General features: G+C 37.7%; 4 protein-coding genes and 1 non-coding gene across 7 annotated transcripts; 2 read left to right on the top strand and 3 right to left on the bottom strand.

Annotated features, from left to right (window-relative positions):
• Positions 1-9539: 9539 nt before the first annotated feature.
• Positions 9540-9612, bottom strand: trnak-cuu (transfer RNA lysine (anticodon CUU)). The gene has a single exon. It is a non-coding gene; the product is annotated as a tRNA-Lys (tRNA).
• Positions 9613-17467: 7855 nt separating this feature from the next.
• Positions 17468-51117, bottom strand: LOC132155014 (F-box/LRR-repeat protein 7). The gene is made up of 4 exons (XM_059563779.1): positions 50668-51117; positions 47616-47705; positions 24436-25041; positions 17468-18531 (listed from the first exon to the last, which is right to left on the bottom strand). Exons 1-4 carry the CDS (start codon positions 50702-50704, stop codon positions 17795-17797), a joined length of 1470 nt encoding a protein of 489 aa, XP_059419762.1. The 5' UTR covers positions 50705-51117; the 3' UTR covers positions 17468-17794.
• A 1070-nt stretch (positions 51118-52187) lies between these two features.
• LOC132155013 (UPF0415 protein C7orf25 homolog) lies at positions 52188-57586 on the top strand. Its single transcript, XM_059563778.1, has 2 exons — positions 52188-52267; positions 55842-57586. The coding sequence occupies exon 2, from the start codon at positions 55860-55862 to the stop codon at positions 57171-57173; it is 1314 nt and encodes a 437-aa protein (XP_059419761.1). The 5' UTR covers positions 52188-52267; positions 55842-55859; the 3' UTR covers positions 57174-57586.
• Positions 57587-58520: 934 nt separating this feature from the next.
• On the top strand, positions 58521-64079 carry LOC132155012 (ras-related protein Ral-A-like). Of its 2 annotated transcripts, none has more exons than XM_059563777.1 (5): positions 58521-58630; positions 61079-61182; positions 61266-61474; positions 61609-61783; positions 63235-64079. In XM_059563777.1, exons 2-5 carry the CDS (start codon positions 61081-61083, stop codon positions 63355-63357), a joined length of 609 nt encoding a protein of 202 aa, XP_059419760.1. In that variant the 5' UTR covers positions 58521-58630; positions 61079-61080; the 3' UTR covers positions 63358-64079. The 2 variants fall into 2 exon arrangements, with proteins under 2 accessions (XP_059419760.1, XP_059419759.1); XM_059563776.1 differs by having other exon boundaries at positions 60991-61182.
• A 1603-nt stretch (positions 64080-65682) lies between these two features.
• On the bottom strand, positions 65683-67769 carry mplkip (M-phase specific PLK1 interacting protein). Of its 2 annotated transcripts, none has more exons than XM_059563774.1 (3): positions 67292-67769; positions 66866-67075; positions 65683-66833 (listed from the first exon to the last, which is right to left on the bottom strand). In XM_059563774.1, exons 1-2 carry the CDS (start codon positions 67625-67627, stop codon positions 66878-66880), a joined length of 534 nt encoding a protein of 177 aa, XP_059419757.1. In that variant the 5' UTR covers positions 67628-67769; the 3' UTR covers positions 65683-66833; positions 66866-66877. The 2 variants fall into 2 exon arrangements, with proteins under 2 accessions (XP_059419757.1, XP_059419758.1); XM_059563775.1 differs by having other exon boundaries at positions 65683-66837; positions 66870-67075.
• Positions 67770-72089: the final 4320 nt, after the last annotated feature.

Raw genomic sequence — 72089 nt, 5'->3', positions numbered from 1 at the left:
GACATGGAGAGACACAGAGGAGACCATTGACAAAGTAATTATTGAATAAAGTCGTTATTTTTGTTTTCTACGCTTACAAAAAGTGTTCCTGTCGCTTCACATAACCCAGATTGCACGTCTGATGGCAGATAGAATATTCCGACCATTTATGGACCTTGACAGTGTTATTTACTTGGCCGTCTAAGGGACAGTCTCCAGCCTCCAGGTTTTCATCCAAAATATCTTAAATTGTGTTCTGAAAATGAAGTGAGCTTTTACGGGTTTGGAACGACATGGGGGTAAGTGATTAATGACAATTTTCATTTTAGGGTGGAAAGCAAGTCTGTTCACTCAGAGGCCATATATATGCAACTATTTTTTTTATTATTTCTAGTCATGTACAGCACCTAACTAGAAAGGGGAAAGACCAAAATCTACTTGTTCACTAAAACTGAAATATTAGACAGAGAGATATTTAGATACTTTATTAGGATGCCAAAAGTCAGAGGAAAATGACCAGACTGGTTTGAGCTGATAGAAAGGCAACAGGCAGACATCTTTTTATGGCTATTTCCAGCAGGATACCATACCTTTTATTTTTAACAAACTAGTTTCTTGAACTAGATGTCAATGAGTTCATTATAATTAAACTGCAGATCTCAATCCAACAGAGCACCTTTGGAATGTGGAAGAATGGGAGATTTGCATCATGAATCTTTTTTAACTGCTTTAATCTTTTTGTCTGCTCTTATGGTAAAAATAAGATGGATATTTTTTATTTTAGAATTTTTTTTAGGCTACAAACAATTGATTGGCTCTTTTTACAGTAAGGGGGGACTTAAGTGTTGCATTGGCCTCGAATGGCTTATCTTCAAAAACGTTCCAACCAAGGGCGTAAATTTCATCTAATAGTTGTAAGGGGACAATGAACACAAAATTTCAATTTTTGAAGACGTCACAAATAATAAAGCTCAAATTGTACTTGTAAAGATATATATACACGAGGGAAGCCAAACTACTATTAGTGCAGGACAACTTGAGGCTGTTGTGGTCGCGCCACCACAGCCCTCGTGTCTGTTGTAGACATTACTAACTAACCATCACAGTGTTGCCAAGTCTGCGGTTTTCCGTTGAATTTGGGCTACTGCATTACTGCTGTTTCTCATGTCCGCGGGTTGAAGTGACCCCAATAATGTGATTGTTAAGCCCCTGGAATGCGATTTTTACTAGGGGACCCCTTGAAACGTGGTTAGTTTGGGCTAGTTTTGAGGAGAAATTGGGCGGGTTTTGTTGTGTGAAACCTGGCAACCCTTTCCTCAAGCAGGGTAACATTATGATTGCTAACATAGCAGACTTATTAAAATACATTGGCATCATCTTTTGATGTTAAAGGGGTCATATGATGCTTTTATTAAAGATCATTATTTTGTGTATTTGAGGTAAAAGAATATATTGACAAGCTTTAATGTTCAAAAAACACATTTTTCAAATACTGTACATTATTGTAGGTCCTCTATGCCCCTCCTCTCTCAAACGTGTAGTTTTCTACAGAGTCCCTCCTTCCGACAAGTGCAGTCTGCTCTGATTGGGCAACTGACCCACTGCATTGTGATTGGCCGAACACCCCAAGCACTCTTCAGAAATGTAATGCCCCTTTCCATAATCGCGAGCTTCATCTTTCAAAATAAATGTAAGGCAGTTAATAATGTCCTTAGTTATCCATCAGTTCAAGCATGAAAGGGGAACCGAGTCGCGTGACAGACACAGTGATGAAGCTCGTATGTGTTTGCAGCTGACTCCACTGTGTGACCCTGTCTATCTCTCTCTCGCTCTCACACACGTGCGACACACAAAACTCCACATTTGAACATTCAATAGCAAATACTTAAACTAATAACAAAACATACTTACAGTAGCTGAATCAGAAATTCAGAATGACCTCCTCTCATAGGTTCACGAAACGGTCGTCCATAAAATGCGTCGCTGTTCTAAGTAATCTTACAGATTCCTAAATGCATCTACTTTCAGAAGGCCAAATAAAGCGCTTTTGCTTTCGCCTAGAAACACACAGCATCTTCCTGACATGGCTGCTTCAACACTAACTGCGGTTACGGAAACCACGCTTTCTTTCTTTGCGTGAACATTTGGGCGGCATTTGAACGATGTTTGAATGAGCAGATTTACGGGGCGTGGCAGTCTTAACTTTGATAAAGAATATCTCTTTGGATTTGAGACTTTAGTTGCAACTTCAAAGATCTTCTTTATGCACCAAGAGCTTGTTACACTCCAAAGAGAAAGGAAAAATTGAAATCGCATCATATGACCCCTTTAAATGACTAAAATGGTCTTGGCAGCCTTACTTAGAAGAGTTCCACAAGTATTAACTTTTTCTCACTGGACTTGTGTGTGTGTGTATAGAGCCCCTTTCACACTGCCATTCCGGCAAATACATGGGTAAAGTGTTCCGGCAATTGTTCCCGGGTCGCTAGATTTTGCACGTTCACACTGCCAGTGATTACCCGGGATATGTGCGTGCTTTAACACACAACCCGTAAAGATCCCGTAATGACACGTGACATCAGGGCGTGACGTGTAATGTACAAGTCGAAAACGTTAGGCACGTTATACTTTCACTCAAACTAGTAAACATCTCGGCATCAGCGCGGAAAGTGAGGAACTAACTGATCTCTGCTTCATTACAGTTTGCACATATTTTTTTGTCGCGAACGTTGATCTTCCTTCAAAACAGCCGGTAAAAGTGATAACGTGCGTCATCACTACGACACAGCATTAGATCTGGCTTTTGTTCACAAAGCGCTCGTCCCGGGTTGAACACCGGCAATGTTACTAGGTCCCCGACCCGGGTTCAATGCCGGAATCAATCCCGGGACGTGTTTGCTTTTACACAGAAGGCGACCCGGCAATATTCTGGCAATATGCCGTGTCCGACGTGCAGTGTGAAAGGGGCTTAGGTGATGTAAAAGAGGAAAGCAGGCATTTGGACCAAATCACTTGTGAGGCAAGGGAGGGGGAGACTCAAAATGTTTCTAAACTTAAAATGCATTTTTGTCCCGTCTACATTGCTTTACTACTTACACAGTTATTTAAAGTATAAAGCATTGTCATTGACAATACGCAGTGTTTTTAATCATATTGGGACAACCCCCAAACAGGGGGGTCCTGCCGGGATTTCTGCCTATGGTTCCAACACACAACAGAAGATTTATCACATTTTTAACAGTATATTAATGTTCCATTGATTCAGGGACGCAGGTACAGACAGTCTCTCGGAAGAAATGACCCGAGGCATCGAGGTGCGACTAATCGAAATTATTATTACATAATCAGCTAATTGGTAGACGCTCCTTTAATGAGAGCCGCTCATTAGCTGTTGTGACAGGTCTGTCTCTGAAGCCTGGGGCTCTTCACACATTTAAATCTAGCAGCAGAGGTCCTGGATCTGTTAATACGTTTACTATACGCTCCGTTCAGCTGCTGAACTGATTTGATATTCAACGGAGAGCCTTCGAGGATTTAGTCATGCACGGGAATGTGAGCCCGATGACCTGCAGTCTCCTCTTACACGATTCCAGGGGACGTGTCACAAAAAGCAGGAGTTATACAGCGTCTAAACCACCCAGCCAACTAGCCTAAAAACTTCTGTATACTTCAAATATCAGGCTCTGGCCAGCTGATCCTTATCCTGAGCCAATAAACATGTCATTTCCAGCTGGAGCTGACCAGGCTCTGCAGCTCTCCGATAAAGAGCGATCTGCGGTGGCCTTGATGACCCAGTGCCTCACCGTCCAGGTTAGGTGATTGATCTCAGTCTCCCGCCGGTGATTCGGGGGGGGCTTTCCACGGCTGAGGGGATTTAAAACTGTCACAGGCACTCACACCTCCTGTTTCCCTCGGAGACGGATGTGTCGTGCGTGACACTGAGGGCGAGAGGCAGAGCATCAATCGTCTGGCCTGTTTCTCAAGCTGCTCGCGCACATACACACACACACACTTGTGCACGGCGCTTTCACTCAGTACTGCAAACAGATGTCATCGTGACTTAAAACTACCGACAGCATCTTGAGGAAAAGAGCGACGGTATAAAAATAGAAATATGCTTGCTTATATTTTAAAGAAATAGTGCTCTCCGAAAATCATGGTATTTACTCAACCTCATATCGTTACAAACCGGGGCGGCGCTAGAGCCTTTTTAATGGCACACGAGCTCCAGAAATACTTCTGTGCCTCAGTGAAATCATCATAATATTTCAGCAAAGTTTTCGATGAGCTGTTTGGAATCAGAACTAAATATCAGAATTGTAAATATTTAAAATAGGTCTGAAAATGGAAGCCATTCATTCAGACACACTGGTTTATTTTGTCTTAAGACAATGAATAAATAAAATTTCAATAAAAGCACTGGATGAGGTGGATCTTTCCCAAAAATCTGTTACAGGAAACAAACTTGGAAATGTCTTCCATCCTTTGTCAGTGATGAAGTTTCTCTTTATTGCACATATGGTTTGTGAATTACTCTGTACGGTAAACACAATTTATAGCCTATCCATAAAAGTATCAAAAAAGAGTCTTCCAAACCCTTTTTTATTTCTTTCTTTCTGGAATCACTAAACAAGCAAATCTGTATAATGTCCACGCTGCTCTATTCCAAACAACAAAAGTTAATTGTGAGCTGTCAAGCTTTGAAAATGACTAAAAGCATCATAAAAAAAGGGCAACTTAAACACAATATTCTAAGTCATCTGAAAGTCACATCATATCTTTTTGTGAAAAAAAGTTTTGTGTGAATTTTAAATTCTTATTGAGAATATGTTATTGATTCTTGTTCTATGTCATTTACTTTATTTGTATGAAAAACAGCAGCATGAACATTTTGTCATCTCATTTTGTATTTAATGTAAGAAAGGAGTCTGCATTTCCAGGTTTGGAAAGACATGAGGTTGAGTAAATGTTAGCATAATTCTCTTTTCTGGAAATTTAAAAAAAAGTTAAAAAAAAAAAATAATATATATATATATATATATATATACACACACACACACACACACATATATACATGTATATATATATATATATATATATATATATATATATATATATATATATGACACTGATGGTCACAAAATATTTTCCACCTGTGCATATGCAGAAAGGACGATCCCAATCTTTATCGGAGGACTCTTGATCCTGCTAGCTGGTCTGTGCTTACACACAGATGAGATGAAGACTGAATATTTAGCACAGGTATGATTCATCAGAAACTGTGTTGCCCAAACTCAGTGCCTGTGAGCTGTGTGGCCCCAGAGATGGCCCGTATTTCACTGTGAAATGAAACGCTCCTGCACTACACAAACACTCTCATTATACCCTGATCGCCCAGAAGATTTGCGGCAGAATGTTTTGCTCAACTTCTGCTGAAATAGAGGTGGAGGAGAGGAATGCATAACTTAACACATGACAGTTTCTCGTCTCTGAGAGAAATTTATGTTAAATCCTCAAGTCTCTGTGATAAATTGTCCTGTAATTAGAAAGTGTAAACAAGACCTGTGGCTCTGGAAGGTTTACTGTTCTAATACGGTTGTTGACAGAAACAATGCTAAATGCTAATAATAAAATGAAGCTAACCCTATAACAATGAATAGTAAGGATATAAACACAAATAGAGTAAATGTTTGAAATGTCCATATCTTCAGTGTTCAAGTTTGTTATTATATAGAATATGTTGGTGCAAATTAATTTGTCATTTAGTAAAAGCTCAAATTAAACAGATGCCAATATGTAAAGGTAGTTTACAAGCCCTTGTCCGTATGATAATGATTTCATTAACAAAAAATGAAATTTGATCATATAAAGTAGTTGTGCCTCTTCAGAACACTCGGATCAAACTGCTCAATACGTATGATTTCTTTTATGATCTCTGTATGAACTTTTTGTAGCATCAAAGTTTTGAGTGAATGTGCTTGGAGAAAAGAAATAAATAAAGAAAAGTTTTTCTGAAGTGAACAAATGAGTTTGGAACTACCTAATGATGTGTTTTGTAAAGGTGAATTATTGAGTACAGAGAGCATGAAATTCAATCTTGAATCAAAATTCAAATATCGGAATACACTTCTTAGAATAAAACATCTTGTTTTTTACTGCTTTGCATTTGACCCCATTCATCTGTTCCTGTGTTCTGGCATCTTCTGCCGTTGTCTTTGACCAAGTGAGGCTGGTTCCCCCCCAGCTGCCTCTCTTATCAGCATGAAACACAAACCCAGCCGCGAGTCTGGACTGCGTCTGAGTTCTGTCTGTTGCCTGCACATAGACGCTCTACTGAGACGGTTAAGAATCAACATCCAAACACTAACCAGTGCGCTCAACAATGCCACATCAAGTTTCCTTTTAACCTTTTACTGCACTCTTCAGAACAACCACGGCAGTAAATACCTTTCTAAATCACAAAGGAAGTTCTTCGAGGGTGTCTGCTGCGAGAGCTTTGTGGTTTGATGGCCTAGCGGCTCTTCGAGGACTGGAACAGCAGCTGTCTCTTGCTGTGATGCCACGCTGAGCAGTAAAGGTCACTTTTGATGGAGCTGGGTGCAAAAATATTGCATATACTCTTCGCAGTCACGCATAGAAGTCTAAAGATAGAAGCGCAGGTCACAGGGTTCCAATACATATAATTGGCTGAATCCTAATCTTAAACCAAACGTTCCCATCTCCTATTCTGGTGAAGGACACATTCATTTGCATGTGTTACATACTTTACCTGCACCAAACTCTAGATTACCATGACAAGAGAGGAGCTCCAGCCCCCTTGCAAGAGATTAGACACTTAACTCGGTGGGTCCTCCAGCAGTCAATTGGCCTGTGAGGGAGGACAATGCAGGAGGTGGTGGGGCTGTAATGTGTGGCACTGTGTCCTGCTGTTCTCCTTTTTTCCATGCTGACTAATGACCTTCCCTCCTCCTCCTCCTCCTTCCACCCCTCCCCCGTGCCCTCTCACGTAATCCCCCATCCTCCCCACTCCTGTCAGGGGTGGAGTCCAGCGGCCTGTGCCGCCAGAGAGGCGTCCATCACAGGTCTTTAGATTAGCCATAACCCCGCTCAGGACAAAAGAGCTCCTCCCCCCACACCGGCCACCTCCTACTCCCCCCGTCCTGATGGCTAATGGAGGAGGGGAGGCGTCATGGACACGGGGAACAAGATCATGGCTCTGCACTGATGCCACAGTCCTCCTTAGCGGATCTCTGTTTCTGGAATGACAAGCTGTGAAGCCTGACAAGATAAAAGAAGGCATAAAAGTGAGATTAAAAAAGCACAGGAATTACTTCGGCGAAAGCTTAATGTAGGCTCCCATAATATGTTGATATAAATGCAAATGTCAAGAGTGAGTCTGTAATCTCATTTCTTCTAGGGCCACTTTGAGAGAATTCATTCATGCAATTATATTTGGGCAAAGAGACTATTTCTCATCATTTGATCCCCTCTAAATTCAGGCGGAGTGTTTTGTGAATTCATTTCACCGTTACTGTATGTGTTGAGTGGGAAAATAAGCCACAGGCTGCTTTCAGAAAGTGTTGACGGTAGATCACACAGAAAGTCAGGCTCACATGATAAAAATCACATGTAGCTATGAAAACTGATCTATCACACATTTATACTTGTTAACAAGTGTCAACATCAGACTTGTAGGCCTGCGCGGAGTTAATATGTATTTTTTGCATGCTTACATGTATCTTTGCTTAAATATTTGTTGGTTTTCCTTACTAGCAAATCTGATCGGAGCCAGACTGAGGGGTTTCCTCCATGATCAAGAAAAAACGTCTGAAAACACACTTTAGGACAGATGAAAGAGTCGAGCAACAGGAAGCACATGGTCAGTCAGATTTAGAGTCGTTGTTGGAGGGACCTCTGCTGGAAATTAAATGTAGTGCATACATGTATTGGACCAAATGTTCAAGTTTTATACAGGACATTTCTTTGTTTGGATCTCTCTTTTTTTATTATTTTTATTAATTTATTAATTTTTTAATTTAATTAGATAAAAGTAAAACGAGGTGTATGGCATGTGTTGTAAGCACTTTTAATATTTATATTAATCAGATTTGGCGTGGGTAAAAAAAAACACCTCTACGATAATTAGATTTTTTTTTTAATAGCAGTGTAAAAATTCGTCCAATTTATTTGATGGATTTTTATAACAATATAATTTAGTACATTAAACTAATTACTTGAAAACTGTTTTATTTAACTTACTCACCCTCATGTCGTTCAAACTTGTATCACATCCTCTCTTCTGAAGAACAAAAGGGGCCTTATTTTCAAGTTTCTTTCTTCCATGGAATGCTTAAATTTGTGCTTCATTTGATTTATTTGGGATTTATATCAGTGCCTTTGTTATTATTATTATTATTACTATGAATTATTTCATATTTTATGATACCTGCCTGATCTCCAGTCCATCCTGAGTTCATAAGAGCTGTGTGCTGCATACTTTTTCACTGACAATGATTTGGCTAGGCATGCATAACTGAAAGTTTAACAGCATTTAGTTAAACATATGTGGCCTACTTTTCCATGTGATTGGCTTAATTATCTTTGTCTTCGTTTTATTTTTTAAATTATGTAGAGCAAAACCCATGGACTGGAATGGCAGGTATCTGTTGCTAAACCCAAACCTAGACTCTCCCTCAAAACACTGTGTCTCATACACAGCCAGTAAGAGTCCCGGTAACATCCTCACAAACACATGTTCCTGCTCATACAGATTTCCATCATTTACTTACCACCTTTCATGAACAATGTGTCAATGTTGTCAATAACAGTAAAACAGATCTCATCAGAGACATCAAAGGTGTCTACAACACCCTTTTTGACAGGAAGGAGGAACTTATTTCACAAATAGTATATATATATATATATATATATAATTTTACAAAGCTATAGCCACATTTCTTATTAGTAAACAGTACTAGTAAACAGAATAAATAAATAAATGTATGCAATGACTCTTGAATTTCACCCAGAAAAAGGAAGAATGAAAATGAAACAGTATATTACAGAAAAAAAAAACGAAAAAAAAAACTTTGAACTGAAAAGCAAAGTATAGTATAGAACTTCCTGCATGCTCTCCCACAATTTCTGAACGCTCCACATACCTTTTTAAAAACATCTGAAACGTTTTCAGTCCAAAATCTGCCATTAAAGAGAAAACTAAAGCCTGACCATATGTGCATGCTTACCACAGCTGCCCCCTGTTGGATAAACAAGGTTAATACAGCTACACTTGTTGTCCTGTTTTAAAACTATAAAGTTCATAATGTTCCAACTTTTTTCCTAATATTATCTGATGATATCAAATTTCTACTAGACTAGGTTTTCTGGACCAGGACATGCTGGAGGGATGCAAGAAGTCCTAGCCCGGTAAGTGTAACTAGGTCTGATCATATTTAATAAATATGTGTCTATTAGTTAAGCTGTTGAATTAGAATTAATGGGGAGAAAATGGATATCTGTTGTAACCATGTTGAAACCCTCTGTGAGGTGGAAAAGACTTGCGCCCAACGTGGGGCTCGAACCCACGACCCTGAGATTAAGAGTCTCATGCTCTACCGACTGAGCTAGCCGGGCTGATAACTTCCACTTGTAAAATACATCACAAAAACTAGTGACACGCAACAAAAATACTTTCATATTTTTTTATGTAAATGACTCAAACAATATTAAATATGCATACAATTGTCCACTCTATTTGTGTACTTAATATATACATTTCTTCCGCCAGCTTTTCCGTGAATTTAACATGACAAGACAGCAGGTGGAGCCCAAACCTCACACCATACGTGACATTAAATGTCTCGTGTCATTTGTCTAGTCTAGTATGACTTATCGACTTTTGTCATGTAATTTTGGTTTCTCTTTTATATATGTGTAGTTGGCTGGACGCCTAATCTGCATTGTATTATCGTTTGTCTTGTAATAAATTCAGACTGCAACAGATGTCAACTGAACTGATGTGCTTTTTTCACTATCCCTTCACGTGTCTCCGTCGTACTTCCCTCGAACGGCTTACCTCATGACGTACAGCTTACGTCATCACGTATGACACATGTAGAATACATTTCATCCCCCTTTTTTTTTCATGGAACTTTAACAACTATCTCAATACTCAATATGGAATTCACCAACAAGCATTATTACTCTGTTGCGTAATTAAACATTTACTCAGATGTCTCAAGTTAGTGCATTTTATAGTCTCTAAATCTTGAAGGAATTTTAACCTCCCTTCCTGATCTTGTGATGATGTTTGGTTTGATTTGTCCTTCAGTTGAACAATCTTGATGTGTGTCTGGATTTATTTCTCTCTCCAGTGTTGCACTTGCGTTTGACTCTGTGTCAAAGTCATCTTGATCATTTGTTGATGGAAATTCTTGTTCTTTTGTCTTGAACAGATGCTTTCTGTTTCTTTTGTAGATCTTTCGATCTGATGTGCGAAGAACATACGATCTTGGCAAGTCATGTTTCCTCAAAACGGTTGCAGGATTCCAGATTTGTCCTTGCTGAACTCTCACTTTTTCTCCTGGTGATATCTCAGGCAACTGTTTGGTGTTTTTGTCATTGTACAGTTTTTGCTTTAACTGCCTCTTTTTAAGTTGTTCTTTAACTTTCTTACTTCCTTTTGGAGTCAACAATTTGCTTGAAGTCGGCAGTTTGGTTTTCAATCTTCTTCCCATTAGAAGTTGTGCCGGTGACAGACCAATGCCATCTAGTGGAGTATTGCGGTATTCCAGCAATGCAATATATGGATCTCCATTCTCACTTTGTGACTTTGTGAGCATTCTCTTGATGGTTTGGATCATTCTTTCTGCTTGTCCATTAGATTGAGCATATCTCGGACTAGACGTCTTGTGCTCGAACTCCCAGTTTTCTGCAAAACGCTCGAATTCTTGACTGGCATATTGTGGACCATTGTCTGATATTACCACATCCGGTATACCGTGTCTTGAAAACAGTGATTTCAGTGCTAGGATTACACTTTTGCTGGTAGTGTCATTCAGCTTTGCGATCTCTGGAAATTTGGAGTAGTAGTCCACACACATCAAATATTCAGAACCATTGTGCTGAAACAAGTCAGTGCCAACTTTTGCCCATGGTCTTTCTGGCAGTGCATGAGGTATTAGCGGTTCTTTTGCGTGACTATTTCGATGAGTGTTGCATGTGGCACATTGAGATATCATTTTTTCAATTTCAACAGACATTCCGGGCCAATAAATGATGTCTCTCACTCTTTCCTTGGATTTCACCATGCCCAGATGCGACTCATGAATTTTGTCCAACATTTCTTTTCTCATTCTACTTGTATATGGATGAGTTTTGCTTCAAGACCAGAGACCTGTAGCATATGGATCAAGAGCGCTCACGGATTGCCAACGCCGATATGCACAAATCGAAAAGGAACTCCTTGCCATTGTATATGGATGTGAAAAGTTCCACCAATATGTATATGGCAGAGAAGTCCAAGTAGAAAGTGACCGCAAGCCGCTTGAGAGCATCTTCAAAAAACGTATTCTACATGTGTAATACGTGATGACGTAAGCTGTACGTCATCACGTATTACACATGTAGAATACATTACATGCATATCCATAAAAAGGCATGTGTCATCGTTTGATACCTATGTCTTTTCATGTGTAAGGAACAGACTTCAGCAGACAATAGAAAACTATTAAGTGATATGTGTAATGGTGTTGACTAAAATAACTATTTACCAATACTGAACAGATACCACGGCAAAAGGTTACTGAATAATAGAGGACATAACTTAAAAATCTTTGTTTTTATTTATTAATCCATACAAAGTTGCTATTTAAGCTAGTGTTAGTGTGAACGTTGCTTTTGCATATAAAAATATTGCAACAAAATGAAAAATTTCAATTGTCAGAAAATAAAGACATGGTCATGAGCATAATATAGGTCAATTATTATCAATTATGATTATTATCAATCACATTAAGTTTGTTGTTGTGAGCGATATAATCATAATTTCACAATATGAGTACTTTTTTCACTATAACAACATATCAGTTTTTTTCAATAGTTTTTTATGTTAATTATTATATTACAGAGAAGTTAGTTCTGCAGAACTACAGACGGCAGTTTCAGACTGGAGTTAGTCCTGCCCCAGGATGTCCCCAAAATGTTCCCGTTTTACAGCACATTTAAAACACCTCACAAAATCACAACCTATATATATAGGTATTCATCCAGTTTTTGTACTTATATCGCTGTTGTGGGTAAGATTATTTCTTCCGCATCTTATCAAATGCCTCTTTGGTTAGTTCCAAAACGTTATTTTAAAGCTGGTAACGGAGGCTTGAGCCGTTGATAGCACTCTAATGCAGTTATTAAGTTATTAGAAAGAGAGCGAGAGAGACAGAGACACACACACACACACACAGAGAAAGAGAGAAAGAAAAAGAGAGAGAGAAAGAGAGCTTGTGTGAATTAGGCTAACGTTACCTGTTTGCGTCTCTAAACAGCGCTGTCTCCTCGCTAGTGAGAAATGCAGGGGCGGAAAGGCCATCGGGAGCATCGGGACATTTCCCGGTGGCCTGACGGTCATTCTGGCCTGCCGGCTACAGCTGAAGATCTTTGCCCGAACCCGACGGGTTCGGGTTTAATTTATATCATCTTAGGTAAACGAGCGGTCATGTGATGTGTTTCGATTAGCGCGAGAAAGATGTGAAAATGGATGCTGAGTAGGTGTAACGGAGGCTTGCCTCTGACGATTACGTTTTGGTTGCACTAGCAACTAAAGCAAAGTCTGAGGTGTGGAAAAGTTTTGACCATGTTTATAATGAGAATAATGAGTGAATAACGCACCATCAGTGAGCGCAGGAACGAGCTGAAGACATCTACAGTGGATTCAATCATTTTCCTCCATCAGTAAAAACATGTAGGCCTAGCTTTATCTCTGTGAGTAAAGGTTTTTTAAATAATAACTAAATATTCATTGACCCTTAAATGCATATTGTGGACAGAGTATTTACGCTAATGTTGGCATTATTCTTTTATTAAATATCATCTACTAGTGGCGAAGCAAATCCGACAGAGCCTTTATCTTAATTTCGTTATTGCCAAATACCCATCTTAATTTAAAATTTTTCTTAATTTGATTTGTTAAAAAAGACTCGTTTTTATTGGTGCGTTGGTCAGGCTAAATGAGCCTAGCTATTTCTATTTAGAGTGCTGAGATGTTACGATGTCACTTATTTTATTTCTTTATTCCAACCTCCAAGTGGTCTAGTCTACGTTAGTTATGAATAAATTGTTAAAACATGTATAAATTACTCATTCTTGACACAAGGAAAAGAGCGTGTGTGTGCGCACATTTGAATAATGTCGGGCTGTAAACGGGTTCGGGCTTTTAAAAAGCTGTCAATCAAAATGTACTTGTCGGGTTCGGGCTGAAACCTGTCGGGCTTTTTAAGGCCCGATTACAGCTTTACACTGCCGACTGACACTGACTGTGCAGTTGATCAGGCTGACGTGCAATAGGCTGGTATGCAACTGCGAATTAATTGACGGACTTATGAATCTACGAATCAGGTGATTGCTGAGTGAAAATGACACCACCACATGACCAAACATCAGCGAAGCACTGCCTAATTGGCAATACCCAGAGGCAGGCTTTATCTTAGAAAATCGCGCAAAAAATGGAGCGTAAACGCAAAGGAGAAGCAGAGAGGGAAAGTATAAAAAGGAGAAAAGCCCTGGCCACAGACGCAGCAAATTTCTGTAAAATCCCAGCCATGTTCGCCAGTAAGGGACCAGGTCGGTCAGAATTACATTTATATTTACTATGGTTCACTGAAAAAACTGAACCGTTCAGTTCACCACACACGGTTCGGCACGCGCTGGGACCGCTGTTCAACTTAAATCTGACAAAGCATCTGTAATATGGTTTACTATAAATAACACGTAAAACAAACAGGGTTCAGTTAATATATGTTTCTGCTTATGGAAGCGCATTCTGGATTCCCAGACATTACAACAGCGATGAAAAAAAAAAAAGTACAAATCATTCACTCTTGTTCAATACTAATACGAACACTGGATCAGTGCATTCTCTTAAAGTGACAGTCTTTATATTAACCGAACAGCAACAACAAAGAAATCACTCACTGCTCTTGATTAAAAAGCTTTTTTTACTTTAATAAAGAATAATCTTTAATTTATAGTCCAAAATGCAATGTTTTACATTTGATTACTTTATTAAATTTCTGTACCTAAAAACAGTGGCGGATCTAGAAAATTTTGCATGGGGGGGCAAAGGGGTGGCAAGAGGTCTTGGCAGGGTGGCAGGGGTACATGGAATCCCTATATATGAATTGCTTTAAAAAAAAAACACAAAAACACTTTTAAACTACAGTAGTTATTGTTTAATCATGCCCTTACACACTACAACGTTTTTTAATTCACAACACACACACCAGTTATGTTTAGACTACTTAATTCTATTGTATTTGTTATTTCCCCAGTTGTAACCTGGTTTCATTGCTGTGATATCTGAGAGGAATTGGATTTAATAGGACTGCTTAGGCTTAGCTAATCAAATGATCGATCTCCTAACTGGCACTGTATTGTGTGTTGTAACATAACAGCCCAAACTAAAATTGGGTATTTTTATTTAAAGTAATTAATTAATTATTAAAGCGATTTAAGGGAATAAAGAAAAAGAAAGGCTTGTTGTATTAGTGAAATAATTGTAACTATTTGCAACTAATATTTTATTTGTAATTTACATAAATGAATCAAGGAAATTATAGCATATTTTCAATTCAAAAAGGCAAAATTTAATAAATAAATAAAAAAAGTTGAACTTTTCTATTGTAAAACAGTCAAATATTAAATTATCTACTTACATTTTACCAGGCATTTGTTAACTTATTTAATAATTTTGACATTGATGAGCTAGACCGCTGAACTTTTAGTCTTCCTAACAAACAGAGCGTTGCGTAATGTAGTGCATCAGAGCAGCATCAATAATAATATCAAGTGAATCTCTTATCTGCATCTTAAGTTTATTGCCAATAATAATGACAGGTTTTTGAACGTGAACTCGGTGAACTCGCGCAAAACACATCTTCAGCACAGCGACTCATTTAAACGCCTCTGATTGGCCGATGTGATCAACAGACATGTCTGTGATTGGCTACAATGCTCAACGTTGCAAAAGCACGTCAAAAGTACCTTTAATGCAAAGGGGAAAATATAAATAAAAATGTAATATGCACTGTTCATGATTAGTTAATCGCGGCCGCTGTAATCTTATTCACATTTGTTTTTCTGATGAATTGTTTTGCTCTGTGAGAAAGACAATTTAACAAAATATTCGGGGCTTTACTAAAAAACTTTCGGGGCTTAAGCCCCATTAGCCCAGCCCTAGCGCTGCCCCTCAATATTTTATATTTTTTATTAAGCTGTTCTTGTCTTTACTAAAATCAAAATCAGGCTAATCAAAGAGAAGAGTGCTCTTACAAATCACGAGGGAGCGATTTGACCGCTGATTTTGCCTAACGCAATAGACTCGATGTTTTTGCTGATGCTGAATCGTCTTTAGCATACAATACATTCATTACAAATGTAACTTTAAGTTAAACGTGTGTTTAAACTACACCTGGGGAAACTCACTTCACCTTCAGAGGATCTGTCCGGGGCAGTTCAGTCTCTGGTTGCAGGGCCACCGCACCGAAGCAGACTCGCTGTGTGTATGAGCCAGACTGAGCGAACGCCGCTCTGCACGTTTGAATCAGGGACGTAACTAAGTATTTGAGGGGCAGGGGGTAAGGGCGAATAATACATTTAAAATTAAAAATTAAATTGTTCACTTTTGGTAAATGTATTGGACATAGTGGTGGGTTGTTTTTGTAAGTACAGTTTTTGGATCATTAAAGTTAGGGGGGCAGCTGGGGGGGCAAGGCTCTAGAGTGGGGGGGCACCTGCCCCCCCTTGCCCCCCTGTAGATCCGCCCATGCCTAAAAACTAATGCAAGACCTACCTAAAAAAAACCTGAAAGTCAGTTTATTTTATTTGTATCTTTACTCTATTGTATTTATTTGTGCTGTTGCTTGTAGTGAGAATATTCTTAATAATATATATATATATATATATATATATATATATATATATATATATATATATATATATATATATATATATATATGTATATTTTTTGAAAGTATAGTTTTTCCATATACATAGCAAATACAACGGTACCGAAACCGTGACTCTAAAAAAAAAACGAACTGTGAAAATAATATTTACATAATCATTTGGCAGATGGACGCTTTCATTCAAAGCGACTTACAATAGATAAAATCTATTTAAAAAAAATAATAATAATAAATTAACTTTTTGAAAACTAATATTTATGTAATTCTCAAAATTTTTGGCCACGACTGTAAACATGCTGACTATACTCTTAGAAAAATATGTGCTTTTATGATTTATAATGTCATCAGTAGTAGGACTGTGATCATTGGGACATACAATTGATGGCTGCATAATTAATATAGATTATTGAAAGTGATTATTTCATATTGCAGAGAAACTCAATGTGCAGAGTGAGAGAGAGGGGGATTAAAGGAAAGATGATAGAGACAGTGAATGGCTTGATACTTCTTGATACTTCATTTGATTATTTTGCCCGTCCACAGTCTAAGGATTTTTATTTATTTTTTAAGTATAACCCAATTCAAACAACTAAAAGAGCCAAAGAGTTTAGCAGTCTGGTGGACACATGAATTGGGTGGTGGTGACTGCAGCAGCAGAGGTGGCCTGGGGTGGAGTCAAATTCCCGGCCTGATTTACTGTCCCAGTCTGCCACTGTGGACAGTATACCGTACACACAGTTTCAATGGAGGGACTGAGAGCTCTCGGACTAAATCTAAAATGTCTTAAACTGTGTTCCAAAGATAAACAGAGGTCTCACTGGTTTGGAACGACACGAGGGTGAGTTATTAATTTCATAATTTTGATTATTGGGTGAACTATCCCTTTAATGCAAACCTCATAATAATAACTTGTGGTCAGTGGAGGAAAGCCTCATTTTGGCCTCCAGGTGGGCGTTCCTGTGAGGGTATGACGTCACTTGAAAACTATGAATTGCATATTTTGCTCTGTTTTCTCATTCCTGAACCTGGCTAATGCAGGTTAGCTACATAAAAACAGACATCATGATTCAGTTTAATATGGCTTAGACCTCTTTATTCCACTGTGGTCTTCCATTTGTTAAACACCTGAAAAAGCCTTATTGACAATTACAAAGGTGAACGTCACAGCAAAAGGGCACTGTTTGGTATTATTCCTGGGCAATGAAACCAAGGTAGAAACCAAGCAATTACAAGGCTTACATGATGAAACAAATTCATAACAGAGATATCAAATGTAAACAATAAAAAAACTGAAATGTGGGCTGCCGTCCTCCTGAAAAATGTGTCTAGTTTAATTTCTGGATAACGTCACATCATGTAATCCTCTATGCATCAATAATTTGCATTCATGATGAAATTTACATGTTACACGGCATACAATCTGACATAGACAAGATGAGTAATCAAAAATACATAGGTGAATAAAAATATAAATAAATGGGTTAAAAAAAAGTTAAGATTTCTCCCAACCATACAAATTAAATACAGAGGTGCAGCAGTGCAGATCTCTGCTGTGTTGTCTAGCAGAGACGTCACCGGTCCGGGTCAAATGAGATTATAGTCTCAAATCCGTCCACACAATCCAATGAGTGCAGCTCTCAGAAAAAGGCTGGATTGGTGTGTTCAATGACGCAGCGTTTACAATGACGTTTGACAAAGAGCAGCGCCTCCAGTGGCACGTCACAGTCCTGTACATTCAGCAGCTGAAGGTCGAAGCAGTTTGCCGCCACTACCTGCAGCCCACGACCCGTAATGCTCTCGCACGACTTCAGACTCAGTCTCTTCAGATTGAACGAGTTTAGTGCAAGCTGCTCCAGGCCGGCGTCTGACACCAACGGGCACTTCCCAATGTCAAGGGACTTGAGCTTGAGGCAGTTCTTGGCAAGGTGCTCAATGCCGTGGTCTGTCAGTCCCTCGCAGCCACGAGCGTTCAGGTAACGCAGTCTGTTGCAGTATTTAGCTATGTAGCGCATGCCTACATCTGTGATGCGGCCGCAGTGCGCTATGCTGAGGTAGCGCAGACGGCCCTCTAGTTTAGCGATCTCCCGCAGGCCAAAGTCACTGATGAAGCGGCAGTCGCTGACGCTGAGCTCCCGCACGGATGGGCAGTAGATGACTAAGAAGCGCAGGCCCTCGTCAGTCAGGCGCACGCAGCGCCGCAGGTAGAGGTGGGTGAGCTGAGTGCAGTGGGCAGCAATGGTGTGCAGGCCTTCGTCTTCCAAAGCAAAACAGTCAGTCATGTCAAGATAGCGGATAGAGATTTGCTGCCCATGAAGAGGGGAGAGTTTGACGGACACGTCCCGTGTCAAACTGATGCAGGTCACCTTAGAGCACCCTGCAGAGAACAAAAACAGAATTATAGAAGAATATTAACAGAATAAGGTTATGTTTACACGACAATGATGTAGTCAAAAACATTTTCCCTTGCGTTTAAAAAAAGTTTCATGTATACACGACAACGTTTTCAAAACGATCCGTGTTTACACATATCTGCGAAAACTGCCAAAAATGCTGCATTACGTATGCCAAGCCAGTAGTTGGTGCTGTCACCTTGTTAATAAACAGTCCCTTTAGGGAAGTGTCCATTAAATGTTTTATATGATGCATCTCCGTTGTTGGTTGTCATCTTCACACAGATCTTCAACAGATCGCTGGAACTGTGCGAAGTCCCTTCATGCTTCAAACGCTCCACCATTATCCCCATCCCAAAGAAATCCAAAATTACAGGACTAAACGACTACAGGCCTGTGGCTCTAACGTCTATAGTCATGAAGTCATTTGAAAAACTGGTGCTGGCCCACCTGAAAGACATCACTGGACCCTTGCTAGATCCTCTTCAGTTTGCCTACAGAGCAAACAGGTCTGTGGACGATGCAGTAAACATCGGACTGCATTATGTTCTGCAACACCTAGACAGACCGGGGACTTATGTGAGGATCCTGTTTGTGGACTTCAGCTCGGCCTTTAACACGATCCGTGCCCACCTCCATCTGTCAGTGGATCAACAGCTTCCTGACAGACAGGCAGCAGCTAGTGAGGCTGGGAAAATACACATACAGCACCCGTAAAATCAGCCCCGGAGCTCCACAGGGCTGTGTTCTCTCCCCACTGCTCTTCTCCCTGTACACTAACGATTGCACATCTAAACTTCTGTCAAGCTCCTGAAGTTTGCAGATGACACCACACTCATCGGCCTCAATCAGGACGGTGACGAGTCTGCTTACAGGCAGGAGGTTAAAGAGCTGGCTGTCTGGTGCACTCTCAACAACCTGGAGCTTAACGCGCTCAAAACAGTGGAGATGATCGTGGACTTCAGGAGAAATCTCCCTGCACTTCCCCCACTCACCATCATGAACAGCACTGTGACTGCAGTGGAGTCATTCAGGTTCCTGGGCACCACTATCTCTCAGGACCTGAAGTTGGACATTCACATTGACTCCATTGTGAAAAAGGCCCAGCAGAGGTTGTACTTCCTTCGAAGTTTAACCTGCCACAGGTGCTGCTGAAACAGTTCTACTCCACCATCATCGAATCCATCCTCTGCACTTCAGTAACTGTCTGGTTCAGCTCAGCTTCTAAATCTGACCTCAGAAGACTACAGAGGGTAGTCCGGACTGCTGAGCGAATCATCGGTTCAACTCTCCCATCTATTCAAGAACTGTACTTATCCAGAGTGAGCAAAAGGGCTGGCAAAACCACTCTGGACCCCTCACATCCAGCACACTCCCTCTTTGAACTGTTGCCATCTGGTCGACGCTACAGAGCTCTGAACACCAGAACGACCAGACACAGGAACAGTTTCTTCCCTCAGGCAATCCATCTTATGAACAGCTGATAATAACTGTGGAACACACCACGCTATTTATATTTATATACACTACACTTATTTTTCTAACATACATACTTAGCGTACACTTAAATTTTTTGCACATAATATACATGTACATACATAAATGCTCACTGTAATATACCTGCCATACATTGTCAATTTGTATATTGTCATTCCTTACCCACCTATTTGTATTTTTTTTTGTATTTTTTATTCCTATTGTGTTTTTTGTTCTGTCGCTGTTATGTTGCACTGCAGAGCTTCTGTCACGAAAACAAATTCCTTGTATGTGTGAACATACCTGGCAATAAAGCTCATTCTGATTCTGAATATTGGTGAAGTAAATCCAGTTTTTTGAGGAAGCGTTTGCAAACTACATACTACAAAAAAAATAAATAAAATAACACATACACAGTATGTAAAATTCAGAACCTGATTTGAAACATTTAACCAAACCTTTGTATTTAAAGCGTGCAATTTAATGTGCTTCTAGCATTAGAAAATTACAGTGGGTATAAAAAATAATCACCCATTTTTAAAATAATCACATTTTGTTTCATTGCAACCTGAAATGATAACGGACACAGTTTTTGTTTTATCCAGCTATATTTACAAGTGAAAGATATAACACCAACAGACAATAAAAAAAAAACAGAAACACTCGCTGTGTCTCATTTTGAAGGCTGCATCCTCTGGAGTGTCCTCAATCCAGAATTAAACGAGACGGCCTTTGTAGGATGGGTGGAAAAGGAAACAGGAAGTATCATGTTGCTATGCAAGCACATTTGGCTCTACTGGGCATGCGCACATAAATACAGCAAAATCTTTGTCATACTGTACTAGGGCTTGCATAGACTAGTCGAGCGCTGTCGGAAACAATCAACTACTCGAGCATGCATTAACCATAGACCTAATGCATAAAAAGAGTTTGCAAGTACGATGTGAATTTTAGGATTATAATATTGTGTGGAGCTGTTACTGTCTATGACCTTATCTATGTTGCATGTAAAAATAAAATATGTATATTAGGGTTGTGCCTGAAGCTGAATACCTTATTCGGAATGGCTCGGATAATTCTGTCTGAGTACTCGGCTGAAGCTGGCACAGTCCGGTGTTTGCTAGATAACAGTAGAGTCGGGATCAGCGCAATATTATACACAGACCTCTAAAGTCAGGAGTGTGAAGTGAGTGAATGTAAACGAATGAAAAGAGCGCAAATCAAACACTGCATTGCTGTTGCCTCTCTGTGCATCTCTCAGAAATCAGAGCTTTGCAAGGTTAATTTTACCTATAATAATACATCGTACACATTATATTATTTGAATATATTTAAAAGTCAATGATTTAAATCTTACGCTACGGTATGATACGAATGAATGGAATAAGCACAGCGCGCTCACCAATCAAACAGCCGCGTTGCGCGTCTCAGTCTCTCAAAAACCAAATCAGTTCTCTCTCAAGAGTAGGCTAATAATCAGGGTAGATACGGATATATTTTCTACTTGTCCTACATGTTTGCATCTTTACCTTTTGCTGGTAAACACAGTCTGTGCTTGAGGCGTTTTCTTCTTCTTGCTTTACAGTGGATGATAGACTTATATGTGCATTACCACCACCTATCTCTGAAATAGACCATTGACACTATCTACAATCTCAATTAGGAGTGTCAATGGTCCACATTTTTTTTGTCTCTGCATGTTAAGCTGGCATAGGAGAAAGTATTTTAACAAAAATTACACATTTCAGCTTTAAACTACATCTTTGAAGATAAATTATAGGGACAGTTTTGACCATTACGAAAAAGAAAAATTCAAAAACATTTCTTCAGAACCATGTGCATGTGATGATTTTATTCCCAAAAGACTGAAGACATTTTCATGTTGTCAGATGCACATGAAAAGAAACACCAAATGTGTTTTTACAGAAATCACAGAAGAAAGCCTTGATGTAAAACACGCCATCTGAGAAATGTATCCACTCTGCTGTCTGGTCTTCACCTCTGTCATCTGATTTAACTTATGAAACACCATCATCAGACAAACAAAAGGCTTTAAAGTAGAACTAAAGCTGAAGGTTATTTCAGAATATCTAAAGAACATGAAAATGGCAGGCGAGGGTTTGATTTAAACCTTGGAGAGACATCTGAAATGAGTTATATCAGGAGGAGTGGGGGATGGGATCCCCACTTCTCCTTTAGGAGGACATTGAGAATTCAGTGCTCCAGTCAAACAGCAGAGGGACCCCTCCGGACCCCTGCACTCACACATAAAAAACAACGTGCTTGAACAGGAAGTGCAGCACAGGAAGTTGGAAATAAAACACCAGGGAAGAGACTTGAGGACATGAGTAGAATGAGTATTATTTACTGAAAAACTCATTCACTAAATCCTAAATTGTAAACTTCTATATGGTCCTCTGTGAAATATAATGGTTCTAAAAAATACAGATAAAAGTTGCCAGGTAAAGTCATTAAAAACATGAACAGATAAAACTATATAAATATGCTATAATATATATACTGGACAAATGGACAAATATTAATATAAAAGGTACTTTTTTAATACACTTGAAATAGTCTGACTTTATAGCTATTCAATTTATACAAAACACAGTTGATTATTGAATCTCTAAATTGGGGTAGCAGATTTTCCCTAAGCACCTTAAAGTCAGAGGTCCTGGTTCTCATTTTTCGTTGGGGAAGTATAGAGCACAGATAAAATGCCAGACCTATAATACATTTTCCAGCTTTTCCAAGGGGAAGTCCTAGATATTTCAGAATAATCTTTGTGAGAAAAAAAAAAGACCCAACTGTCTCCTGTGCTCGACAACAAAGCAGGTGAAGCACAGGCTGTTTGGCTCAGAGTCAGGAAGTCATTTATACAGCTGAATAAAAATCCTTCTGTGTTTTCAGAGAGTTTGTAGACCAACACAGCTACATTACTGACATGTTTTATTGAGAATGTCAAATTAATTATAACTGTGTTAGTACAGACTCCAGTATGTTATACATTAGTTTATACTAGGCCTGTCGTAATAATCAATATATCGACTTATCACACAATATATGTACATTCAATTTTTGGTGATGCAATATATTGTCCATTATATTTCCATAAAATGAATGTCACAATGTTTTTTGCATTCCACTGGCGCCGTGTCTTTTGCAGCTTCTTGCACATAATGTGGTGTAGTCGGTGCTAGTTCAAATTAAAAAAAATTCTGCAAAAATCTGCAGATATAGCCTTGTTAAGGGATCTGTGCCTTTGTGAATACGAACATCTGACTGATAAGTAGTGAATATGTTTTTCAGCAATACCGGGTACCCTGAATTTACAGAGAATGGAAGGTCAGTGAAAAATCTGTAGATGGAAATATCTTCATGCAAGTTATTTGTGAATTTTATTTTTTTCTACTTGTTACTTTGCCGTTTTTGTTAGAAAATGTTTATTTACTATTTATTCAAGTTTGTTAAGGTATCTAATATTTTGACTTAATTTCCATGATGTAAATATTCTTAAGAATGAAACGTTCATTGTCATTTGAAAGCGTCTAGGCCTTTCTTGCATTATTATGCTGTTATATCATGATCATATATTCAGTGGCAGAAAATTGTCTTAAAATGACAATAATATAATGTATCGCATTGATTTCTGGGGCAATTTATTGCACAACAAAAAGTTGTTATCGTGACAGACCTACTTTATACATTTATTCAATACTTTAAACATTATTTCTTCTCTTCATGCCAGTGTTAAACTAGTGGATCTCAACTGGATCACAGGTCTGTTTTAGCAGTAAACCGCAGGGGCAAATCTGAGATGAATCCAAATACAAAATGCAACTTTCTCATCCTTGAAAACATGAACAAAACTACTCTGAAAAAAAAAGTGAATTAAATGTAAATTAAAAAATATTATTGCAGTACATTTTACGAGGAAATATAATAAAATGAATAATTTTGCATACTCTTGGGCCGGTGTAATTCGTGAAATATTTTATCATATTGATACAACATTTTTTTAAAATACAAAATGTTGATGCTTTGTTGGGATGCCACTTGAGGTCCAATGTAAAATCTGGGTTCTGCAGCAAAACCAGTTGAAACAATCCAGTTAAAATGTATACAAAAAGGTACATTATAAATTATAAGTAAATAAAGTTAGTTAAAACATAGTCAAATGTGACCTATTTTGATGATCTTTCCTTTCTTTCTTTCTATCTTTTTTTTTTTTTGTAGCTGGGTAACCCTGCCCAGTGTGAAATCTCATTGGTCCAAAATCCTACTATACCTGTACATTAAGCATTAAATATCTTCTGATTGACTGAGCTATTGTGTCTAATATGGGCAGCAACTGTTTAGGACAGAAATACTAATAATACAACCGAACATTATCACTCAAGATAAATTACCTGAAACATCTAGGTGTTCCAAGTTGGGGCAGCGGGACACCACCTCAAACACGGCCTCATTGGACACGTTGTAACAGCCGGCCACCTCTAGGTGACGGAGTTCTGGGCAGCACTGTGCCACCGTGTACAGTCCTCGATCGGTCAACCTCCGACAACCACTGACCACCACCGTCTCCAGGGTCAGACACACATTGGGGGTGTCCTGGCACAGTCTGCGAGTGAGAACCCGAAGCGCGCGGTCCACATGTAGCACATCTCCCATCAGACGAATAGTCCTCCATAAGCGAGGGTCCCATGCCAAGTTGTACCAGCGACGGCAAACACGGGCGCACCGACACAGCTGGTTGGTGGGCAGGTGTGTAAAGATCTGTAGGAAAGCATGGTCAGGAAGGATGTCGATGGGCGCCCCCTGCTGATCCCTCGGCTGCCGCAGGCTCCTTTGAGGATGGGTAAGGGAAGTAGGTGGCGTGTGGACCATGGCGATGGTTTCCGTGCCGAACGTGGAGGAAGACGTGGAGGAGCCATTAAGCATGCCTGGAGATGAACGAGGCGGCAAAATCAGAGCTGGACTTGGCGTACTCACTGTTCGCATGCTAAGGTCCGAGTCTGGGAAGAGGGGAAATAGAAAGACAGACAGGAAGGAATAGAGAGAAAGACAAGAACACACTATGATATTGCACTCAAACCACTCTGAGAACATCATTATGTAACACAGACAAGTTGTTGAAATAATGTAAACAAATCGCAGTCTTTCATTTCCAAGTCATTTCCTCAGTTAATGCATTGTCTTTCTGCACAAGCGATGCACTTGGCTCCATCCCGCAATGATGACTGAGGTAGAAAGTGTTTCATAGCTTTTAGAAAAATGACTTTGGCAGTCTTGTTGAAATGTAGCATGTACACACTGCCTGCAAAAACCACATTCACATACTAATCTCCCGTGAAGTTCTTCCGCTGCAGGCAGGGGCGTAGCACCAAATTTTGGGCCCTGGGTACAAACCATCTTGCTGGGCCCCCAATACCATAGTGATACCAATGGGTAAGGTATTGCATTTTTATCATAAAAACACTTAAAATGTAAACAAAATAGGCCACACTCTGATTAATATATTTTTGTTTTATTGTCGAAAGTACTACTTACTGAGATGACAAAAGGTCTAGCAGGTCCAAACCTGGACTAAATCAAATATACTGTAAAGCAGTTCTGAAAATGACCATACCAAATGAGAAAAACTTTGGTCTGAAACACAAACTAAATAATGTCAGTTTTTACTAAATGCCCATTGACGGGTCTTTGCATGCGCAAATTTGCTGATCAGGTCTTTAAAGTCCAGTTTTTTGCTAGCATTTGAACAATAGTTTTCCTGTGCTTATCAGTAAGAGTTGTTGGCCATAATCCTGGGTCCTCTGACAATCCCTCTCCAGTATCCCTAAGTCTCTCATTCTCTTCTCTTTCCTCTTCAGCTCTGTCCTCCTGCTCCTGACTACCTTCATCACATTCTTCACTTTCCCTCTGATCACTTATATGAATATCAACCTCATCTTCTATTTCTGCCTCTGCTACAAGAGGAAATAAGCAAAATGGGTACATTGTTATTGTACACATTTAAACTTTAAACTGTAAACTTTAAACTGTAATTAGTAATTACACTTTAAAGTTTAAATGTGTACAATAACAATGTACTAATTTTGCTTATTTCCTCTTAACACTTAATTACTAATTACTAAGTGTTAAAAAGCTCACCTTGTCTCACTGTCACACTCACATCCACCTCACTGTCACTGCTTTCACCTAGCCATGATGAGGGGCCTGCTGCTGCAGGGTCTGACTCTGAAACTGAAATATATGGCTTCAAATGGTTGCTAAAATATCCTTTATTGTCACAATACCTTTTTTTTAAAGTGCAGGCTAAGTACAAGATAATTGATGATTATTTGTCTGTTTAAAATAAATGCAGACTAGACTATAGAATCACAGGGTAAACTAACCGCCAAACTAGACATTCAGTCTTTGAATTATGTTTTAAAATAAGTCATTTTTCAATCATTAAGATGTGCATTATTATACCGAGAACAATCCTGTACTTAATGTAAGAGCGTGTGCGAGCTAATTTGCATAACAATGCGGTAAAATAGGCGCTAACGATCTGTGTTTTCGCGGGTGTTAGATTTTGACAATGGAGGGAAATATACAGTGTTTTCATGTAAACTTCTGACTCTGAGAGTGGGGAGAACTGCAGCAGAAGAGGAGACAAGCGTTTAGGCAGCTGCCTGGAGTGGCAGTGTGTTGAGCTCCGTCTGCTTCTCACTCCCTGTTATTTACGTAAGGGATAATGTATAACGTTAGATTACATTATCCTCCGCTTCGTGTCGGGGTCCTGTTCAGCCTGTCGGGGTTGTTATTCGCTAAAACGACCGCCTCTCTATACATTATCCCGCTTATTACATGGCTACCCACAAAATAAATAAATAATTTGCCACGAATTATTGATTTAAAAAGGAGTTTATTGATTTAAAAACGATTGTATTGCTTCCGCCAAAGAAAATAGTCCGTTCCGCGTCCATAGCAACGCGCTGTTTTTCATGGCAACGGTCTGTTATACTTCGCAGCGGTCTGTTATCAAGAAATAACAGACCGCATTCTACATTGGAATTCAGCCAAGCCATGTAATAATCAGAAACATCGTTTGCTCGCTATGAAGGGTGTGATACTATAAAGTATTGGTATATTATTCATAAATGCAAACATAAATGTATGCTATTCTACCGGGAGTAGATATTTATGTTAAAACAATGTCAATGCTTGATGATGCATTTGGAGCTCACCTCTCTTTTTAAAAAAATTTGTGAGCAACTGCTTGCCCTCATTTGCCCTTCTCTCTTTATTTTGCTTCTCTTTTCGTTTTTGAGCCCCTGATTTTCCTTTCTTAAGGAGAGACATGACTCTTCACGGCTCACTCTAGCTCCTGTCTCATCAACTGATTCAATCACCGCGGGTCCGCAGCAGAAGCACCTGACCTGCGGGTCGTACCATTTGCATTGATTCGAGAGGGGTGTGGGGCCCTGCACAGCATGAAAATGACTTTTTTATACCAAACCAGCGCCTAACTACAAGTTTAGTTTTGCACAGGAACTTTTTTAGTTGTACATAAATGCTATACAAATGTTAGTGCATGTATATGTATGTATAGAAAACTGACTTCTAAGGGCCCCCCCCCTGCCTCGGGCCCTGGGTACTCGGTACCCTTTACCCCCCCAGTCCGACGCCCCTGGCTGCAGGATCTGTCGCGATCCATGCCTAATAACACTGAACCCACACATTTAATGCATCAGGCCTGATTTAGTCCTTCCCGAACCATCATTTGATAAAACTGTGAGCTGCTTAACCGCAATATGTATTGTTCAGCAGAACTCAAGCCATAAGTCTGTTATTTCCATTAATTTATGGGCATGATAACCCCATTGTTCCCTTTGACAGATGTTTCAGTCTCCTACAGTTTCACAGTGTGCTGTGTTGAGTAATGGGAAACAGCAGAATGTGTTCATATGGCATATATGAGGAATATGCTTCCATTGATGCGAATATGAAAGCCAGAATGCTGGCACACTGATGTCCCTGACTGTTAAGGAAACATTCCATTTTATAACTTTGCAAACATTATGGAAATGTTACTTATTAATGTTTTCTAAATGAACAACATAAAATAATGATTTTGTTCTAACATTTTAAGAACATTACTGAAGACAAGATCCCTTAACATGAACATTCTACTAACATTACTGGAATAATGTTTCTTCATAATTTTGAGAGAACCTTGCCAGAACGTTAGCCACATTTCTCATAATGTTCCCTGTTCGCTGGGAACCAGTTAGTCTCACAGTTAGTTCTAAGCTGTGTTTGATTCATTATAAAGATGCAACTCATTAGAATCATTCGTTCAGGATCCAGACTTTTCCGCTGTATGTTTTTCATTTCCTAAAAAGAACTGCAATTTAATTCGTTCTGGAATTGCACTACTCTGACAGTGTTGAACGTTTGTGATTCATTCAAAAGGCTTGTAAAAATGTCATTTATTGGGGAATCTATCAGACTACACTGGTCACGCTCTCTATTTAGCAGTGTTTTAGTATTTCAGCAAATCAGTATTATCAGCGGAAGAATGCATGACATTATTTTTATTTTTTTTTTTTTATAAATAGATTTTCTATAGGTCTGGTTATTTTCTAACTTTAATAGAACAGTAAATAAAAAATGCTATAAGAAATAAGAAAGCAGTAAGGACAAAACCACCACACAGCTAAAAGTGCCAGAAGGGAATATAGTGAGTGAGACATTTAACTTTGAATGCGTACAGCCACCACATTCACAAACTTAGTCCTCCTTAGAGCAGACAAAGTCCCATAATGTTACGGAGAGCCCCTACAGTTGGCACTAGAAGCAGAAGCAGAAGCCAATTATGTTTTAATGCCACCACTAGAGACAAAGAATTAGAAATGGCCTTGCAGGCTGGCACTGAGCCCTGACTCACACGCTAGATTATTACCCTCACTACCAGCTGAATTACACTGCCATGAGGAGATGCTATTTCCTTACATAGCTAATGCAAACCATTAGCTCCTAATTGAACAAACAGTAGGATGAGTTTCTGCTGGTCATTTTCAAAGCTATAATATCAACCCTGCTAGAAAAACCAGTATAGATGACGTGCTTTAATTTATGACCATTGGCTTGTCCAAACTGGATGATGAGCCAAATTATCAGATGGCTGAACTGTTTTTGACCTGGACCTTACTGCCGTCTTATAAGAAGACTACAAGTGAACTTGCTTCTATTTTGCATTATTTTTTCCATTACAAATAATATTATCAGCATGGTAATTTGAGTGAAAACAATGAATTTCTGATTTGTTTTCCCTTTGTTTTAATGACAAAGCCAGCTGCTTGAACCCCATGACATGTTTTAAACCTGATGATCATGTTCTCCAGCATTTTGAAAATAATCCAATGAGCATTTGACCATCTGTCCGTCCACATGGTCAGTATTTTGATTGCCATAAATGTGTGAAAAAATACAGTGCATGTCTGAAAGTTGTACATGGGTTTTAACCACCAAGGCATGCCTTGCTCAATTTATCTTGCTAAAAGGTAGAAGTGTAAAGTAGCCTTTTGTCAGAACTCTTAAAGGCTTAAAGAAAATGTCCTGAGTTAACAGTTTATAGACTCGAGTAGACACATAGATTGTTCTCTTTGACAGATTGAATAAACAGTAAACCAGCAACCGTAATCAGGGTGCCAGTGTCTGTTTCACACATTCATAATAATGCATTACTCAAGCACACAATGGGCTTTCAGCGGCTTAAAGCTCTGTGGACTGAGGGCTGGAGTGTGTGTCAGGCTGCTAAGAACAGGATTAAAAATCTACTAATCCTCCATTAGTTTTAAAATCAATGGTTCATCTGTGATACCTTGACAAGAGTGGCTGTGCACCAATCTAATGACCACAAACATATGGAGAAACCTGCTTCTGACATTTAATTTTTAGACAGCTTCTTACGGTCCATCTTACTCCAGTTATTTTCTTCTAAATCCCCCAAAACTTCTGGTTTATAGGAGTAACTTGGCCAAATTTAAGCCAAAACCACAAATAATGCCACAGGAGCCATAATTACATCCAGCCAAGAATTGTATCTCATTACTGCATTTATTTTAAGACTGTTCCATGCCTGTTCTGGTTGCAATCTAATGAAAATGAGGTGAAAACATGAAACTTGAAGCTGAACAAAAACATTATTAATATCAATGTACAACTTAAACGGTTTTTCCTACAGATAATTGGTAGTCGAACCTTGAAAAATGTGAATTACCTTTGTGCCGTTTGTTTGAATTGTTTAGGGGTTGTCTCTTTACTCTTTTCAACAGAGAGATGAAGTCCATCAATGGTGCATAATAGACAGTGGATTGGTATTCCAGGCAGGTGTAATGAGGGCCTCAGACATTAAATTACTCTAGAGACAAGATGCCAACTAGCCTTTTAATCCACTGACAAAAGAAATAAAATGTAGACCAAAACAAAGCCTCCAATGTTTCAAAGCAAAGGCCCTGTTTGAATAGGCATGTTTTAATTCAGCTTTGCAACCCAAGTAACACAGTTTACCTTCCCAGAATTTCTTTCAAATCTCTGATCAAAAATAACAGGGAGATGAGATACGTCTTAAAGGGATAGTTCACCCAAAAATTAAATTTCTGTTATCATTTACTATCCCTTTAAACCTTTGTTTATGAAATGGCACATAAAAATTGCTTAAGTATCTTCTTTTCTGCTCTGCAGATGACAGAACTTTCATTTTGGAGAAAACTATCCCCTAATGGCTAAAAATTGTGTGAATACAATTTCAAAACTCCACTGATAATCATTAAACCCTCCTTTTTTCTATTTAATTTTAATAATAATTAAATAATAATAATAATAATTAAATAAATAATAATTTCTATTTAAGACAGTGTTTATGGGCTTTAATAAAGTTCAGCTGCAACATTCAAATAACATATAATTTCCAAATATAATATAATTTCCAAATATTAAACAAAAACAGCATTTTTGCGACCCATTCAACAAAACTATACCAAAGCTCAACCAAAAAGCATGCAATTAATTTAACCAAAAGATTAAGAGCAAATGTTCAAAATCAGGTTGAGCTGTCTAGTCTTCCCATGTCCTGGGATTGAGATATAGGTGTAGGTAAAGATCTTTAAAAACACAGACCAAACAATGACAGATGAGAATTTGAGGAATGCCATTTTACCCTGTAGCTCACTTTAGCAAAACCTGCTGTGAACTCTCAGACTCATCACTCCTCCAGCTGTTCAGCATCCCGTCACTCACTAACCTCTAAACAACGTCAAGAAGGAATGTGTTTCTGCACACCTCTAAATTACAAGACGACGCTGCTCATGTGGCCCATACAAACATTATTAATTGCACAGCTGTCAGCTCTGGGACTGATTAGTTGTTCCTCTTACAAAAGCTTCCTGCTGTTGAACTTTAAGACCTTTGTTCAGAAATACTTCATAGTCTGCTTCTGAATAATCAAATCTGATCTCAAGGTTACGCTATGCTCACAGAACGAACTCTTTTTGAAAACACCAAGTGGAAAAATGGACAAAAAAAGAAGGGTTTGGAAGGAATCACGCTTACAAAGTTGTGTTTCATCTCAGGAGTGTTCCAGGGGTAATTGCTCGCAAATATGCCTAATGCAGATTGGTGCTTATCTTAAGCTTTTGAAATCTTCTACCTTTTGAAGGATGAAAATGAGATGTTTGGAGTTGGGGCTAGCTTCTATGTTTTGAGCAGACTCCAAAGGGTCTGGACTGGAGTGAGGGTGAACAGGAGGTCAGACCCACTCACTCATGTTGTTTACTTATGCACAGATGACTGCACAGCTATCAGGGGAATCACTGCTAGCCAAAACGAAACATTCAGCACCAGCAGTTGTGTGAAACACGCAGTGCAGATTTCAAAACTGCAAATGCCACATCAATCAACGTTGCAAGTTTGGAATATAATCAATCTTATTCACATTAAATTGAAAAACCCTCAAGATATTTTCTTTCCACCCCACGTCTACCTGATAGCAGAGTATGTGAGGGGAGCAACAGCAATTTCTCCACCCAGTTTAAAGCATCCAGTGACCGGTTCACTCCAAGTTTGCAATTTTATTCTTATTGGTGAGAAAAGCCCCACTCAAAGTATATTTCATAGCAAAAATGTTACGGCTTCACTGTGTGTTTGTGTGTGTGTGTGCGTGTGTAGCTTAAGTGAAATTGTGTTTGCTCAATTTATGTACAGTTGCAAGGAGGAGTGTGTCCTATTGAGAAATCTATTGAGAATGTCTTTTAATGCCCAATTTCTGAATTTGAAGAAGAATTAAATTTAAAGAAAGATTAAAAAAAAAAGTGTAGGTCTTGTAGAGATCATATATTTAATCATATACAGTGGGTATGGAAAGAATTCAGACCCCCTTAAATTTTTTGCTCTGTTATATTGCAGCCATTTGCTAAAATCATTCAGTTAATTTTTTTCCCTCATTAATGTACACACAGCACCCTAGATTGACAGAAAAACAGAGTTGTTGACTTTTTGCACATTCATTAAAAAAAAAAACTTAAATATCACATGGTCCTAAGTATTCAGACCCTTTGCACAGTATTTAGTAGAAGCACCCTTTTGATCTAATACAGCCATGAGTCTTTTTGGAAAAGATGCAACAAGTTTTTCACACTTGGATTTGGGGATCCTCTGCCATTCCTCCTTGCAGATCCTCTCCAGTTCTGTAAGGTTGGATGGTAAACGTTGGTGGACAGACATTTTCAGGTCTCTCCAGAGATGCTCGATTGGGTTTAAGTCAGGGTTCTGGCTGGGCCATTCAAGAACAGTCACAGAGTTGTTGTGAAGCCACTCCTTTATTTTAGCTGTGTGCATAGGGTCATTTTCTTGTTTGAAGGTGAACCTTCGGCCCAGTCTGAGGTCCTGAGAACGCTGGAGAAGGTTTTCGTCCAGGATATCCCAGTCCTTGACCGCATTCATCTTTCCCTCGATTGCAACCAGTCGTCCTGTCCCTGCAACTGAAAAACACCCCCACAGAATGATGCTGCCACCATCATGCTTCACTGTTGGGACTGTATTGGACAGGTGATGAGCAGTGCCTGGTTTTCTCCACACATACCGCTTAGAATTAAGGCCAAAAAGTTCTATCTTGGTCTCATCAGACCAGAGAATCCTTCAGGTGTTTTTTAGTAAACTCCATGGGGGCTTTCACGTTTCTTGCCCTGAGGAGAGGCTTCCGTCAGGCCAATCTGCCATAAAGCCCTGACTGGTGGAGGGCTGCAGTGATGGTTGACTTTCTCCAACTTTCTCCCATCTCCCGACTGCACCTCTGCAGCTCAGCCATAGTGATCTTTGGGTTCTTCTTTACCTCTCTCACCAAGGCTCTTCTCCCCCGATAGCTCAGTTTGGCCAAATAGTCAGCTCTAGGAAGGGTTCTGGTCATCCCAAACGTCTTCCATTTAAGGATTATGGAGGCCACTGTGCTCTTAGGAACCTTAAGTGCAGCAGACATTTTTTTGTAACTTTGGCCAGATCTGTGCCTTGCCACAATTCTGTCTCTGAGCTCTTCAGGCAGTTCCTTTCGTTCCTTTGACCTCATGATTCTCATTTGCTCTGACATGCACTGTGAGCTGTAAGGTCTTATATAGACAGGTGTGTGGCTTTCCTAATCAAGTCCAATCAGTATAATCAAACACAGCTGGACACAAATGAAGGTGTAGAACCATCTCAAGGATGATCAGAAGAAATGGACAACAGCACCCGAGTTAAATATATGTGTCACAGCAAAGGGTCTGAATACTTAGGACCATGTGATATTTCAGTTCAGTCAGAATTCAGTTCAGTTCAGTATTCAGTCAGAATGATTTCTGAAGGATCAAGTGACACTGAAGACTGGAGTAATAGCTGCTGAAAATTCAACTTTTCCAACACAGGAATACATTAAATTAAAATATGTATATACATAATAAAACAGTTTTTATGAGTTTATGTGAGCATAACAGCTTTCTTTCAAAAACATAAAAATACCTCATTCTCTCGCTCTCTTCTCTCTATAAACTTTTCAAAAGCATCCACAACCCATTTTCTTCCCAAATCGTATTTAACTATATAAACTCTCTCTTTCTATCTACACACACACACACACACACACACACACACACACACACACACATATATATATATCTCAGTGCAGTTCACATACTCTGCGTGCAGTTCAGTCTCACAACCTAATCTCCCACTCTTACAATTCAGTGTTTTAGTTAAAAGAAACAAAATGTAATGTCTTCAGATGTGTCTCTGATGTGTCTTTGACACCAAGTGTGACCTCTGGCAGCAGACAGTAATCTGATCTCACATCGCAACCCCAGGAACTTGCAACATTGTGGAGGCAGGGGCCAGAGACCATTGCTGCAGGACTTCGATTCAGCAAAACTTGCTTTCTTAAGTGTCAGAACTATTAAGCTCAACCGTCATGCCAAGAAATGAAATAATCTTAAATGTATAAGTACTAGGGTACATGACAGCAGAGACGAATCTTTCCATATGCAGCGGCAGCATTTGACTCGTTCAGAGGTTGTTGACAGACCTGGCACTCCTTGCGCTTGGCTCATCTGTCAGTCTAACCACAGTTCCTGACAGACGCTGGTCCTGCATATGTCTCAGCTGTGCCCCTTCCAGCTTCCAGAGGGGCATCTTGTTTTGATTAAAATGCCTTTGGAGCTTCTCATGCGAGATTCTGGGGCTCTGCAGCGTTTGTGTGTTTAAGAGTAGCTGTGCTCATGCACTACCAGCAAACACATGGACTAATCACTCACGTTACCCTCTTTATTCTGACCATAAACTGTATATTAATAAGCAATTTATACGTGTTCCGCAGTATCTTTCATGTTAAAAACTAGATAAAAATGGTGGGAGTTAAAATTTTGCACAGTTCAAATGTTGTTCAAAAGTTCACCTTCTTAAGCCGTATCAGGTATCAAAGTGTTAGGTGCAGAAAAACATGTTTCCGGCATGAGCATACAATTTGTGTTTCGTTTGTTTATTTTATTCCGTGCATAACAGTATAATAAGAAGTCAAACCACCGCATCTTTTTGATGTTTTCACTCTCTAATTATCATATTAAAAATAAGTGAAGTAACCGTGTCACTATAAATATTGTTCTAGAAATATTCCTTCTTATGGGTCCAGGACTCATCTTATTTAATCAAAAACATCATAAAGGAAATATTCAAACATCTGGTGTTCAAACCAGGGCTTTGCCACAGTAAAAGAGGCAAAGGAAAGGCATTTCATGTTCCTAACCAGTCTGCCCTGTTCTCATTCGCTCCCCTCCCCGGTTTGGAGAGCCTGGCTGGTGATGCATAAAGCAGAGAGGATCTGGAGAAACAGTCTGAAGCCTGTTCACCCTCGTCCTGGCCTGGGCCCCCTTACACAAATTAACCACATGTACACACTGCCTGCACACAAATTTCTACATTAGCAGATGACGTCCTGAGAAAATTAAATACAAGAAACTGTGTGCACAGCAAAGACAATAAAACATTTTTTGTCAGTCATTTTTTGTGAGTTGTTCCACAAGATCATGGAGATGAAGTTTCTACACAAATACATCTTTAAATGGATCTTTTGGCAGATGATTAACAGATTTAGTCAAATCTAAGAAACTAGTCATACTGAATTGTGATTGGCTAGCCCACTAAGCAACCAAATCTCACAGTGGCTGTCAGATGCCAGGCTGAACGCAAACAATCCCTCTGCCTTATACACGAAAAGCAGCCAAAACATTTGGCCTCAAAGCTCATTATTCACAGATTCTTATTAGTGCTATGCTGATCTAATCTCTAAAACCTAAAAGAGCTAATCTGCAAACTGGGCTGCGCATTTCATGGCTAAATGGAAACATAAATGGAAACATACAGAAAAAGACTGGAGTACTTCTACAGAGTTCCTGTCACAGTCTTGATGAAATATTACAGGTTATCTGTCTTCCACCGACCTGTTCCATACATCCAAAGGAACTTAAAATTGCCCTTACCTAAAATAACAAGTTCATCCAAAAATCAAAATTGTGTCATCATTTACTCAACCTCTATTCCTTCCAAACCTAATGATTTTTTCTTCTGTGAAGCATAAAAGAAGATATTGAGAAATGTTGCAAGGTATTATTTTGGCAACGGTAACTAAAACCATTATTTAAAATATCTTTATTTGTGCTCCACACATGCCAGAAAGTCATACATCGGAACAGGATAAATGATTAGAGAATTTTCTAATTATCTGCTTCCCAAAGGGAAAGTCTCTAACCACACATTTTAATTCAAAAATAAATTTTACTCATATATTTCAATTCTCCAACTAACCAAACAGTCCATTTAAAAGAATTCCAATATTATTTCACATTCATACTGGAGATTATGCTTTTATAAAGCAGCTCCTGGCCTCCTAAAAGGAAGTAATGACCTCACCAGGGTAGTTAGGCCACAATGGAAATAACTGCCTACTGATTTCCTGTTCTCTCTACTGTTTCCCATTACAGGAAACAACCGTGAGTTGAGAGACAAAGGTCTCTGTACTCCAAGAGGAGACATTTTGCATTCCACATATATCAGTTATGCAGAATGACAAATGCTGATGATTCTCCTTTCTGTCATTTTTCCTGGAAATTACAATTACACAAAAGACTTTAGATAAGCCATTATTGAGCACAGTTTTCATGCTACCACACCTACATTGCCATAATGGTAGTTCTGAAGTAAAAGACGGCAGACTGGGTATCTACATAAATGCCACACCAAAGGACCACACCATCAAACTGGTCCAGCGGGGGTCTTGTTTATTCTTTCACCATATACTGTAAGCGAAGCATCCTACTCCTTCACATAACTACATGTCACTAATCAGGGGTGTGCTGTGGTCACTGTAATCATCCTGTCATTTGACATGAACGTTCAAGTCTTTTGAAGAGTTTACAAGAGTTTAAAGCAGCTGGCCCAGAATCATATCTGATTTGAGGCTCTTTATGAGTGGTCAGATCTGCACGCACTTTAAATATTGGCTCATTTGAAAATCTGTCTTTAAATAAAAGAAACAAACAGAAAAAACATAACTAAGCTACTTAATGCAAATTAGTCACATTAATTATGATAAATTAGTACTGTATTGACAGCTGATATTAGATTTTTTTGTTTTCAGTTATCTGCATCAGTCAATATTAGATATTTAATTGTTTATTTGTATGTATAATTTATTTTTTACACCTTTTCCATTATATAATGTTTATTTTAAGATAATCTTTAAAAATACCAATAATTTAATACATAAAGTAATAATAAAATAATTTTAAAAAATGTAAGGATTTAAGGATAGTAAAAACATATGCATAAAAATTGCTGAAATTAAATTGATATTCATTTCATATAACAATATTAAACTATATAATTTGAAATTGAATAAATATGAAAAAAAAAATTAACTTGATTAAAATAAATCTGTAAAATAAAAATGGATATTGCACAGCATGGTTTAAAATCAAGGATTTAAATTTTGTCAATCATGGGTGTCCAGTGACAGAACTTTCCAGTCTGCATCCAATTCCACAAATAATAATTCTATAAGAATTCCACTAATAACCACTAACGATGATAAAATGAAAAGCAAATATCAAAATGATTATCTGTTTTTAATGCAGGACATTATAATGTAAGACCTAAATTCACTAAATTAAATTTTTTACATTTTTATTTACAGTATTTAGACATAATGGTGTATAACTGTGATATAATTTATAGAATTAATATAGAAAAAAATATAGCATTGTTTCAGTAGGCCTAAGTGAAAATAATTATCAATTATAAATATCATACCAGCCTTAATTTTAATATCTGTGTGCATCCCTATTGATTTTGAGTCGATGGCGCTTTAGCCTGCAAGAAATGAGCCTGGTCTTATGAAAATGTATATCAACAGCACGATTTTCTGTTTCTATTTGGTGTGCTATTTTTACGCAGAAATTGACTTCGGTATGCATGTGATATGCACGTGTTTGACTTGCATATAATACGCAGTTTTTGCGTGCATATGATATGCAGTTTGGTGAACATATAATGCGCATCTACCCCACACCCCTAAACCTAACCAATGCGTATCATGAACACCAAAAAACATTTTTGCGTATAACTAGTTAGCCAAACAGAAACAGAAAATTGTGCTACTGAAACGCACTTTCATGAGATCAGCTTAAAGAAATACCATGTGCACATCTGCCTTTATATTATTAATGCACTATATGGGGAAAAACAGCAGTAGGAGAATGACTCAAATATTGAAAACCTGCAGCATTACCAAACCTCTGTCAGACTTGCTAAGGATTAAGCTCTGTGGAAAGAAAAACAATGTGTGGTTGAGTATGGGAATCTTTAAATGCCGATCTCTGCCAAGTCTCTACAGACATCAAATGCATTTCCTCTCTTAAAAGTATACTGTTGAATCTCTGCAGCAGTGAAAACAGGCAGACAAAGAAAATACACCTACAACCTAAAGCCCAAAGCCTGGGATAAATCCGCCCCTGTTCTCCTGCTGCAGGTCCCTCTCTCCTCAGCTGTGGCCGAACTGTCCTCCTTACAGAGCTTTGTCATGACACTCTGGGCTAAACTTCACCTTATACATCCAGAGGTAAAAACAAAACAGCAGTCCAAATCCATATCGTTTTGTTAAACAGGGAAAACTTGTGTTGGGAAGGATTGTAACACAGACACCTGTGAGACATTTCCCTTGAAAAACAATCACTTCCTTTTGCTGCTGAACAGTTTTCAACACCACAGGTACTTCAGAGAAGCCAACTAGTGGGAAAGGTTGCCAAATGGAGAAATACATTTTTCAATAGTCATTCATAGTGTCTGAGATGTTTCAAAACCTAGTGAGCTTCTGCACAAAGTGTATATAGTGATCTCACTTCTATGGCCGAATACTCCAATAAGCATAAATATTCATGACATACACTTTCAGGAAAAATAGTTTGTATTTACTTAAAACTTTTTTGCACTTTTGTTTTGATTGCCAATAAAAGACATTTACAAAGGATTTCGATTTCCAATTAATACTGAACTTTTTAACTTTTTATTCATTAAAGAGTCCTGGAAAATGTATAATAGGTTCCACAAAAATATTAAGCAGCACAACTGTTTTCAACACTGATGATAACAATAAGAAATGTTTCTTGAGCAGCAAATCAGCATATTAGACTGATTTCTGAAAGATCATGTGACACTGAAGACTGCTGAAAATTCAGCTTTGCATCACAGGAATAAATTACATTTGAATTTAAATATATTCAAATAGAAAACAATTATTTTTAATTGTAATAATAAGACTTCTTTGAAAACATATAAAATCTTTCCAACCCCAATGGTAGTGTATGTATGCATTACAATTTTCTAGCTTTGTCCACCGTCTTGGATAATTTTTTTTTACTGCTGAAGTGCAAACTGCCTTCTTAATAAAGGAAACTTTATTGTTTAAATAAAACTCTATTTTATTTATACAAATCTGCATTATAATTATTTTCAGCATAATTTAAGGGCATAATGATGAAGCTCAAATCTATCCTTTAATGCAAGTCGCCCTTTAATGACTTGTGGGGCAGTGCTGAAATAACATGGCCTTTCAGAGATTTTACAACATATTTTTATAGTCTAAACATTTTCCCAAGTTCAGAACTCACAATGGGCTTTGCAGGATAATGAAGTCACAAAAACTTATATAAGCAGCTAAGCAACAACTCTCTCAGATCTTGTTTTATCCATGCCATTAATCCAGTTCTGGACTCGTAAATCTGGCTGGCCTTCTATTGGAAGAGCCGCGGATGAGTTCAAAAGATTTTATCTCTTTCCCACCACAGCTCAAAGCTTAGATGATTATTCGGCATACACTTATGAAGGCCATCTTCCGGGTGGAACCTCACAAATCCTATCGTGTTGCACCGCATACTTCCTTACCAGTGACTTCTCTCCAACACCCACTCTGTGTCATGCCAAAGACAATTTGTCCAGACCAGGCCATCCAGAGCTCAGATAAAAAATGAACTAGAGTCTCGCAGAAGAAGTGCAAACTGAACTACTCTACTAAGTTTAAATCAGGTGCTTTGTACCTCTAGAGCAAAGGCAGGAAATCTAAAGCAAAGCAGGACCTGAACTGACCCAGCAACAGCTGTGAAACTGTTGGCCACAGACTGCGATTTTTCATGTCTGTAATGAAAGATCTGCTTGATCTGACAGTCACACCCAACTTTCATGTTCATTCCATTTTCAGTGTTTCCAATTCTTTTGACCAGTGAATTTCAGTGTATTCTCCATAATCTTTCCATTCATTCATACTAGATAGGGAGTCACTGGACACACTGACTGGACAATGATTTTTAAAATCATTTAACAGAGAATGCATTCATAGAAAATTAATTTTATTTTATTGTACTGCTTTATCTGACAGTCACAACCACTTATTCTGCTCAGGAAAAAAGCATGCAATAATCCATTATATATATATACAGTACAGATCAAAAGTTTGGACACACCTTCTCATTCAAAGAGTTTTCTTTATTTTCATGACTATGAAAATTGTAGAAGGCATCAAGGGCTATTTGACCAAGAAGGAGAGTGATGGGGTGCTGCACCAGATGACCTGGCCTCCACAGTCACCGGACCTGAACCCAATCGAGATGGTTTAGGGGTGAGCTGGACCACAGACTGAAGGCAAAAGGGCCAACAAGTGCTAGGCATCTCTCGGGGAACTCCTTCAAGACTGTTGGAAGACCATTTCAGGTGACTACCTCTTGAAGCTCATCAAGAGAATGCCAAGAGTGTGCAAAGCAGTAATCAAAGCAAAAGGTGGCTACTTTGAAGAACCTAGAATATGACATATTTTCACTTTTTTGTTATGTATATAATTCCAGAGCAATAAAGCTGCCTGGCAATGAATGCAGAAAGAAAACATGTCACTTTATATCGGTTTTATGCCTAATTCAAATTGCATGTCAACTTGCAGATTATTTAAAAATTGTAGTGTAAATCATTTTTCTTTATTAATGGTCAAGGAATGTTAATTTATTTTCTAACAACATTGGATTTGCAAATGGACTCATTAGATATCACTTCACTTACATATTTCCAAAGCAATAGATCTAATGTTGACAAATGGAGACCTACAGAGACCTTTTAATGTCTTATTCAGGTTTTAAAATCCTAACTAGAATCTAACTCTTTCCATAAACTCCCAAGTTTCCAGGTATGGAAAATAAACCACAAATCCACCTTTTTCAAATTTAAATGCACACTTGAGTCTTACTGAAACATTTGATGTAAACCTGGAAAAACAAACCCCTCATATTTATGATAGCGTTGCGTGCATCAACAGTCCTTCATGAAATGAAGATATTATCTGCAGTATCAGTCAGTGTGTACAATGAGTATAGCCAGCAGCCACATAAGCAACCAAATTAAAGAGATGAATATATATACGAGGGTGTGTGTGTGTGTGTGTGTGTGTGTGTGTGTGTGTGTGACCCCGAGACACCTCTTCGACATGGAAAAGTATCTCTCACCATGAACTTCAACTCAACCCTGACTCCTCTCTCCTCAGCACGCTTCAGATGCTGAGATCAGATTTCTGAATGAAAAGAAGACTAAGATGACCCGCACTTTGCACAGCAACAAACCCTTCTATATCAGATCACTTTAGGGTACAAGACATCCTTAATAGTTGTTCCCACGTGTGATAGTTAAACACCACGTGATCTGTTACAGTGACCTTCCCTTCCCTATTACAGGTATACTACCACTTAGGCTGTATTCACACCTAGTATTAAAGGGTTAGTTCACCCAAAAATCAAAATTAGGCTGTGTTTTACTCACCCCAGAGGCATCCTAGATGTATATGACTTTCTTCTATCAGACAAATCCAGTCAGAGTTATATTAAAAACAGTCTTTGATCTTTCAAGCTGTTTAATGCCTCTCAGCGGGTGTTGTATGCATCAGTCCAAAAGAAGTTAAATAAAAAGCACCCATTCATAAAAAAAGTGCCTTACACAACTCGAACAAAGGCCTCCTGTGGCAAATCGATGTGTTTTTGTAAGAAAAATATCCATATTCAAAACTTAATAAGCACTTTTGTACATGGAAGCAGCTCTGGGTGGATGACGTATGAAGGTAGGCTTTTCGCATGCGCCTCTCCGAAGTGACAAAGAGACTCACCGGCACATGCGCAATGCCAACCTCATACATCATCCTCCTGGAGCTGCTTCCGTGTACAAAAGTGAGCTAGTGGATTCGTCAGAAAGAAGAAAGTCATATACACCTGATACAGAGTGAGTAAAACACAGCCTAATTTTCATTTTTAGGTGAACTAACCCTTTAAGATGCATTTTTGATCCAAAGCTTTATACAGTTTAAATGGGGTCTGAAAGGTTTTGAGCTTGTCAGTCACCGGATTGCTTTCGTTGTATAAACGCTCATGTGGTTGAACGCACTCAAACAGCCACTATGACTGCCATTACGGTACATGTTGTTGAAGTGCACTAGTCAGACGGGATTTAAACTTAGCCTGCTGAAATCGTAAGTTTGATTTATAGCTGAAAAACAGGAATGTCCAGTTTCTTATTTCTGATTCAGCGTAGTTTTGAGCAGATATAAAAGCTGCTTCTCTCTGTATCATTTATCGGTGTCCCCTTTTGTATTCTTATGTAAATTGATCATAGACTCAGCCTGCAAAAAAATCAGGAGAAAAGTGGTCAAACGTTGACAGATTAATACACCATGTATAATCGGAAATGTGTCTCCCTTGACTTGTGATCCGATCACCCAAACATATCTTGATAAACAGGATCTTGTTATTGTTGTTACTAACTGCATCATAAAAATTATTTTAATATTAAATAAAATGAAATTAAATGTTATTATTTTGGTTGTCCTGCACCTAATTGCCTAACTGCGCTACAAGTGAAATATCACAAATGATTTACTATATGATTTACTAAATTAGTTTGCAACCATCGAGTCTTCAAGGATCCTGCTTTGTGGCCCCTGCTCAAGAGCTTTCCAAATTGAAGACGCTGCCTAAAAGCAGCATGTGATGAGCCTGATACACACACAATAGGGCATTATTCATGCACAACACAAAGTGTTCCTTCATTTGTTTATATAGACCGTCTGATATATGAATATGAGGCTAATAAAATGTCTACCACTCTCAACTTTCCAACATTGTATTGAACAATTTTCTAATCTAATAAAGACTACTCCTCCTTTGGGAGTGAGTCTGAACTCCCTTCAAACCCACAGTCAAGGAGAGTGAATTCCACTGGCCTGACGTACGTTTTTACTTTCACAGTCTTTCATACATGAATTCAAAACTATTTCGAGCTTAGTAAGAGCCTAAGTGTAATGTCTAGGGAGAAAAGTATTGAAGGGATGGAAATCATAGACTTGGATGAATGTTTCAAACACCAATTTCAAGGTTCGAACTGAAGAATGGAAGATATTTGACGTGATGTATAACATCTGTCATCGCTAATAAGTTAACAAACTGTTACAAAAATAAGGGAAGTCTACGGTGAAAAATTCAGATGTAAGAGAACTACATTCCCATCAGCTCATTTAATTAAAAACAGCTGAACATGCCCTGCTTTGGAATAACCTTGACGTATAATTTAAAACAAACTTCTTCTGATAAATCAGCTTGGTCTTAGCCAAAATCAAAAGTATCATTCAAATGTACTACGAACCGTGCAGTTTCGTGAACAGCTCCTTGGGTCATCTTTAAGAGTTGTAGTTTACAGCTCAGGAATTAAAACAGAGAACATATGTTTCTTAAAGATGTAGCTAGCAAGGGGCTAATGATTACTTCCAGCAGGACTAGCAAAGCCTGCTAGGCTAATTACATCTTATACAGATTTTGTCCATGCTCTCGTCTGGTCTGGCTACATACTTTAAAATAAGAGTTTTGCATGAATAGCTACAGTAGATTTATGACTTCTTTAGAAGATTTATAAGTATTGTGTCAGTATCATTGTACAGCACAAAATTGTACAATTTAGGAATGCTCTGTAATGTTTTTAAAAGAAATATTGTATTCTCACCAAGACTTCATTTATTTGACAGAAAATTCAGTAAAAACTGTAATATTGTGAAATATGTTTAATATATAATGTATAACTGCAATTTGAAATAACTGTTTTTCTATATTAATACATTTTACATTACATTATATATTATATACATTTATACATTTTAATATGCTGATGTGCTGCTCAAGAAACATTTTTTATTATCAATGTTGAAAACAGTTGTGCAGTTTTTGTGAAAACATTTTTCAAGATTCTCTGATGAATAGAAAGTTCAAAGGAACAGCATTTATTTGAAATAAATATTTTTGTAATTATGTAAAGGCCTTTACCGTCACTTTTGATAAATTAAATGAATCCTTGCTGAATAAAAATAAAAATAATTTCTTTAAAAAAAACATTTATTTCAGACTTCTGAATGGTACTGTATCATGAGGTGAGCATTTAAGTATATGGAGGAACCATTAACATGGTACTTTTTCACAACTGATCATTCTTTCAATTGAAAAAAAGCGGTAGGCCTATTCTTCATCCATAGCCAAGATAACTTTAAAAACCAGGGAGGTCTTATAGGGTTAAATGGGCAGCATTCCTAATAGCATTATTCAATAATAGTAATATTAATAATAATCTTTTTTGTTGTTGAAATTATTGTTGTTGTTATTACTGACTATTACTATGCAGCCTAATAATAATAGCAACCCATGAGTGAGTTCAAAAGTTCCTTGTGCTCAGATTGGTTTGAAATGCTGTGCTACATTCCAGTTAAAGTAACTGATCTTTGAAAGTGTAGAACTGAACTGCTCACTGTAACACATTTAATCACAATAAAACACAGCACAGCACAAGCATCAGGACTCAAGCTCCTGTGAGGTTATTAGGGAGGAAGTGCTGGTAGGAAAGGGTGCTCTCTCAGTACAATACTATCTGACAGCTCTGAAGCTGCTCTGCCCACTTCTCCTTAGTCAAACAGCCCCATGACTTACTACTAACAGTGGCAAGTTTAGTGCTCGTTTGATGCACCGTAAGGCTAGATGACTCACTGTGGAGCAAATGAGTGGCTGCGCTTTTCCATCCCAGGAGTGGCAAACAATGAGGAGCCACAGATACACATTAAAATGAAATAACTCAAGACACAAAAACGCCTCGCTAGCACTCCAAACTAAAAAAAGGACTCCCAAGTTTGTCCACAATACATTTCATAAACTACCCTTGTAAAATGCAAACATGTGGAGACTAAATGACCAGCCACAATTCATGTGGGTTTAGTTTCAAGCTTTGAATAAACAGGGTTTGCTAATTTGGTTCTGGTATTTTATTTTAAATTTCCCTATAAGCTCTAAATGTCACGTGTAATATTACTTTGAAAGGAGAACGGTGTCATTTTTGATGTTAAAATACTTTCTCCTATCCAACTTTAATAACTTCAATATGTCCAGTTCAGTAACATTAACTAGGCTTACAAACATTAAAAGGGCTCTTTGAAAGAGATAATTCACCCAAAAATGATGTGGTTCCCATCCTATATGACTTTCTTTCTTCTGCAAAACCATGATATGATATTAGAATGGTATCCATATCACTGGAGTACACTGTTGTTTTGGAACCCACTGACTTTTATTATAAAGATAAACCAGTGAAAACATTCTTCAGAATATCTTTTATTTTCTGCAGAAGAGAGGAAGTCATATATAAGTATCTGAATAATGACAGGGTTTACATTTTTGGGTGAACTATGCCTTTAACACCTTGCAAACTGTAAGCAAAGAGAGAGACAATGAAACTTGGTCTATACAGAGGCTACAGCGTCTGCAATGCTTAAGGCGGAGCTGGTGTAAATCAAAGCCACAGAGGCAGTCATTGGAAGAACCGCTCTGACATTACTGCGGACAGGCTGAGAGACGAGATCTGCTCTCACTGAGGGCTGGATATACTGCAGGCCGCAACCACACACACACACACACCGCAGGTTGGCTCTGAGGATGCCCTGACTGGATAACAACCTTCCACACTGCACACGCTATCCACCCCCTGCATGTCTCCTTCATGTTCCAACCCAAGTCCATGTACAGCACATTTTACAGCCACAGCCACTGAGAATCACAGATTACTGCCTGTTCTTTCTCACATTATTTTATGTACCTTCTGATTTATAGACCCAATGAAATATTTCCCATGTTGATAAAGTGTTTTTCCTTTTGAAATTCTATTTCTGGCTATTGTTTAGGAAGTAGATTTGCTACTTGAGGCATTAGGTGAGGGAGAGAGCATTGTAGAGAGCATCTGATTAGACAATAAAGTTTATATTGCAGAATGAGTCATCAATAATTCTGGTCCACTAGATGTGAGAGACTGCGCATGTTTATATCTGATAATGGTTCATTTGTTCAAATTTAAAAAGTACACTTGCTTACACTGTAATGTTCAAAAGTTTGGATTTGTAAGACTTTTAATGAATTTAAAATAAGTCTTGTATGCTCATCAAGGCAGCATTTTCCCCACTATCAATACTGTAATATTGTGAAATATTATTAAAATTTAAACTGAATGTTTTCTATTTTAATATATTTTAAACTGTAATTTATTCATGTGATGGAAAAGCTGAATTTTCAGCAGCCATTACTTCATTCTTCACATGATCCTTTAGAAATAATTTAATATGCTGATTTGCTGCTTGAGACATTTCTTATTATTATTAATATTCAGCTGTTGTGCTGCTTAATGTTTTTGTGGAAACTGAGATAAAAAAAAAAAATCCCAATATTCTTTGATGAAGAGAATGTTCAATAGAACACCATTTACTTGAAAATATATATTTTTTTATAAAACAACATTTTTGATTTAAAGCATTTTTTAATGATTTAAAGTATTTTTTTATTTTTTTTACTTACTGACCCTAAACTTTGAAACAGTAGTGTATATATGACCTAATAGGCTTGGACTGAAAGCCTCAAAACACAAATTCTGACTTTATGGGGTTTTTAAGTGTTTGTTTGAAATCATCGGTTGTTCATTCTGGGCATGATTTATTAGAGCAAAATCATAACAACGACTGTGTTCTAATAAAACCACACCAGAATAAATAAACAAAGAAAGCCTTACAAGAAAAGGCCTCAAGAGTCAGCCTAACAAGTTCCCCAGCAGCATTTGTCATTTTATTTTCATCCACATTCACACAATTCATTCAAACGCATCCAGTCAGATTCTTCTCCCCAAGGCAAACTCAAAACACCACCATGGATTCAGATCAGATATGGAGACTAGATAATAATAATAATAATAATAATAATAATAATAATAATAATAAACATGTTCTCCACAGCATTTGTGAAGGCCAGTTTATTTTTACGATTTTATAGCCTCACAAAAAAAAAAAGTTCCAGCAAAAAAAAAAGTCAAAAGGAGCAAAACAAGAAAAAACAAAAGGCTAGCTAGTGATGGTTAATGAAGACCATATGCCTACCTTCACTGGTAGCTGCATTCTTTGGAGCTTTGGTTGATGTCTGATCTGTACTTGAACTCAGGTCGGAGGAAATACTGGAACTGCCTTTCCCTAAAATCACAAAAAACACCCCAGGACACATCAGGACACCCAACACTAATAAAGAAACAACATACTAGCCTTAAGAAGCAAAAGACATAGAAAGATATACTGTACTATGCAAACATTAGAACAGCTTCTATTTAGCATACTTATACATGTATGTATGTAATGCTCACAATACACAAAACAAGCGTGCACAAATAACAAATGACTGTGTAATATTCAAAAGAAGTCAATGCGACAGGGTTCACCAAATCTTATGATAAATGCCAGGCATTCTTTTTCTGTCCATCACAAACTTAGAATAACAAACCCGATGCCTCCCACAGATACTCCCGAATGGCAGGGACAAGAAAAAAATGAAAGCTGAAGCTTTCTTACAACTCACATTGCAGAAATACTATGCCTAAATAAACAGTCCCTGCTAAATTTCATCACATAAAAAAATTATAATTAGGTGATCAAAGTTACTAGGAAACTAGAAGCCAAAACAACTTTTATTTATTTATTTTTTGTGATAACGAAGTTCTTTGGAATGCTCCACGAGAAAGCATTTTGTTTTATAATATCTGAAAAGTTATTCCAAATTAGGAAAGACAACAGTAAACCTAAGCCCATGTTTACTGAAACACGAGTTTCTTCTAATTTGCAATTTGGTTAGTTGTGCGGATTCCTCTTTGTTTCTGATTTATTTTGAATCGACACAGCCAATAACCAGCAGAATAAATGTATTTCTGTTTTTTTGGATATCGGTAAACCTAAAACAACAAGCCCTGGTGTGAAAGTTTCCTAAACACTCCTGTTTGTTTCAATGGCACTTGAGAGCATCAGGTCACATATGAAGCATGTTTACAGTCTCGATGAGAGAGAGAACACAACCCGGGTTCACATAAGCTTTTATTTTACCATAAATGGCCTGACTGATGGAGCTTCCACATTGCTGAGCAAAAAATGTGTTTTGCTCTGTAAACAAACCTGTTTTTCACTCCTAGTGATATCACTTAAGACATTTCAGGCAACTTTTTTTTTAATGATCAGTGAAATCAGTGAACCAAAGTGGAATCTGCTCAGACACTATACTTGAATGCAACGTCTAGTTACAACACATGCATTGTTTATTGTTCATTGTTTCTGAAGAATGTGCTTCATTGCTGATGAGATTAATTGACTGAACAAACATGACGTTGATGGAATTCTACAAAGCTATTGCCATAAATCCTCAACCATACTCACATTAAATTTGAAAAAATAAGCAAGCGCTTTTTATGATTATGGAGACAGCACTGAGGCCTACTTTATGAGGAGCAAGGTATCCATAATAAAATCAGTGTGTAGGTTAATACCTTTTTAAATGCAAGGTACAAATGTTACATAGAAAGACACTCTAAACCAGTTCCGAAGATAGCAGTGTTACATTTACAAAAAAAAGCCTTAAACCAACCAAGTAGGTACTATGCTCATGTGACTGAACACTTACAAAAATAAAGAACCTTTTAGTAGTATTATTAGATGTAGGCTTGATTTATTTTGTTATCATTCACTATACAGTTGACTGGTTTCCTTTGGATAACTTATTTAGGTTAAAAAAATGGTTGCACTGGAATAGACCCAGGAGATCCTGGTTTTATTTTGAGGAGGAAAACATGGTCTTTGACTGTGACTCCCTCTGTTAGATGTTCATATATTCGTCAGATTAAACATGAACAAACATTTGCTTTAATTCACCCATGAAGCATTAAAAGCTCATACTGTATAGTTTGTAAAACAAATGCTGAAAAGAAAAACTGGTACTCTTGGAAAACATCTCATAAGTGAGACTAGAACAAACAATAGTATGTTTTTAATGCATTGAAGCCACTTAAACAGCACTTAACATGGAAAAGCGCACATGTACTATTTGTTGGCTTACAAATTGCAGATTTTATCTTACTATGTTCAGTTATATCAAGGGAGGTCCTAAGCAGAAATAACTAAACTAATCAGAAATAAGTGATCTAATCAGCAGACAATATCAACATTGTAAGAACCTCAACAGCGAAACATAAAAGCAAACATGGCAAAAGATATGTGTTATGTGAAATATGTAAATTGGAGAGCTGCATGCGTGTGGGGAGTGTTCTTGGTTTTTTCACTGAATGCCAGTCTTGAGGCCAAACCTTAACCTTCCAGAGAAATCTGGTGTACTTTAAAAGACCACAAGTCTCTCACGCAGCCAAGAACTCACTCTGTGAGAGCAAAATCTCTGGCATGAATGCTCATGGTTATTAGGACATGATCAGTAGCAACCTTCAGCATCCGTATTGTAACTGACGGCCTCTGGCCTGGCCTTTAATCACTTTATATTTAGTCATATACCTATACGTTGTGAAAAAGGTAGAAATCTGTCCACAAGCTTAGAAGATAGAAATGAAGGCCTAACACAAACTATCTTATTAAAGCACACACACCCTGCGTTAATGGTTACTTCAGTAAAACCTTTCAGCTTGCATTGAGAGCTCTGATGTTGGCACACACTCGCTTCTTATTAGCTCCAAACCCAAACCTCTTAAGTTCTCATAAATGATTTTATAAGAACTTAAGAATATATATATATATATATATATATATATTTTTTTTTTTTTTTTTTTAAGGCACTACATAATATAAATACTTAGATTTGTAGCAAGATTTGTTAAGCATAAACAACAAAAATCTCAAACACTGGAAACAATGAATAATGTTACATTTAAATTTCTTTTAAGCATGCATTAGTAAGGATGACATTCTGAGGTATGAATTCTATCAAAATATTAAAACAGAAAATGACAAGTATGCACTGGAATATACAAAGAGGTTGCGGCAAGGCTCCTGTTGCCCACAAAGAATGAGGGGGAATAGTGTAGTGACGTTGACAACTATGGCTGCTGTACACCGAGATTGAACAGCAGAAAGCAGCACTGTGGCTGGCTGTGAGTCTGATTCTGGCACTCACCTTCACTCCCGCTCTGTTTGCCATTGTTCGCACCCATCCTGTGGAATGCATAATCTACCGTCTGCGCTCCGGAAAAAAAGTATCCATATGCGTAAAAAAACGTACGGCTAAAGAAAAGATGTGATGAAAATCCGTCAGAGACTGCTTTCAGATACAGTTCGATCCTGTAATGCAACTAGAAAAGTTGAAATAACGGCAAAAGTCTAAACAACAATTATGCAATCGGTAGCCTAAAAACTAAACGCAATTCCACAAACGTCAGTTTAAAAACTGTATTACTTCAGATACAGTGTTGGTTGTGCACTTTCTTCATGTTAAATGCTCTTCGTCTCCAGACAGCGCGTAGTCATCCAAAGGAGAGACTGGAAACCAGATACATGTTGCGTCAGGCGCACGCATACGCTCGTGCAGAATCTGTTACCATGAATACAGTTCAGCGTCTGCTGCGAGCGCGAGACACTTTGACCTAACATCTTCCCTTTGTTGTACAGTAACGCAATGCTTTTAAAGCCACGATGTTATGGCAGGCTGTTTTAACATGAATAAAAAGTATTTTATACTGCCACTGCCTATTTTTAATTGCTCGTAGTAACTTGGCTAGTATTTTTTATCTTTCGATTTGACTACCTATTCACTGTAGCAAAACAATTTATTTATATCTAAGCAAATATGTATATTTATTTATTCATTTTCGTTTTTACGCATTCTTTTAAGTGATTTTAAAAGTCAGGTTACATGAAGAATCTTTAAAAAAAATTTTGTATAAATTATTATTATTAAATAATCTTCACTTTATCTTAAGATCAAAATTATCTTAAATTATATTTAAAATCCTATAATAACAAGTTTGATATTTTATTTGATGTTTTTATATTAGGTCAACTTTACTTTTCTCAATATGATTATAACTAAATGTTCTATTGTAAATGGCAATTTTTAGCCACTCATTCTATTCGTGTCTGACTTTCTCAGACCAATTTCAGTTTTACTAGTAACTATTTATTAGTACTTATTTCTTAGACAGTTGCTATCTATCATTTTATATTATTTATTAAAACAAGAAAATATTAGGCACTAATGTATATTCCGGTAGCTATTAGTAGGCTAACAGACTGAATCTCAGTAGTAAGATTTTGATTGAAATATAAAACTCATTACATTATTAGTTATAAGAGCTTTTTTATTTGTCATGCGATTTAAAAAAAAGAAAAGAAACATGGAAATAGATGCTAGTTATTTTAATAATATATTTTAAAAGAACATATATTTTAAAATTTGTTTGTCTTAGCGTTTTTTTTTTAAAGCTATATACATTTCAAATGAATGGACTGCATGGAGGAAATATGTGAAGAAGATTGCCTCTAAAATAGAAGACTATTTTGTATACAATTCAAAATATATCTTCAAAATATAAATAAAAATTCCCTAATTGTGGAACTGATCAATAATTTCTACACTAGTGTAACTCACTAGCAATTCATATAACCTCCAAGCTAGGTGGCGACACAAACTCATGACAGCAGCACTACTTTCTTCTACTTCGTGGTTGAAAAGCGTCAGCTCAAAACAGAAGAAGCAGAACTTGAACCTGTATGCTGCTGTAAGTATCTATGATAAGTATTTCACAGTATCCGGATAGGCTCTTAGTTTTTTTCACCTTAACGATCAGCTGTTATTCTTCACTTGTTTAAAGCAAGCAGGAAGAAGTGAACTGGTATACTGTAGAAAACCATGGCTTTAACTAACCAAGCAAGCTGACAAGCCAGCGTATTTATGAGCCGGTGTGTAGAAACAACCTGATAGTCTGGGCACCGATTGATGTGCTCGTAAGGCTAATATCTTGCTTCATATATGTATTATGCAGTAATGCTTCGTTAAAACCACTCGTTAGCGAATTTACCTCAGCGAAACTTTTTTGATGCTGATGAAAGTAACGTTACTGTGATTTTTGCTAGTTCAACTATAAAGTCTTCGTGTATCCTGCTTCTGCTGCCATTAATGGTTAATTTAAAAAGCGAAATCTCGGTAGAATTTCCGTTTAGATAAATAATAATATAAAAAATCCGGAAAAATTATTCTTAGGGTACAGGTCACCCAAAAATGTAAATATTTTTGCTGACAATGTACTCACCTCAGGCCATTCAAGATGTAGATGAGTTTCTTTCTTCATCTGAAGAGATTTTTTGAGAAAAATAGCATTACGTAACTTGCTCATCAGTGGATCCTCTGCAGTGAATGGGTGCCGTCAGAATGAGAGTCTAAATAGCTGATAAAAACATCACAATAATCCACACAACTACATTTCATCAATTGGTGTTTTGTGACATAAAAAATAAACATGTTTGGAAGAAACAAATCTGTCAGTAATGTATTTGAACTTTAAACCATTGATTCTTGCCAAACCAAATCTAATCTAAAATCAATAATAATACTTCCTCCAATGAAAAAATCTCCAGTTGTCTTCTGATAATAATATCAACCACCATATTTCTTTAGAACTGTTTTTGCCTGTAAACAGTGCTTGTTCTGCACACATTTCTCTCCTGATACAGATGAGAGGATTTTTTACTGAAGCAAGCAAAATGGATAGAGGACTCGTATGGAGTTAAATACAAACCCGATTCCAAAAAAGTTGGGACACTGTACAAATTAAGAGTAAAAAAGGAGTGGAATAATTTACTAATCTCATAAACTTATATTTTATTCACAATAAAATATAGATAACATATCAAATGTTGAAAGTGAGACATTTTGTAATGTTATGCCAAATATTGGCTCATTTTGGATTTCATGAGAGCTACACATTCCAAAAAAGTTGGGAAAGGTAGCAATAAGAGGGCGAAAAAGTTAAATGTACATATTTATTTACCTTTATTTTACCAGGAAATAATCCCATTGAGATTCAGAATCTCTTTTTCAAGGGAATCCTGGCCAAGACGGCAGAATAATAGTTCCATTTTAAAAATACATATAGAAACATTTAACAGAAAAAGACATTTTGGCAATTTAAACATCATCTCAACATATTCACCAGCAGCACTCAGTAACAGCACATGTGCATTTAGTACTCAAATAGTTCTTTATCCTCATTTTAAATTGTGTCATTGTCGGTAAATAGTCAAATTTTAGCTTATTCTGCAATTTATACCAGGAAAAAGGTGCAAAAACTTTAAAAGCACTTTCACCTAAGACAGTTCGCGTTCGTGGAATATCATACATGATTTGGCCATATGATCTAAGATTACACTTCCTGGTAGTGTCTTTTGGATTCAGAAGAGAACATAAGTAAGGAGGCAATTTACCAAGTATGGCCTTAAAAAGAAAAATATACCAGTGTTCCAGCCTGCGATTGTGCAGAGATGGCCAACCAACACTCTCATACAAGTTGCAATGATGAGTACGAAAATTTGAATTTTCTGTAGAGAAAATATAAGGAACAGCTGGAGGACCAATTTGCAACTTATTAGGTTAATTGGCAATAAGGGTATAAAAAAGAGCCTCTCAGAGTGGCAGTGTCTCTCAGAAGTCAAGATGGGCAGAGGATCACAAATATATAATATCAGAAAGGAGTTTATCAGAGAAAAATTGCAAAGAGTTTGAAGTTATCATCCTCTACAGTGCGTAATATCATCCAAAGATTGAGAGAATCTGGAACAATTTCTCTGTGCGTAAGGGTCAAGGCCAGAAAACCATACTGGATGCCTGTGATCTTCGGGCCCTTAGACGGCACTGCATCACATACAGGAATGCTACTGTAATGGAGATCACAGCATGGGCTCAGGAATACTTCCAGAAAACATTGTCGGTGAACACAATCCACCGTGCTGTTCGCCGTTGCCGGCTAAAACTCTATAGGTCAAAAAAGAAGCCATATCTAAGCTTGATCCAGAAGCGCAGGCGTTTTCTCTGGGCCAAGGCTCATTTAAAACTGTGGCACTGTGGACTGTGGAAAACTGTTCTGTGGTCAGACGAATCAAAATTTGAAGTTCTTTTTGGAAAACTGGGACGCCATGTCATCCGGACTAAAGAGGATAAGACAACCCAAGTTGTTATCAGCGCTCTGTTCAGAAGCCTGCATCTTTGATGGTATGGGGTTGCATGAGTCCGTGTGGCATGGGCACCTTACACATCTGGAAAGGCACCATCAATGCTGAAAGGTATATCCAAGATCTAGAACAACATATGCTCCCATCCAGACCCATCCCATCCACCGTCTCTTTCAGGGAAGACCTTGCATTTTCCAACATGAAAATGCCAGACCACATACTGCATCAATTACAACATCATGGCTGTGTAGAAGAAGGATCTGGGTACTGAAATGGCCAGCCTTCAATCCAGATCTTTCACCCATAGAAAACATTTGGCGCATCATAAAGTGGAAGATGTGACAAAGAAGACCTAAGACAAGTGAGCAACTAGAAGCCTGTATTAGACAAGAATGGGACAACATTCCTGTTCCTAAATTTGAGCAACTTGCCTCCTCAGTCCCCAGACCTTTGCAGACTTATTAAAGGGGAAGAGGGGATGCCACACAGTGGTAAACAGGGCCTTGTCCCAACTTTTTTGAGATGTGTTGATGCCATGAAATTTAAAATCAACTTATTTTTCCCTTAAAATTATACATTTTCTCAGTTTAAACATTTGATATGTCATCTATGTTGTATTCTGAATAAAATATTGAAATTTGAAACCTTCACATCATTGCATTCTGTTTTTATTCACAATTTGTACAGTGTCCCAACTTTTTTGAATCTGGTTTGTATGTCTTGATGAATTTGTTTATTACAAACATGCACTTCTTTGCTTCGCAAGACATTAATTGATGGACTGGATTAATGTGGATTACTTGTGGATTATTGTGATCTTTTTATCAGCTGTTTGGACTGGACATTTGTAAGCAAATGATGTAATGCTAAATTTATCTAAATCTGTCATGAAGAAACTCATCTACATCTTAGATGGCCTGAGAATGAGTACATTTTCAGCAAGATTTCATTTTTGGTTGAAATATTCCTTTAATTGTAATTTTCTATGTAAAACATATATTTTTATGTATTCTAATCTAAGCATTAGCTGTTATTTTCAAATGTACTATACAAACATATGTTGTCTTATAACTCTTATAACTATGTGGTCATTATGTAAGCATTTTTTTTTATTCTCTCATTCTGTAGGAATAATGTTCAACAGCAATGGCTACTTACAACACGCTGCAGGACCGGATCAGAGTAGCCAAGGAGCTGCTTGAGCGAGTGGACAAGATTTGCAGTCGACAAGGCCGTGAGGTTGAGGGACGTGCTAAACTGTGCAGTAAGATGCGGGCTGAGCTCAAATTCCTGCAGAAGGTAGAGGCCGGCAAGGTTGTGATCAAGGAGTCCCACCTGCAAAGTACCAATCTCACTCATCTGAGGGCCATCGTCGAATCAGCCGAGAATCTAGAAAATGTGGTGAGTGTCTTGCACGTGTTCTCCTACGAGGGACCTAATGGCCAGAAGCAGACGTTGGTGGTTGATGTGGTGGCGAATGGCGGACACACTTGGGTGAAAGCCATCGGCCGCAAGGCAGAGGCACTGCATAACATCTGGCAAGGTCGTGGCCAGTATGGGGATAAAAGCGTTATACGACAAGCAGAAGATTTCCTGGAGGCCAGTCGGCAGCAGCCTGTGCAGTACAGCAACCCTCACATTATATTTGCCTTCTACAATGGGGTCTCCAGTCCTATGGCAGACAGGCTCAAAGAGATGGGCATATCTGTGAGAGGTGACATTGTTGCTGTTAATACAATGATCGGAGTTGGAGAAGAGGAAGAGGATGAAGACAGTGAAGACAAACCTGGTTGGGCGGAAGAGGACCAGGAGGGAGAGAATGAAGCTTTAGTTGAGGAAGAAGAGGAAGTTGATGACAACGATGACAGTGATGATACAGAGCTTATGCACACCTGTGTTGATCGAGACACCATTGTGGCCAGCCTTGCCTTCCCCACTGAAGTGAAGGTGGACGTGTGCAACAGGGTGAACCTTGACATCACCACTTTGATCACGTATGTGTCGTCCCTCAGCCACGGCAACTGTCACTTCACTTTTAAGGAAGTGGTGCTGACTGAACAGGCCACACAGGAATGCCAAGAGAAGGTCCTGCCCCGGCTAGAGGAATTCATGAAGGGAAAAGAGCTGTTTGCTTGTCATTCCGCGGTTGAGGATTTCCAGGTGATCTTGGATACGTTAGGAGGCCCGGGAGAAAAATGCAGAGCCAAGGAGCTGCTGGCCAGGCTTAAAGTAGTTCCGGATCAGCCGTCTGAGCGCACCAAACGCTTAGTTACGAGCTCAAAGGTGAATCATAGATCACTGATGATCTTTGGGACAGGGGACACCTTGCAGGCCATCACTATGACTGCGAATAGCGGATTCGTTCGCGCTGCTGCTAACCAGGGTGTGCGATACAGCGTGTTTATCCACCAACCTCGTGCACTCACTGAGGGGAAAGAATGGAGAGCAACTCCAATATGACTGAATGTCAGGAGGTTATTGTATAAGATATGGACAGTTATTGTATGAGAGATGGCTAGAGTTATTTATCATTCTTAAAGCCAGACACTCGTGAGAGGCACTACTGTATAGTCGCAAATAAATTGTATGGCTGGTTGGATACAGACACTCAGCAATCTTTATGTAAACTAAGTGAGCTTAGTGCCTCAAATGTAATTCAATGCAAAGCCAGCAGAGATGTCAAATTAACCAAATGTATGATTATATCAAAAATATAGTGTCAAAACAGTGTTTAAACAGAGAAGTATACTTTCTTTTCAAAGCTCTCGTCTACATGCCTCAGGGTTTTATTATTATTATTTCAATTTCTTTTCACAAACCTGATCTTCTGGTGACAAATTTTCATAAGAGTACTAAATAAACTCTTCAAATGACTTTACCTCATGAAGAATATCTCCTTGTGGTTCCCTGACATTATGTTGTGGTTTTCTTTTGAACTTTTCATTCAAGATTCCTGAAAGAAATGTATCCTGGTTTCCACCAAAATACTGAGCAGCAGTTATCAACACTGATAATGATGATGTTTCTTGAGCACCAATCAGAATGATTCCTGACAGATCATTTGGCAATGAATGAAGATAGCTGCTAAAATTATATTTATTAATATTAAAACAAGTGACTGACATTTATTTTAAAAATTAATTTATAAAGAATTCAACACTTTCTGGTTTTGAAAGACGTTTATTGTTAATATGAACTACAGCTGTGCTTATTATTCTAGGACACCTGTGTGAACTTGAGGGGAACTGACTTCATAGATCCATGAACGTCAAGACTGATTGATTAAAAATAAAAAATGCAAAAGTAAGGCCAGCTCTAGTATAATATATGTGTAGATGCTTCATGACATGACACCTTGCACAATGAAATTCAGATTGAGATAAATATTTTAATATTTCATAAAATAACTTCCTATTCATTTCAATAGTTATGATTCTATTTGAGAGGAACTAGAAAGTCACTGATATCACAGTCCTATTTTACCATCATTATGGCCTTCAGTAAGAGACAGGCAACTACTGTACGGTTAGCCAGCTGACCATTAAGCGGACAATTTTGTTAAGGTGGTGACATCGTAAAACACAACATGCTAGTTTGAGTCTGTACTGTAAACCCTATACTGTAGACGTATTATCGGCAAGATGGCCCTGGAATTACAAGCAGTTTTAAAACAACCCTAAAACTAATTGTAGTTGAGAGAGAAATGTATAATGGAGAAGTAACCCATCAAGTTATATGGCATTATTTAACAAGCTCAGATCTTAGCATACGATACATATTTCCTTTGTTTACATGTAACCAGTCTGCGTGAAGACCAAGCCCAGCCAGCCGAAGCTGTCAGTAGTGCTGCTCCCTTCCGAGTCATGAACTGAAGCAAAGCTAACAAGACGTCGAACACACGAGTACCTGTTCATTTGGTAAGTATCTGATTTGTACACACTTTTTCTATCACGTTTACTGTAAACAGCACACTGCCATTCGTTTACTTTGTTGGACGGTTTGTTATACAACCACGTTATAAGTTCTCAAGCGGTACGTTTTTCCTGTTAGCAGTCGAGTGCTAAAAACCAAATCCTCCCTTAAACACGGAAGTGGCAGTTAGCGCGCTGTCAGTATTTAAATATAAAAGGAAAATCACTCGAGATTTTACTCCCGAGTGCTCGCGAACTACAAGAGCCCCTCGTGTATGTCATTTCGACACAATTGAGTAAACATTAGACTGCTAACTCAGCAGCTGTCATTAACTGTATCAATGAGCACTTTCTGAAACAAGGTGGTGGGCGATCCCCTTTTTGAATGATAGAACCCCTGCATTAGAACAATTCACTCTCTAGCGGCTGTTGAATGAATTAATACAATCCACGCGAGTCTTGCTTTCCTGTAAACGACTGTACGAACGGAACAGGTGTCAAATATCGCGCAAGTATTGTAGCCATTGTTCAGTTGTCGTGGAATGGATCACCAAACCAAGTTAGTTTATTTATTTGCCACAGCGGTAGGTCCTCCGCAGTCCGCGCCCTGTTCGTAAAATATTTTGGCATATTTACATTATAGTGAAACCTACAACACGTATTTTAGATTTTAAATGAGGTTGCTTCTGCTAAAGGCCATTGGAGAACATGTGTGACTATTCATGTTGTTTGATACCTTATACATATCTGTGATCTACAGTCTGTCAAATTATTGTAGCTTTAGGGATACAAAAGCTGTTCCCTTAAATGGACAACTTTGTACTTTATCTACCTATCCATCCATCTATAATATATATTATTATATATATAATATATATATATAATAATATATATTATAGATAAAATATATATTACTATTATATATAATGGGGGTGTATTTAATTATAATTGATATGTATTGTATACTCAGACATGATGCGTGGTCTGTTTTGAAAGGCTAATTAGTAAATATACCGCTATAATGACAGAAAATATTAATTTTGAAGCACAGGATATCTTCTGAAAAGGTGCTCTCACTTGTTTCCTCTGACCTTGCAATCTTTATGAATTAAAAGAAGGTCATTTCAACATATCCAAATATTTACCAACAGTTCAAAACCATAGTCTTTGGTTCAGAGATATTCACTTCACTCCGTCACTTTGCAACCCTGTAACATTCTTGTCTGTTATTAGACTGAACCAGGGCCACAAACAAAATCCTGCTGAGGTACCTTTATAAAAATGTGATGCCCCATTAGTCAAGTGCTCATTTACATTTTCCATTCAATTTTTTTTTCTGACTCTTTGTACCAACAAGCTTGTTAATATGGTGTTAATCATGTGAACATAGTCACACCCTCTCTATATACACCACAGAAGAGCTGTGTAAAGGGAGTAAAACAAAAAAACAACTAAAACAACTGCTGTTGGTAGCAGTCTGCACTTGAGTCAACAGCAATAATACTAGACTCCGCCTATGATTTCAGGTTTTCAGAGTTTTTTTTTTTTTTTTTTTTTTGTACAAACTTATTACATACAATCGGATTACACCTATGAACTATAGTCTCACAATCTGGACAGTTGCCTGATACTGAGCATTATCTGTAAGTGATTTATTTGGCAATATGTAATCCATTGATTCCACATGGATTACATTTGATAGGAAGATTTAAAGGGGTGTTCCCCTTCAAAAAAATTAAATTCCGCCATCATTTACTCACTATGTGATTCCAAACATTCTTTGTGGAACATAAAAGATGATATTTGGAGAAATATACCATTGGCTGTTAACTTGTTTGTCCATACAATGGAATTAAATGGTCACCAAAACTGTTTGGCTGACAACATTCTTCAAAATGTCTTCTTTCATGTTCCACAAAAGAAAGTCACACAGGTTTGGAATGACATGAGGGTGAGTAAATGATGACAGAACTTAAATTTTTGGGCAAACCATCAACAGTTCTTTAGGAGAACTGATGAGTTTGTGTTCTTCCTTCATTCTAGTGAGCAATGATGTCAGTTAGGAAGGGAACTGACAAATGCTGTGCTAGCTTTCATGAGAAACCTCATTGTCTTAGCATTTTTTCAGGGGATCGAGAAGAAAGTAAGTCTGTGTTATCATCATCATCATAAGCTGAATGAATGATGTGAACGAGACAAAGCTGATTATTCATAAGTAACACCCCAAACATGTTTGACTCACTTGAAAGGGTGCAGGTATATTATTATTAGTAATGAATGACGGTAATTGTTCCTGTATGACTAAAATAGTTGCTGCTGTATAAACAACCACACAAGCATTAACATCTACTCTGTTCTTCTCAAAGTTCTTCCTTATAGGTTTCCCTTAATACCCACCTACCTCTGATTTCTCACTACTTCACTGCACTGCCACCCATCTCTCATTTCCTGAAGCCATGGCTGCTAACAAGAATGCTTTGGCCCTTCACAAAGTGATAATGGTGGGCAGCGGTGGCGTGGGGAAGTCAGCATTAACACTGCAATTCATGTATGATGAGGTAAGACTTAATGTTTAGGGATTTCACATCATGTGTAAATTGAGGTTAACTACGAAGTTTAATTATGCTGTTTTTTTTTCAAGTTTGTTGAAGACTATGAGCCCACCAAAGCTGACAGCTACAGAAAAAAGGTGGTTCTGGATGGAGAGGAGGTCCAGATCGACATCCTCGACACAGCTGGACAGGAGGACTACGCTGCCATTCGGGACAACTACTTCCGCAGCGGAGAGGGATTTCTCTGCATGTTTTCCATCACAGAATCTGAATCCTTTGCTGCTACTGCTGATTTCAGGTAGACAGATGACTTAGAAACCGGTGTTTAACACAATACTGGTCTTGCACAGTAGAAATCAAAAGCTTGGCTAATTATCATGTTCGTGCAGCAAAACATATCCAGAGCTTTCTCATTTTACCTCTAAATTTTAGAGAACAGATCCTTCGAGTGAAGGAGGAGGAGAACGTACCTTTCCTGCTGGTGGGAAATAAGTCTGACTTGGAGGACCGACGGCAGGTCGGAGTGGAGGAGGCCAAGGCCAGAGCAGATCAGTGGGCAGTCAGCTATGTCGAGACTTCTGCCAAAACCCGTGCCAACGTAGATAAGGTAGGCCTTGCAAAAACTGGTTTTGCAACCATTACATGTAATACTTTGAGGTATAGTTCACCCAAAAATGAAAAACGTCATTTTTTATTTACCTACATGTTGTTTCAAGCCTGCATGACATTTTCCAATGTGTAATTTAAAAGATGATATTTTGAAGAATGTTCAAACTAAAAAATAAAAAAAAACTAGGGCTATCAATGGATAAAAATTTTAAATAGTCACACCTTTTTTCTGTGATTAAACATGATTAATCACACACTTCATAGACCATTTATCTTGCTTCAAATGTTTATTTTGTTATAATTTGCTGTATCCAGCATTTTTGCTTTAAAGGGATACTCCACCCCAAAATGAAAAGTTTCATTAATCACTTACCCCCACGTCATTCCAAACCCATAAAAGCTTTGTTCATCTTCGGAACACAATTTTATATATTTTGGATGAAAACCGGGAGGTTTGTGACTGTCCCATGAACTGCCAGGTAAATTACACTGTTGAGGTCCAGAAAAGAAAGAAAGACATCTATCTGCCTCTAGTCTATCTGCCATCAGTGGTTCAACCGTAACAATATGAAGCGTAGAATACTGTTTGTACGCAAAAAAAAAAAAAAATTAATCTCCTCTGTATCTCTGTATCGTAGTGCCATTTTGGAGAACATCTGCTGAACGCAAACTATGCATGTTCTTCTGTTTTAGCCGCGCTGCACAGATGTGCTGTTTTCATTCAAATCAAAGCGTAAATGCATGTAGAAACCATATCCATGTGTCGTGGCTGACACAGAAGAGTGTAAGGTGCTTGCGTTCAACAGATATTCTCCAAAATGGCACTATGGGGAGGCAGAGACACAGAGGAGATCAATTGTTGAATAAAGTCTCTTTTTATTTTGCGTACAAAAAGTATTTTCGTCTTTTCATAACATTACGGTTGAACCACTGATGGCAGGATGGACTATTATGATGAGGTCTTTCATACTTTTCTGGACCTTGACAGTTTATTTTACTTTGCAGTTAATGGGACAGTCACAAGCCTCCCGGTTTTCATCTAAAATATTTTAAATTGTGTTCTGAAGACAAACTAATCTTTTACGGGTTTGGAACAGTGTGTGTGTGGGGGGGGGGGGGGTCTAAGTGATTAATGACAAAATTTTCATTTTGGGGTGAAGTATCCCTTTAATTGCATTAAATTATTTTAACATGCTAAGGATTGTAAAATTAATTGCATGCATTAACAATGACAGCCTTAAAAAAAATTAATTGGCCCCCACTGAATTTGATGTAGAAATATCTTTTGTGCTTCAGGCTGTCAGTAATACATGTTTTTGATGATGTGAGTGCGAGTAAATGATGACAAACTTTCATTTTTTGGGTAAACTATCCCTTCACTAAGTACAATGAATCAGTATTATTAGCAGAACTAATGATACATTCATACAACCTTTGTAATCTCTCCAGGTGTTTTTTGATCTTATGCGTGAAATCAGAGCCAGAAAAATGGAAGATGGCAAAGAGAAAAATGGAAAAAAGAAGAGAAAAAGTTTGGCAACCAGAATTCGAGAAAGATGTTGCATTTTATAATGACTGGGTCACACTATAATGCTAACATCTCTTCTCTACCCTTCCACTGCTCCCCAAAAAATCCATCAAGTTTCATAACACTCCAGGAAAATATGCTGGACATCATCTCCTAAAAGCACATCTAGGCTACAGCCTGTGTCTGTTTCTCAATGGTCTAAAAGGGCAGAACATGAGATATGCATTAAAATGACAAACGGTTTCAAAGGTCTTACATATCATAAGAACATTTCTCTGCTCAAGCACACCGTAACTGACTATAAATAATACTATAATATTTTTTTTTACTTGTAACTAGATTCTGTTCACTTTAGTTGCTTTTAGTTGAATGTGAGTACATTAAGTGCTGAACACTAACACTTTAGGTAAAATCCTACTACTCCTAACTATTTGTTAGCAAGTTTACAATGTATTTTGAGGATTTAAACCTCCTGTTCTGTTTTACTTTTTAAATTAAAGCCTTAATATTAGAGTATAAAAAAATGTTGGGTGTTAAGCCACATAAATGATGTTAGGTTATTTTCTAAAAGAAAATTATAGCTATATATCTTTGCGTAACATAGCCAATGCTAAATATTTCCCAAGCAAATATACAAATTATTAAAAATATTCTCAGGAATCGATGGAATTTATTCCTAATTGGCTTTTTACCAAAACCTTTCTTTAAATTCAAAGTTTAAAGTGCAAAAGCTCATGCATTTCAATAAAGCTGGCACTGTCCATTATTTCATTTTCATATCCTAAATCAAATAGTGCACCAAACTCGTTTCCAATCTCTCTTTTAAACACATATACAGTACTGTGCAAAAGTCTTAGGCCACTAGTATTTTCACCAATAACAAAATTGTCAGTTATACCAATGTTTTGTTGTAGTGTGTCATCAGTAAATATCAGTTTACATTTCCAAACATTATTTTTGCCATTAAATGTAATGATCTAGTGAGATTTTTGTTTGCACAAGGAGTCTGACAACAGAGATCTGATCTCATCATCATCCAGTCTGTCTGGAATAACATGAAGAAACAGAACAAACTGAGACCGACTCAATCCAGAAGAACTGTGGCAATGTCTCCAAAACATGAAAAAACAATGCACAGGTGCACCTAGGACAAAAGCTTTTTTACTGCATAGTGTGGTTATACTAAATGTTGATTTAATTTAGTAAAGTTAATAGAAGTTTATTAATAAAATCTATTTATGGCATTATATTTTTTAAGGCATCCCCCCCATACAGCATTTTTACACAAGTGCCAAAAACTTTGCAGGTTCTTGAAGCATTTTGGAGACATTGCCACAGTTCTTCTGGATTGAGTCGGTCTCAGTTTGTTCTGTTTCTTCATGTTATTCCAGACAGACTGGATGATGATGAGATCAGATCTCTGTTGTCAAACTCCTTGTGCAAACAAAAATCTCACTAGATTATTACATTTAATGGCAAAAATAATGTTTGGAAATGTAAACTGATATTTACTACTGACACACTACAGCAAAAGATAGAAACAACTGACTTAAAAACATTTTTGTTGGTGAAAATACTAGTGGCCAAAGACTTTTGCACAGTACTGTATATAAAATATTTGTAGTCAAAAGGGCTTATTCACTTATCCCTGTGTGTGGCACCAGATTTAGAGGTTTGTTTTGTGCTATCTAGGGGTTCCAAATAACACACAGATTTTACAATTTAAAAATGAGAGCGTCATCTAGCTTGAGTTGACTTTACTGTGAAAACAGGTTGGAATTTATTACAAAGACTGAATTGTGTACTTTATCATAACTTATATGCAATTGAATATTTCTTGCTAAGTTTATTATATTTTCTATTTTAAATTAAAAAGAAATTTTTTAAGGGGAAGAGTATATTGTGAAATCATACTTCATCTTACTAAAATTAAAAACCGCTAAGGGCTAGACACAATCGGCATTTCAGGCACCTGGTCCTGCTGGCTGGAGTAAAAAGAATTGTCACCCTTTGATGATTGGTTTTGAATAAGCACATCCATGTGTAAATAAATACATGTGAGCTTGACAGTTTATTTCCACATTACTATTTTGTAATCTTTTGCAGCTACAACTACACTGTTTCTTTTAAATGCTTTCTTACCGTCTTACTTACTGTCTTTACTCAGATAGGTGTGTGCACTGTGGCATATGCAACTTTTTCGTTCCCTCGGTTTAATCAGTCATAGTGGGTTACTATCCCTCAGCAAGCTCTTGATTGGTCTGTTTGTGTGGTAAGTGTGCCATGTGGCAATGATACTGACATAAACAACTGATGCCTCAAGAGACCCATCATGACTTTTAAAGAGTGACTGTCTTTGAGCGCAAAAAAAAGGTTTACAATACATGACATTTTAATATAAGCCTCTATTGTTTTAGTCTTTCTTATACATTTAGATACACTTTCATTCTATATTTTGGGTGTCTCGTGGCAAAATGCTGAACATGCAGAAATTTGAATTCAGAATAGGGTCAAAGACCAAAAGGCCAAAATATAAGCATTATCGAACTAGCTGACATCAAAGACAAAAAAAAAAGACAGCACTGATGTATGTAATATTACAACAGTAATTATGGTGAATGTAGAATAAAAATCAAATACAAACATTTAAGCATAATGACCTTATAAAATGTTTTGTTTCTGTTACATTAATAAAATCTATTTTTGTAGACCTCCAATATGAGATTCATATGATATACTGTACAGCAAAAACATAATACCTACAAAAAAGACTGAATTACAACTTGCAGAAATGTGTAGTAATGTTACAGTGTTTTATCTACATTTTTCCATGGTAAGATTAATTTTGAAGATATTAAACATGTTTTTAGTAAATATAGCATAACAGATTTGAACTTGAAATTGTTTTTGACAAGGACTGTATTGCATTACAACTTTTAATTAAATTTGGCGTATTATTCAACAATAGTTTTTTGTGGGCCGTTTATGATTACAATGTCTGTTGCCAGTCCATGTTTTTTATTTATACAAAAAAGATCATAGACTGTGGTAAAACCAAAAATAAAAAGTCCATAGAAAATTAGTAAAGGAGCCAAACCTAAAAAAATACTTGACCTGACCTGTTCTAGTTAACAGCACACAGTCAATATTGAGAGGTAGATGGATGTGTTGATCATACATCTTTTTGTTAAGACTGCATTTTGAGTTTGAAGACATATTCCTCTGAATTCAGTGAAGGATTCGCAAACTCCATGGGAGTGGGCCAGAGATGGCAAACTACTTTAAATAGGCTGCCAGTTACAACAGCACCCCAGTTTTATGATCCTTTTGTTGAAGTGCAGATATAAAAGTAAAAGAGAATGTCTCTTTATACAAGCAAATACATTTGATTTTAAATGTGAAATGTTGTGAAGTCAGTTTCTCAAGAATTATTGCTGGTGAATCCTGCCTCGGGTCCATGTGTTTGGCTGGCTCCGTTTGACTTAAAAAACAGTGCACAACTGGTGCACTAAATAAAAAGGACTGTTCAGTGACTTTTCCCTTTCACTGGAGTTAGATAAGGTTTTAATTGTAGTACCTCCCTTGTCTGCTTGTATTGGTTTGTTTGGTGTTGCATTTAGACTGAGCTTGTGTAACTGAGATGGGCTGTAGGTCAGCCCAGGGATCTTGGAGCATTGACGGTTTGTAATATTTTTCCATATCATTTGCCCCTCTTTCCCTGCCATGCGCTGACCCAAACGGAGTGGATGTCCGTGGGGAACCCTTTAGGAGAAAATTATCATGCAGAAAGACGTTAAAACGACCACACTTACTCAGAGGTGGTATAACAGTGTCCTAACCAACAACAACAAACGCTCGTAAATCACATTAATTAATTAGAGCAGCAGAATACCGCAAAGAAGCGAAATTAGTGCACATAAAACTGTTTAAAAGCTCAAATTGGGCATTAGATTTTACCCTGGAATGCTTGTGAACTACCTGATATCCAGAGTGTCGTCCTGGACTCTCATACGGCGAGCGTCTGAACGGTGCGCCGCGGGGACTGGGGCTCGATCTGCGCGGGGTGTGACCCGGAGACTGAACGTTGAAATATTTCCCACCGCCGCCGCCTCTGTTACCACCAAACTCTCTCGGTGGTGTATTGGGAGAACACTGTCCAAATCTAGGTCCAAACGGCGGCGGTGGGGTAGAAAATGCCCACGGAGGCGATGGAATCAGACTCCCTGTCCTGTCGAAGGCTGGAGGCGGGCTGCGGAAGCCTGCTGCCCGTGGACCAGAGCCCTGGCGGGGATGGCGAAACTGTGGTCTTTGCATCGCGTACTGATATTTTCTAACTCTGTTTCCCAAACCTCAGAAGACCAGTGTATTTATAACGTGACGCTCTTAAACGTGTTTTTCGCTTAGCATAACAAAACAGCACAACCCGGAAGAAGAATCGTCTCTCGTCGATTATTATTTGAATACAAAGTCAGTGAAAGACTCAGTACTGCCGCCTATTCTCACGGCGCGCGAAGCGCCCAGAGACGCATTTAAACATCACAAGTACGAGTACCACTAAACACCAACCATTTAACAAAAGTTTTAGTGTAGTTCAGACACTAGTTGTTTCAAGTATTTAAAAAAAAAATAATAATAAAATGAAACCGTGCAAACACTAGCCAAAATTTTTAGTATTTATTTTGAGATGTAGCTAGCCTATTTTGTTTTGTTGAAGGAGCACTTGACTGGTCCACCAGCACCGAAACAGTATGGAACTGAATGGACTTTTCAACTGGGCGTTTTATATTTGTATCCCACCTGGGAGATAAATGTGTGAATTCTAGAACCTTTATACATGAATAGCTAAAAAAATTATTCTTCTCTCATTTCACTCTATGTGCTTTTCTCAAAAACTTCTCTCCATATTCAAAGTGCAGTATAAAATAACACAGGCTTCATATTTAATAGGTGTCTGAAACCTGCATCAAATGTAAAATTAAGAACTCGTACCCTAGGATGCCCTATTATTATTAGACTATTATTATTATTTTATTGAGAGCAGTGTTTATATCTCTATATGTATTGCTAATAATATATTTGTGAGAGCTATATCAGTGTACTTAATTTGCTTCATTGTATATATATATATATATAAACGCTTTTCGAAGTTGTAAATAAAGCAAAGATGATTGGAGCATGTTTTACAAGAAAATAATATTACGTTTTTCTACTTATAAATATCATGTTTAACTCAATGCATTACTTACCGTTTTAACTATTTGTAAAATTCACAAGCAACGTATGAGTGAAAATTATTTGAAAGGTAATCCGACACGTTTTTTTTTCAGTGTTGGAAACTAAACGGTTGTTTCTCTTCAGATGCCAGTAGAGGTCAGTGTAACCATCACTTTTTATACAGTTTACTAAAATATTAAGCAATGAGCAGATTAACGTGTTTAACGAATCTGTGCAGTAAAAAAATAGCCAAGTATTAAAAACTAAATAGAAATAAAAAAAACTCCCTACACTCTCTGGGTGGAGGGGTCCAGGGTTATTGTGAATAAACCTCTGTTGAGGACACGTTCATATTTTATTAGCTGTGCTCTTGAAAACAGATCATAATTCATCAAAAACAAAGTTCTGTGCTGAGAGGATAAGAGCTTTATAGTGAGGAGGAATTACACTTTCCCACAGCACTAGAGTTCTGACTCAGGACTGCTGATAGATTGACATCAAGGGTGTTTTCTTTTAATACATTATTAAGTTCATTTCAAATCTCTTGTGTCAGAGTATCACTGATAGAGCAGTGTTTGGTTTTCCTGTTATTTAATTTGGAAACAGAGAAAGCGTGGCCTTAAAAGGTGATCTAAAGCTTGAGACATTAGGTTTGGGAACTTCCTCCAGGGCTAACAGCTGCAGTTAGAATACAATGGGATTAAAAATTTCTAAATGTCACTACTAAGTAATTTCTAATATAGGTGGTGCAAATAAAGTGAGTTACCTTAATTGATCATAAGGGACTTGATGTTCAGCACAAAACTTGATGTTAAAGTCACTTGTTTGTAAGTTTAGTTAGTTGTAACATAAACATTACATTACAATATTATAACATAAAAGCAGTCAAAGGATATAATTGATGCAGCCTATATGTAAACCTAAATCATGTCATTAGTTCATTTGGATGCTGTTTTCAGATTGTTTCTGGGTGTTTGAAGTTTCTCAGTTCAGATATTAGGTTGGCCAAGCAACTACAATGTTTTGCTGTCCTGCTTAAAAAGACAATGTTGATCATTAGTTGGCTAAATATCAGACGCAGGCTTGACTGGCATGGCCTGAGTCTGGAATTAACAAGCACGTAAATGTACACAAAAAAGACATATGAGGCATGTGTTTGTCTTCAAAACGTGAAGAACAAAATGTTTTATGGGACAAAACTGTGTCACTGTAGGCATATGCCATCTCATTGAGAAACAATGTGGCACTCAGATGAACCCTGTTCCCTCTTAAATCTCCCAGGCAAGTGACCTATTTCTTTGTCTAACTTTGTACCACCTCAAATGCCCCTCTATCATCCACTCACTGAAGGCTAGTGACTTCCGCAATTTACTTTGTTTACTGTTGTTGTTGTCGTCCTAAAAATACCCTGAAATCTTGTATGTTCATTTTATGATGAGAAACAAAATGTGGTGTTTGAAAAAAAAAACTTGTTCAGCAACTGTTATTGTTATGCAGCATTCCATAAGTGCTAATATACAGTCCACCCAGTAGGAGGCGACAGGTGACCATCTTTATGAGTGGATCATTCATTCAACTGATTCATTCAAAATGCTGATTCATCCAGGAACTTACTGACTTTATCTGAATCTCAAAATTAATTGAAGTTGCATCTGCGCTGCAGTTCTTCTGTTAAATGCGTAATTACTTTGCAACCATTAAAAAGACTTTATGTAGTCGTCATGAAACCTACCAGCTATTCGTGTGTCCAAAGTGTCCATTGAATGTACACTTCAGTATCTCACCAATTTTTTTGCCTGCTATATAGTAGGAATTATTGGTATGCAGCCTTGAATCACTGAATTGTTCACTCAAACGATTCATTCAAAGCATGATTCTCTCAGGAACTAAACACTACTACTGTATGTTGCCTGGAGACGCTTTGATTCTTCTGTGAGTTTGTTTGGATCTGTTTTTATTGGCAAAATAGAACAAGTAACTGTCAATACTGAAAAAAAAGTTAATCCATATTAACTTATTGTTCATTGATATGTTGAAAAAAAAAAAATGCAGTTTACTAGTTTGCAAAGGTCATCTTTACATTAGTTGTGTTAAGGAAAAGCTGATTCTGTTTAAATGGACCTATGTCTATCCTCTGTCGCTTCAGAATTTGTTGTTTAGATCCCAAACTAAAAGTCAACTGCAATGGTGAAGATCCTTTCTAACTTTCAGTTAGAAACATTAAAATCTTGCCCTTGGCCTTTGGCACATCATGGAGAGGATCATACCTGTTCAAGCGATCATGCATGCCCCAAGTCTTTGTCCTATTTATATTCTATTATCAATGCAATGTCATGCCTTTTGTTCATTAGTGTTTTTTTGGAATATATTGGCACTAGTTCATGGACCAAGCCTGAGGTCAGTTGTTTGGGAACAGGATATGCCGTTGGTCTTGTGGTACATCAAAGGACTGAGTAGTACCTCAACGTAAAGGTATCTAAAGTTCAGAATCTCTCAGCATTGGTATACTCATGCTCTAATAATCAAATCTCATCATCTGGCTTAATGCTTTGTTGGTCACATGCTATTCACACCCGCTTCTCTCGGACTGCTTCATTGTGATTCTTATGGCACTTTAAATTTGTTTGTTTGGGACACGATGATCAATTGAGGGCTCATTGGCATGAAAATGAAGCGCCATCTCTGGACCGTTTCACAGTCTTCGATAAAATGTTTAATCTTTCATTGAATTTGGTGAATGGGAAAATGGTGCAGCGTACTTAAATAATTACATGTAATATGCTCATTCATCTTCGTTTCAGAGGAAACTAAGAAATCATGATGAATGTTGCTGTTGTTTGTGGACTCTTAATGGAATTTGGGAGCTCTGGGAATCTTTTACAGGAATTGGAGGAGTTCAAGGCAGTGAGGGATCTCAGGTGAGCAGTAGTTTGCACCTGCATCCTTCAAGAATTCAGCAGACTGAAACTTTTTTAAATCCACTTCTAGGCATTATTGTCTTTCTTTCTCACAGTGCGTAAGGCTAGCGTCAATCATCATTCTGCCAGATAGCACCTGAATTTCCTTCCATATTCACTTTGCATTCATGAACATGTATGTGGAGCAACATAGCATCCTTGTAGTATCAGATAAATGACTGAGAGTTGAATTCTGGGAAGAGTGTAGTGGACTGATTAAAATAATGACTTTAATATTCCTTAGAGTTGAATAATAATTTTCTCCCAACATGTAAAACAGCTGGTTGATTTTTATGCAGACGCAAGATGATAGATCTAAACACACCTGTTTGAGCTTTAGGGTATTATGAGGATATTTCACTAATTTGTTTTCCGAGCACATCCAAACAGATTTTTGCAGGTGTGGGTGACACAATTGAAAAAGTTTCTTGAACAACTTTATGCTGTCCTTTGCAAGGGCTGAGATAAAATCCCAAACTCGTCACTGAGATATGTAACTTTCTTTTTTCACTTCACATGCAAACCTTTATTCTCAGATTAAACAATGCACCCTAGAAATGCCATAACTTTGATGAGTAATACAGTTTCATAAACACAGTTGTGAA

Source organism: Carassius carassius, chromosome 12 (assembly GCF_963082965.1).
Source record: "Carassius carassius chromosome 12, fCarCar2.1, whole genome shotgun sequence".
NCBI lineage: Eukaryota > Metazoa > Chordata > Actinopteri > Cypriniformes > Cyprinidae > Carassius > Carassius carassius.
This window is presented reverse-complemented; position numbering and strand designations above follow the sequence as displayed.

What these genes read in the sequence shown, in the direction of transcription:
- mplkip (XM_059563774.1), bottom strand. Translation starts at nt 67,627, where the DNA reads ATGCAAAGACCACAGTTTCGCCATCCCCGCCAGGGCTCTGGTCCACGG. An exon ending in GACGACACTCTGGATATCAG is followed by an intron (nt 67,076 to 67,291) that starts GTAGTTCACAAG and finishes TTTCTCCTAAAG; the next exon opens with GGTTCCCCACGGACATCCAC.
- LOC132155014 (XM_059563779.1), bottom strand. Translation starts at nt 50,704, where the DNA reads ATGGGTGCGAACAATGGCAAACAGAGCGGGAGTGAAG. An exon ending in GAATGCAGCTACCAGTGAAG is followed by an intron (nt 25,042 to 47,615) that starts GTAGGCATATGG and finishes CCCTCTTCCCAG; the next exon opens with ACTCGGACCTTAGCATGCGA. An exon ending in GGAACACCTAGATGTTTCAG is followed by an intron (nt 18,532 to 24,435) that starts GTAATTTATCTT and finishes TGTTCTCTGCAG; the next exon opens with GGTGCTCTAAGGTGACCTGC.
- LOC132155012 (XM_059563777.1), top strand. Translation starts at nt 61,081, where the DNA reads ATGGCTGCTAACAAGAATGCTTTGGCCCTTCACAAAGTGATAATGGTG. An exon ending in GCTGCTACTGCTGATTTCAG is followed by an intron (nt 61,475 to 61,608) that starts GTAGACAGATGA and finishes TCTAAATTTTAG; the next exon opens with AGAACAGATCCTTCGAGTGA. An exon ending in CCCGTGCCAACGTAGATAAG is followed by an intron (nt 61,784 to 63,234) that starts GTAGGCCTTGCA and finishes TAATCTCTCCAG; the next exon opens with GTGTTTTTTGATCTTATGCG.
- LOC132155013 (XM_059563778.1), top strand. Translation starts at nt 55,860, where the DNA reads ATGGCTACTTACAACACGCTGCAGGACCGGATCAGAGTAGCCAAGGAG.